The sequence below is a fragment of the Sorex fumeus genome, unplaced genomic scaffold (assembly GCF_029834395.1).
Source record: "Sorex fumeus unplaced genomic scaffold, SorFum_2.1 ptg000094l, whole genome shotgun sequence".
Taxonomy (NCBI): Eukaryota; Metazoa; Chordata; class Mammalia; order Eulipotyphla; family Soricidae; genus Sorex; species Sorex fumeus.
Genome location: NW_026606151.1, coordinates 18,139,739 through 18,200,581, shown reverse-complemented (window position 1 = coordinate 18,200,581; position 60,843 = coordinate 18,139,739). Strand labels below are relative to the sequence as shown.

At 41.9% G+C, this 60,843-nt stretch overlaps 1 protein-coding gene across 3 annotated transcripts; it reads left to right on the top strand.

The window, feature by feature from the left end:
* Nucleotides 1–31,238: 31,238 nt before the first annotated feature.
* On the top strand, nt 31,239–59,418 carry SLC17A3 (solute carrier family 17 member 3). 3 transcript variants are annotated; one of them, XM_056132360.1, is made up of 13 exons: nt 31,239–31,323; nt 37,522–37,641; nt 42,139–42,335; nt 42,731–42,964; nt 43,046–43,133; nt 48,439–48,525; nt 53,238–53,356; nt 53,644–53,808; nt 54,102–54,231; nt 54,332–54,479; nt 54,803–54,893; nt 56,777–56,918; nt 58,456–59,418. In XM_056132360.1, the coding sequence occupies exons 2-12, from the start codon at nt 37,551–37,553 to the stop codon at nt 56,909–56,911; spliced, it is 1,485 nt and encodes a 494-aa protein (XP_055988335.1). In that variant the 5' UTR covers nt 31,239–31,323; nt 37,522–37,550; the 3' UTR covers nt 56,912–56,918; nt 58,456–59,418. The 3 variants fall into 3 exon arrangements, with proteins under 3 accessions (XP_055988335.1, XP_055988334.1, XP_055988336.1); XM_056132359.1 differs by having other exon boundaries at nt 57,520–59,418; XM_056132361.1 differs by lacking the exon at nt 53,644–53,808 and having other exon boundaries at nt 57,520–59,418.
* The last annotated feature ends 1,425 nt before the right edge of the window (nt 59,419–60,843 follow it).

Here is a 60,843-nt window from a genome sequence, read left to right as displayed (position 1 = left end):
TCAAGATTATAGGGGTAAGGTGCTTATCTTGCATGTGGCTGATCCTGGTTCCATCCCCAGAACAACACATATTCCTTTAAACAGTGCCAGGCGTGATCCCAGAGCAGACCCAGGTGTGTCGTCCACCACCACCCCCACCCCCCCGCCACACACACACCAAATAAAACCCTCAAAAAGTGTTTATGATTTGTGCGCTCTGTGGAAGTAAAAAGTGAAACACGTATTTAAATATAATGCTTCTTTGCATTTAAGTTTTTCTTCTCTTTTTTGTGTTGGGAAGGCATTTTGCTCTCTCTTCTTTCAAATGCTTTTCTGGTCCTCCCCTGTTCCCCCTGTGTCAGTCCGTCAACATTAGAGCAGAGGAAGAGAGTCTGTTGTCAATTTTGGGATCAAAATCTAAATTCCCAAACAACAGAGTTAAAGAGTTTCCCCCAAATCCTCTAGAAGTATTAGCCACCACGGGAGGTAAGAGCCCAGCATGTCCAGAGTTTGAGAGTGACTGCTCTAAGTGATGGGTGACCTCCTTGTATCAGATATTTGGCAATCTTTCCCGTCCTTGATGATCTGAAGAGTTAGGGTTCACTTTTCTTAGTGGCCTCAGAATAGACGCAATTGTGAAATAAAAGCATCTGTTTTCTTATCCTCCCAGTCCCAAAAGAGCTGATTCTAATATTAACAACTCTTTTTCTATTATATGTTTCTGACATTACCAGTCATGTTAGCTAGTGTACTTTTTTTCAATTAGCTGTTGACTTCTAAGAAATATATTTATCTGCTAAATATGGATCTTACGAACACTTTCCTTAATTTTTATCAAAGTATTTCTTGAATATTTTTATATACTCAGAATTTAACAGGGTTTGCTTTAAGATTCTGTCTCTTATATTATTATTTCACCTCCCTACACATATTGTCAATTTTTAAGCAATAGCAATTCTAATGCTTACTATTTCTGATTTTCTTTAAACTTTTTCCATCCATTATTTGCTAATTAAATCTTGACTTCTATCAGTTCCCTCTTCATCCAAGAGCAGTCTTGTTTCATGAACTGTTGTATTCACTTTGAATCCTTATCAAAATATTTGCAACTTGGCAAGCTCTGTGTTATTTCCCTGAGAAATTTTTAGGAATTTACTCTTCCTTGAGAAAATGTAAAGTAAAATGTATTCATCATCTATCTATGGTCCATGATACTGATTTTCCTTCTTCAGACTGAGAACTAAAGATGTAAAGATTAGATAAGAATTAAAGATATGGCCATCTTTGAAGCGTTCAGCATAAGAGAAGGAACACATGGAGGGTGCGGGATCCCAGAGGGAAAAAAAAAAAAGAAAAAACAGGTTCCAAAAAGAGCCGAGATCACCCGCAAGTTCCAGATGGAGTAGGTGCCGCATCCCGCCTCCCCCAGATGGAACCCCGGTGACCAGAAGCCTCTACAAACACAGCTCAAGTATGCGGGAACGAGGACTTTTTCTCAAAACCGCGCGGCCGCGTAAGGGGCCGCGCGACATCTCTCTATATACAAAGTGATCAATGAGAAGTAAACCACCCAATCTTTCTCCCTGAAAGTCAGAGTTAAGTTTGGAGCACGGCCACAGCCCCAGAAACACAAGGACTTAATGCAGAACCCAGCAGCTTAGAGCAGAAAAGTGAACGGACGATGAGTTAACCCAGGCCATCATTTCTGCCCAGAGGGGAAAGGGTGTTGCCCCATTCGCCCTCTCTTCTCTGGAAAGAAGGATGGCGGCCGCATGGGAGACTTGTGGACAGCAGGTATGAGCCGGGGGTGTGGGGGGCGACTAAAACCTCATGAGAAGGGGGGCGTTCCAGTCCGTCCTTCACGCCCTACCGAGGTCAACAGTTGCCCCCCACGAGCGGCTCCCCAGCACGGCCACAGTCCCAGAAGCACAAGGACTTAATGCAGAACCCAGCAGCTTGGAGCAGAAAAGTGAAAGGACTATGCGTTAATCCAGGCCATCAAGTCTGCCGGAGGGGAAAGGGTGTTGCCCCATTCGCCCTCTCTTCTCTGGAAAGAAGGATGGCGGCCGCATGGGAGCCTTGAGGACAGCAGGTATGAGCCGGGGGTGTGGGGGCGACTAAAACCTCATGGGAAGGGGGGCGTTCCGGTCCGTCCTTCACGCCCTACCGAGGTCACCAGTTGCCCCCCACGAGCGGCTCTCCAGCACGGCCACAGCCCCAGAAGCACAAGGGCTTAATGCAGAACCCAGCAGCTTGGAGCAGAAAAGTGAAAGGACTATGCGTTAATCCAGGCAATCATTTCTGCCCAGAGGGGAAAGGGTGTTGCTCCCTTCCGCCCTCCTCCCTCTGGAAAGAAAGATGGCGGCCACATGGGAGCCTTGTGGACAGCAGGTATGAGCCGGGGGTGTGGGGGCGACTAAAACCTCATGGGAAGGGGGGCGTTCCGGTCCGTCCTTCACGCCCTACCGAGGTCACCAGTCACACCCCACGAGCGGCTCTCCAGCACAGCCACGGCCCCAGAAGCACAAGGACTTAATGCAGAACCCAGCAGCTTGGAGCAGAAAAGTGAACGGACTATGCATTGATCCAGGCCATCAAGTCTGCCGGAGGGGAAAGGGTGTTGCCCCATTCGCCCTCTCCTCTCTGGAAAGAAAGATGGCGGCCACATGGGAGCCTTGTGGACAGCAGGTATGAGCCGGGAGTGTGGGGGCGACTAAAACCTCTTGGGAAGGGGGGTGTTCCGGTCCGTCCTTCACGCCCTACTGAGGTCACCAGTTGCCCCCCATGAGCGGCTCTCCAGCACGGCCACAGCCCCAGAAGCACAAGGGCTTAATGCAGAACCCAGCAGCTTGGAGCAGAAAAGTGAAAGGACTATGCGATAATCCAGGCAATCATTTCTGCCCAGAGGGGAAAGGGTGTTGCTCCCTTCCGCCCTCCTCCCTCTGGAAAGAAAGATGGCGGCCACATGGGAGCCTTGTGGACAGCAGGTATGAGCCGGGGGTGTGGGGGCGACTAAAACCTCATGGGAAGGGGGGCGTTCCGGTCCGTCCTTCACGCCCTACCGAGGTCACCAGTCACACCCCACGAGCGGCTCTCCAGCACAGCCACGGCCCCAGAAGCACAAGGACTTAATGCAGAACCCAGCAGCTTGGAGCAGAAAAGTGAACGGACTATGCATTGATCCAGCCCATCAAGTCTGCCAGAGGGGAAAGGGTGTTGCCCCATTCGCCCTCTCCTCTCTGGAAAGAAAGATGGCGGCCACATGGGAGCCTTGTGGACAGCAGGTATGAGCCGGGGGTGTGGGGGCGACTAAAACCTCATGGGTCGGGGGGCGTTCCGGTCCGTCCTTCACGCCCTACCGAGGTCACCAGTCGCCCCCCGCGAGCGGCTCTCCAGCACGGCCATGGCCCCAGAAGCACAAGGACTTAATGCAGAACCCAGCAGCTTGGAGCAGAAAAGTGAAAGGACTATGCGTTAATCAAGGCAATCATTTCTGCCCAGAGGGGAAAGGGTGTTGCTCCCTTCCGCCCTCCTCCCTCTGGAAAGAAAGATGGCGGCCACATGGGAGCCTTGTGGACAGCAGGTATGAGCCGGGAGTGTGGGGGCGACTAAAACCTCATGGGAAGGGGGGCGTTTCGCTCCGCCCTTCACGCCCTACCGAGGCCACCGGTTGCCCCCCGCGAGCGGCTCTCCAGCACGGCCACGACTCCAGAACACAGAAACCAATTTCTTAACTATCTGACTTTCAGTAGAAATACTTCCAGGGTCAATAGGTAAAATAGCAGAAATCCAAAACCAACATTTAATTCTTGAACCCAGCTGTAGAAAGCAAATTACTTCACAATGCTTTTCAGCATGTCTGATTTGGGGGGGGGGGTAAACTCTAAATAATAGTGGTGACTCTTTTATTGAAACAATGAATCCAATCAAAGCAGATAGAGTGTTAACTAGAATTCATCTGCCTCACAGGGACGGGGAGGGGTGGGGGTGGGGTTTTATTGGGGTTCTTCATGGTAAAAAATAAGTATTGGTAAAGGGAAATGTGTTTGATATTTGCATGACTGAGACATAAACCTGAAAGCTTTGTAACCTTTCCCACAGTGATTCAATAAATAAATAAATAAATAAAATAAAAAAAATTAAAAAAAAAAAGAATTAAAGATATAAAGATATAAGTTCATAAGGATTGGTGGAGAGGTGTAGCTACAGAAGCCAACTCTCTACTGGTTAAACCACACTGAACTTACTCAAATAAGGGGCTTCTCTGAGGATTAAAGGGACATTAGAAGTACCAGAGATTAAAGCATTTGCCTTGCTCTATTTGCCAATCCCAGTTCAATCCCCAACCCCAAGCACCACCAGAAGTGATTCCTGAGTATAAACCCAGGACAAAAACCCAAGTACTATTGGATGTGCCCCCTCCCCTTAAAAGAAAAAGGTTTAGCTATAGCAGAGTGTTTTATTACTGGAATACTGTTACCCCAATATTCACCAGCCTCCTGGCTCTCTCCCCAGTATTTAAGACCTGAAGAGAGAATCTAATTGGTAGAATTCTCTCACTTCACTTTTATTTGTTGTAATTGTAGTTTAGGTACCATGGTTATAATAATATTAATTGCCATGGGTTTGATGAACAAAATCACTTCACTTTTACCATTGAAACCACACTGAAGTTACTAGCTTTTCATTTATGACACTAGCCAGGGAGCAGATGACCTACTTCAAGTGTACCCATTGTAGAAGAATCGCAGTCAAATTGTAGAAGAATTGCACTTTAGAGAAAATACAGCCCAAAACTTAAAAAAACTTAAAGTTTGCTTCAGTTCCAATGAATCCACTTAAAAGATAGTATATTATTTAACATTCAACTTCAAATAAAGGCTGGTCAAATGAATGAACCCAAGGCTTTACCACACAACAGGACACTAACCAGAGCTGTCATGTTCTGGGTCCCAAATCAAGTTTCACTCCTGCTTCTCCAGTTGCATAAACCAAGAAGTGACCCAGTCCAGTCAGTCTCGCTTGCCTTACAAAACATGCTCCCGGAAGCCCTGCTTCTGCATCCCAACTGTCATGCCTTCACCAAATCAATTTACCTCTGACTCCTCTTTTTGATTGCTCCAGTTCTCTTCCAAAATCAACAATCCCCTGGCCAGTTGACCTATAGAGAGCCCTCACTAAACAAGCAATGGTCTTTGGAAGCTCCTTGGCTGCAACTTTATTTCTAGAGCCATCTGGAATAAGTTCCCCCGAGTTTGTGGTCCTGGGAGGGACCCAACATGTGTGTTGCTCTTCCACCTGCTTCCACACCAAAAAACCCTCTTCTTGGGGTCCAGGCTTAATTCATCTCTAGTTGCTCTGTTTTCCCTGACATTATTGGGCACTGAATGGGTCACTGTTTCCACCTCAGCAGCTCCAAGATCAATGCACTGTTGTCCCCTGGACAGGATTTCATCACATCTGCCTTCGTCCTCCTCCTTCCTCCTGTGAGTCCAAGCCTTGCCCTTTTTTCTGGATGCTGCAGTTCTGTTTCTCATTTCCTTCCATCTATGACTTCCCACTAGCTCCTTTCCCTAGATTTCTATTTCTTGATGGTCATGATCTCATAGGTTCAGGTGCACCCAACACACTGATTTGTCGTAGACATCCAATCTCAGGACTCCCTTCTAGTCACAACTTATGTCCCTTAACCCCCAGGGACATTATGATGAAAGAGAAATTGAGAAGTTCTACATGGAACTAGAGAAGTTCTATAAAGAAGACCACACCTTCTACGAGATCATTGTGGGTGATTTTAATGCCAAGATAGGACCGAGAAGATCAGCTGAAGAACTTCACATCGGGACCCATGGCCTAGAATGGAACGAACAGGGTGAGAGACTGTCTGAGTTCATCATGTCGACCAAGACCATCAATGGTAACTCACAGTTTCAGAAGGCTGAATCTAAACGTTGGACATGGGAGTCTCCCGGTGGATGATTCCACAACGAAATAGACCACATCATACTCAATCGACGGTTTTGTCTGACCAATGTCGCTGTTGTCCCAAAATTTCAAACGGGATCAGACCACCATCTCCTTCATGCAAAATTCTACTTCACAGAACGGGGAGAAAGGGCTGCAAAGTTTAAAAAGAGAACTCCCAGAATGACCACCAACTGGGAGCTCTTTGGCACTATTGCAGCAACATGGGAAGACGCCATTGTTGACAACATTGATGAGGAATACGATCGACTGGTTCAGCACCTCCATGATTGTGCAAGGAACGCCAAGAGAGAGAAAGCCACAAAAAAAACCTGTCTTCGAAAACTCTTGAGCTTATTTGCCAACGTGGTTTGGCGCATGCCTCAGGCAACCGCAAGCAAACGTCTGAGCTGGCAAAGCAGTGCAGAGATGCCATCAAAGAAGACTCAAAGAGAGAAGAGCAGAAGTGCTGGTAGATGCGGCAGAAGCCAGGAAAAGTATTTGTAACGCCCACCTGTCCTTCACCAACTACAAGACCAAGATGACTGCCCTCCGACGTCCTGGTGGATCTATCACATCCTCCAGAATGGCAATGGAGAAGATTATCCATGACTTCTACTCAAATCTCTTCTATAGCCATGTCCACTTGCTGACATACCAAATTCCACAGAATGGATATGTCGTTCTCAATGTTCTCCCTTCTGAAATCCGACACGCTATTTCATTAGTAAAGAAATGAACAGCACCCAGCCCAGACAAGGTCAGACCTGAACACCTGAAGAACCTGCCGTCAGTACTCATCAATACACTGGATGGGCTCTTCACATGCTACCTGTCTGAATGCAAGGTTCCATCCCAATGGAAAACCAGCAGGACTGTACTACTGTTCAAGAAGGGAGATATCCATGGCAATGATCGCCCGATCTGCCTATTGTCTGTCATCTACAAGTTGTTCCCTCGAGTCATCCTAAATAGGATTGGCAGAACACTAGATGTAGGACAACCATGCGAGCAAGCCAGGTTCTGCAAAGGATTCAGCACCATCGACCATATCCACACTATAACCAAGCTCATTGAGGTTTCTCGGGAGTTCAAGATGCCTCTCTGTCTAACGTTCATTGATTTAAAGAAGGTCTTTGATTCTGTTGAGATGGAAGCGGTCATTGAAGCCCTAGCCAATCAGGGCATTCAAGCTCAATACCTCAAGATCCTCCGTAAGCCATATTGCGGATTGTCTACCAGGATCTCACCATTCTACAAAGAAGTAATCATCGATGTCAAGAGAGGGGTTCGACAGGGTGATACCATTTCACCGAAACTCTTCAGTGCTACCCTCGAGAACATCATGCGACGACTGGAATGGGAAGGAATGGGAGTGAAGATAGATGGTCGGCAACTACACCACCTCTGCTTTGCTGATGATATTGTTTTAATAACACCAAACATCAGCCAAGCGGCACAAATGCTGGCCGACTTCGACCATGAGTGTGGAAAGGTCGGACTACAGCTGAATCTTACGAAGACAATGTTTATGAGAAACAGCCTCGTTCCTGACGTCCCATTTGCTCTCAACGGAACGACCATCTCCGAATGCAACAGCTATGTGTACCTAGGTCGAGAAGTCAACATGACAAATGACCTGGCACCAGAGCTAAGCAGGAGGAAGAGAGTGGCTTGAAACGCCTTCAAGAACGTCGAAGAAATAGCTAAGAGGATGAAGAACCTCCAGCTCCGGGCACATCTCTTTGATTCCACTGTTCTTCCTGTATTAACATATGCCTCAGAGACCTGGGCCCTATGCAAGCAGGATGAGAACGCTATTCAGGTCTCCCAAAGAGGAATTGAAAGAGCTATGCTTGGAATATCACATTTCACTCAAATGAGAGAAAGAATCTGGAGTTCCGACATCCGTCAACAATCAAGAATCAAGGATGCTGTCTCATTTGCCAAGGCATCAAAAATCAGATGGGCTGGTCACGTAATAAGATTTAAAGACGACCACTGGACTAGAGCTGTTACCAACTGGATTCCATGGGATGTCAAAAGACCGCATGGCCCCCCACCTACCAGATGGTCAGACTTCTTCATCAATATCATGAAGGATCGGTTTGAGGCTCTTCATGTTCCTAGAGCAAACAGACACCATTGGGCCACACTAGCACGCGACAGGGACAAATGGAGACGTTACTGGCGCCCGCTGGAGCAAATCGACGATCAACAGGAAGTTAAGTGATTAAGTGAACCCCCAGGCCCAAGAGTCTTTCACATATAATCTCCATGACACAAACATTCCCGCCTGAAAAACTCTCGTGCAAACCCTTTCTCCCTGATGAAGGCTTCTAAAACGTTTTCTAGCAAAGTCAGTCACCCTCCATAGCACTTATCACTTCTTTCTATTTATTTGTTTACTTTTTAGTTTTTAATGAATCACCGTGAGATACAGTTACAGACTTACAAGATTTCGCGATTATGTTTCAATCAAATGATGTCTGAGTACCCATCCCTCCACCAGCGCCCATTCTCCACCACCAATGTTCCCAGTGTCCGTCCCACCACCCCAACCTCTTCCCACCCCCTGCCTCTGGTAGAAATGACATCTGCACTTGTATGTTTATTGCGGCACTATTTACAATAACCAGAATCTGGAAACAACCTGAGTGCCTGAGAACAGATGACTCATTAAAGAAACTTTGGTATAGCTACACAATGGAATACTATGCAGCTGTTAGAAAAGATGAAACCACTTGCCACTTCTTATGGTAAAGTCCTGCATTTTTATTTGTTCTGCGTGTCACCCTAGAGAGTGACATTAGATTTGAATGCAAACAGAAGCCAGACTCGACAATTCCCTAAGCAGAAAAACCAGTTCTGCTCCATAAGCAGAGTTTCCTGTAGTATGTTTTGCAAGGCAAGCGAGGCTGACTGGACTGGTCACTTCTTGATTTATGCAGCTGGAAAGAGAGAGTGAAACTTGGGGGCTGGAGAGATAGCATAGTGGTTAGGGCATTTGCCTTGCACGTGGCCGACCCGGGTTCGATTCCCATTATCCCATATGGTCCCCTGAGCACCGCCAGGAGTAACTCCAGAGTGCAGAGCCGGGAGTAACCCCTGAGCATCGCCGGGTGTGACCCAAAAAGCAAAACACAAAAAAACAAAAACCAAAAAAAGAGGGAGTGAAACTTAAATTATTACCCAGAACTGATATGAGATCACTAACCAATCACTAACCAATTTTCCCCTCTAGAAGAAAAACTGACAGTTCAAAGAGTTGGAGTAGTATGTAGAAATCCTGAATTTAACCCCCTATACCACATAGCCCCCTACACTGAAATGGGTCCTGAGCTTCCAGTCTGAAAATTGTGTGGTGTGGGCACCATTGACTTTTACTAATGACTGCATTGCAGGTTCATTGGTTTCCCTCTCTGTTATTTCTGTGGGCCACCATCTAACAAATTCCCTGACACAGAATGGACCTGCAGAAACTTTGAATACTTTGAATGCAAAGTACTTTGAATGCAAGCAACAATAAGAATGAAAGAATATTCTAAGATTCCCTGGAGCTCTCCAAGTTTTGTGATGCAAAAAAAAAAAAAAATGTCTTCAGGCTCTTGTTAAATTCTATGAATTTTAACGAAAGAAAACATCTTCAGAAGCTTGTCTTAACTTGATCTGCACTGCAGTTTGCAACCAAATAAAATACAAGTTTAAAAAAATAATAAAGTGGATCTGGAGCAATATCTGGAGTAAGGTGCTTGCCTTGCACGCGGCAGACTTCAGTTCGATCCCCAGCATCTCATATGGTCCCCAAGTCTACCAGTAGTGAGTCCTGAGTACAGAACAAGGAGTAAACCCTGAACACCACCAGGTGTGCCCTCCTAAAAAAAAAGAAAGAGAGAGAGAGAAAGAAAGAAAGAAAGAAAGAAAGAAAGAAAGAAAGAAAGAAAGAAGAGCAAGGAATAATGTGTAAACTCAAAAAAGACAGCAGCAGCGGTGGCTCTGTCTCTTCCGCTGCCCGAGTTCAGTAGTCTCACGCTGCTTCCCCCACTCTGGGGAGGTCAATGGCGAGGGGCAGGAAAAGGAAGGAAAGACGGCCAGGCTGGTTGGTCTTAGTTGCAGTTTATTCCAATCCTCTCTCCATCCACTCCTATCTCTCTCCTCTGCCTCTCCTTGCCCATTCTTACAGTCTCATTATATCCCCCTACATGAGGGATTGGGGTAACAATTACACATAGGTGCGGTCACAGGCAATAGGGGTAGAATTCTTTACCTCAAGGAAAGCTGCTTCTAGGACAGGTTGTCATTATCAGATCAACCCACCCTAGAGCAGAATCCCCTGGGTGTGTTTCTCCTTTCCTTGTCCAACAAACATATAAGCATTCATAATATAAATCATTTTGTATGGATACAGTAAGAAATACTTAAGCTTATAGAATTGCTTTCCTAGGGCCATCTCAATCTCAGACTACAGTGCTCAGGCAAGATAGTCTGTCCTATCCCTAGCAGGGTCCTAGTCTTGTTGTTACTTTTGGATCATGATAGCTTTTGTCTATGATCAAGGTCTTAACTTATAGTTAAGAATCGTGGCACTCCCCAAGAACAGATGACTGGTTAAAGAAACTTTGGTACATCTACACAATGGAGTACTATGTAGCTCTTAGAAAAGATGAAGTCATGAAATTTACATACAAGTGGTACAACATGGAAAGTATCATGCTAAGCGAAATGAGTCAGAAAGAGAGGGATAGACATAGAAAGATTACATTCATCTGGGGGATATAAAATAACAAAATATGAGATCAATACCCAAGAATAGCTGAGATCAACACCAGGAGGATTACTCCATAGCTTAGAGGTCAGCCAGGTATTCTAGAGGAAAGCGCAGTTTAGATAGAGAAGGGAGCACCAAATAAAGGGTGTTTGGAGGATACTCCCAGGAGAGGAGATGCAGGCTGAAAGTAGACTATGGACTGAACATGTTTGCCACTCAATGCCTCTTTTGCTGACCACGACACACAAAAGGAGAGAGAGAACAGGGGGGAATGCCCTGCCACAGTGGCAGGGTGGGATGGGGGGAATGGGGGGGAGGGATATTATCCATGGTGGCGGAAAATGGGCACTGGTGGAGGGGTGGGTATTTGATCAGTGTATAAACGAAACCCATGCACAAAAATTTGTAAATCTACAACTGTACCTCATGGTGTTTCACTAATAAAAAAAAAAAAGGGGAAAAAAAAGAATTGTGGCACTCAACACCCAAAGGAGAGAGAGAAAACGAAAGGGAATGCCCTGCCACAGAGGCAGGGTGAGAAGGGGGGGATGGGTGTGCAAGGGATACTGGGATCCATGGTGGTGGAAAATGGGCACTGGTGGAGGGATGGGTATTTGATCAGTGTATAAACGAAACCCATGCACAAAAATTTGTAAATCTACAACTGTACCTCATGGTGTTTCACTAATAAAAAAAAAAGGGGGGGAAAAAAAGAATTGTGGCACTCAACACCCAAAGGAGAGAGAGAAAACGAAAGGGAATGCCCTGCCACAGAGGCAGGGTGAGAAGGGGGGGATGGGTGTGCAAGGGATACTGGGATCCATGGTGGTGGAAAATGGGCACTGGTGGAGGGATGGGTATTTGATCATTGTATAATTGAAACCCAAGCCCAAAAAATTTTAAGTCTACAACTGTACCCCATGGTGTTTTACTAATAAAGATTAAAAAAGAAAAAGAATCGTGGCCCTTTGGCCAGGCCCATTTTGATGCCAGGGTAGCTCACCACTTGCCCTGGTTTCATTCAGTCTCTCGTTGAGACCCTGCTTTTGTGGTGTTAGGAACTAAGGGCAACTGAGGCTTAAGTCGAGAAAGCAGATGTCGGGAGTGAATAATATTCAGAGCCAATTAAATCCTAAGTTACAAAGCATATTAGCAGTCTTCCTGTGTCTATACAAAAAGGGCATTGCTTTAAAATAAACTATTCAAAAAACATAAGGAGAGGGGAAAGACAATATTAACTTACAATACAATTTCTGTGTCCTAGAAGGATCTGACCTTACAAATAATCAACAGATTCTGATTAGGGGAAAAGCTGATTAACTGGTTGGGGAGGAGAGCATAGGGAAGAATTTACAGATAAACACAATGGAATGGAGGCGTCTCAGGAGCACTGTAATAAAGCTGAGTTTCTCGTGGCGAGGGGGAAAGGGCAAACCAATGTTAAGCCTAAAATATTTGGAGCTATATTCCAACAGAATAAAACAATACATACAATTGAGGGCTTTGTTTTTCTTTTTTATGTGTTAGCATTATTGACAGTGGTTGGGTGTTTGCTTGTGCGAGCCAGGTTTGATTCCTTCGCCTCTCTCGGGGAGCCCAGCAAGCTACCAAGAGTATCTCGCCTGCACGGCAGAGCCTGGCAAGCTCCCCGTGACGTATTCGATATGCCAAATACAGTAACAACAAGCCTCAAAATGGAGACGTTACTGGGCCCACTGGAGCAAATCGATGAACAACGGGAGGACGGTTTGTTTGTTTGACAGTATTATTGATATGGGAAATTTTTTCTTTCCCCCCAAATTTATTTGAAATAGCAATAAAAGGAAAATGTTCATCTCTACTTTTATGTTTCTTTATTTTGCTTGTTAAGGTAAAGGTAAAGGCCCTCCCATTGATTGTCGATTTGCTCGAGTGGGCCCAGTAACGTCTCCATTGGAGACTTTGTTGTTACTGTGTCTGGCATATCGAATACTCTCGGTAGCTTGCCGGGCTCTCCGAGAGGGGCGGAGGAATCGAACTCGGGTCTGCCATGTTGGCCACTTGTAAGGCAAACGCCCTACCCGCTGTGCTTTAATCCTTAGGTCCTTGCCTGAGGTTTTACTGAGCTGTTTATTGGTAGCTGCACCTTCTGTGTGATTGTTTTTGTTTGTTTACTTGGCTTCTATGTAACTTGCCCGTCTAATTTGGTGCCTTTGCAGTCACAGTCCAGAGACTTCAGAATCCATCTGAACCAATGAGTGGACCCGAAGGTGGATCAGAGAGGTAGGCGTAACTGCTGGGCTTCTCCAGGAAGTAGGGGAGGGCTTTGGGAGTCTGAGGAGAGACCAGAGATCTCAGTCTGGGCACTGGGGTACCTGGAACTATTTGTATTTTGGTGTCTTGCAGAGACAGTTTCAGTTTCCCAGTCCCCATCACATTTTCTTACTTTTCATTACACTTTCATAATTCTCATTACATACAGCTTATTTGTCATTACAAGTATATATGTGTATATAAATATATGGATACATAGATATCTATATACATATAATCAAATCACATGTATGTGTGTATACATAAAATCAAGATGATTTTATTTATATATAATTTTTTAAATCAATAAAACATCTAAATCATTTTTTTTCCCTCCACCAGAGGATGTCATAATGCAGAACTGTAGCGTCCTGAGATGCAGGATCCTCCTTAAGACTCATGCCAAAGTCAAGGTTGGGCCTTCCCGAACTCATTTTCAGTATCCAGTGGGACCAGTTGACTAGTGATCCGCAAAGGCGACTGATTGGAGCAGGGCAGGGCGGGCGCTGGTTTAACTGGGCGGCAGCGCCAGAACGTCCTGGCACTGGCGGAGAACGCGGTTCCAGGGGTCAAACGCTTATCCTCTGGCGCCACCTGCTGTTATCCATCCGCAACAATAGCTAAAGAAATTAGTAAAATCACTGTAGAGCCACGTCCTGTTGGACTCCCAGGGGATGCTGATGCTCAGGGAAGAAAAAAAAAAAAAGATTCCTAAGGATAACCCGTAACCCCCAGATATTAAAACCCATCAATTGATGTTTTTTTCTTATTTTCTTATCTTTTCCTTGAGGGAAAAAAAGAGTGGAGGCAAGCCAAAGGGTCTTTTAAGAGCTATTTTTATTTATTTATTTATTTATTTATTTTTATTAGTGAAGCACCATGAGGTACAGTTGTAGATTTACAAATTTTTGTGCTTGGGTTTCGATTATACAATGATCAAGTACCCATCTCTCCACCAGTGCCCATTTTCCACCACCATGGATCCCAGTACCCCTTCCACCCCCCATCCCCCATCCCACCCTGCCTCTGTGGCAGGGCATTCCCTTTTGTTCTCTCTCTCCGTTGGGTGTTGTGGTCTGCAAAAGAGGCATTGAGTGACAATCATGTTAAGTCCATAGTCTACTTTCAACATGCATCTCCCATCCTGGGAGAATCCTCCAAACACCCTTTATTTGGTGCTCCCTTCTCTATCTGAGCTCCCTTTCCCCTAGCATGTATGGCTCGCCTCCAAGACATGGAGCAAAATTCCTGGTAATAATCTCAGGCCATTCTTGGGTGTTAGTCTCCTATTTTGTTACTTTATATTTCCCAGATGAATGCAATCTTTCTATGTCTATCCCCCTCTTTCTGACTCATTTTGCTTAGCATGATACTTTCCATGTAGTACCACTTGTATGTAAATTTCATGACTTCATCTTTTCTAACAGCTACATAGTACTCCATTGTGTAAATGTACCAAAGCTTCTTTAACCAGTCATCTGTTCTCGGGCACTCAGGTTTTTTCCAGATTCTGGCTATTGTAAACAGTGATGCAATAAACAAACAAGTGCAGCTGTCACTTCGACTATACTTTTTTGCCTCTCTGGGATATATTCCCAGTTAATGGGGGTTCTTGAAAGACATTAACTTCATTTCAGTTAAATTTGTCCACTTCTTTCATTTATTTTTTTCCCAGTCTCCTTTCCACTGAATTTAAACCGTATTATGTAACAGAGGTTTCGTTAAAATGTTGGCTCTTCCAGAGTAGAAATGACATCTGCCCCTGTTGTGAGGCTGAGAAAGAAGCTCATCTGTGACATGACGGGCTGCTCTTCAGCAAAACAGACAGTAGGCCTAAGTTTCTGTTTCCCCTTTCTCCCTCCCCAAATAATTCCCTGAGGCTGTCCTTGGCGGAAGTGAAGATCCCCTAGACACCTTCTAGCCATTCCTATGATAAATAGAATATCTCTGGGTACAGCAGGTGGGCAGGACCAATTAGCACACAGACTTGTGACTGTTTTGCCATAGTTCTTGGGAAAACTGTCAAACATTGCTTATGCAACAACATGCCATTTAATGCTTGCTGCAACCTGGGTCGGGGTCCTTGTCAAAATTCCACTGCGTTGGATGAGACTTGGACCCTAGCTCTAGCTAACAATAAAGAGTGCCTTGCATTTGCATCCTAGCATCTGGTCTGTTCAGAGTGTGAGCAAAACTCCCTTCCCCGGACATAACACTGTATGTTCATTGCAATACTGTTTACAATAGCCAGAATCTGGAAACAACCAGAGCGCCCAAGAATAGACGACTGGTTAAAGAAACTTTGGTCCATCTGCACAGTGGAATACTATGCAGCTGTTAGGAAAGATTAAGTCATGAAATTTGCTTATAAGTGGATGGTCATGGAGAGTATCATGCTAAGTGAAATGAGTCAGAAAAAGAGGGACAGACATAGAATGACTGCACTCATTTGTGAAATATAAAATAACATAATGGTAGACTAAATCACAAGGACAGTAGAGACAAGGGCCAGGAAGATGGCTCCATGGTTGGAAGCCTGCCTTATGAGCTGGGGAAGAAGGCAGCTGTGATAGATAAGGGACCACTAAGCCAATGATGGTTGGAGGGATCACTCGGGATGGGAGATGTGTGCTGAAAGTAGATAAAGGACCAAACATAATGGCCTCTCAGTGTCTATATTGCAAACATAATGCCCAAAAGTAGAGAGTAAGAAATTATTTGTCTGCCACAAAGACAGAGCGTGGGTTCAGGTGGGGTGTGTCAGGAGGGATACTGGGGTTATTGGTGGTGTAAAATGTATACTAATGGAGGGATGGGTGTTGAATCATTTTATGACAGAATCTCAGTCATGAAAGCTTTGTAAGTGCATCTCATGATGATTCATAAAAAAAAAAGGAATTGAAAAAAAATTTGCCTCCCTGTTGGATTATCCTAGCTGTTCCTGCAGGCAGTTTAAGGTTTATTGAACCACTCCCACAACAGTGCAACTATGGCACACCCAATTCCACCAGGCACTAATCATCCTAAATTGCTCTTCTCTTTCCCTTATGGAATTTGCATGGTTTATTTAGCAGTGTCCTTTTTGTATAGACTCAGAAACACAATTGATTCTATGCTATGTATAACATGGGAGTTAACTGACTCCAAACAATAATTACTCCTGGGTATACATATTTATTTGACTTAAGCCTCAGTAGCTCTTAGTTCCCAGCACTCCAAGTGCAGGGTCCCGACAAGGGACTGATGGAACCAGGGCAAGCTGTAAGCTACCCTGACATCGAAATAGGCCAAGCAAAGCACCATAATATTTAACTACAAGTTAACAGCATGGTCATGAACAAACTCTGTCCTGACCCAAAAAGAGATAACTGAATAAAGATACTGCCGGGGTTAGGAAAGACTAAACTGGCCTGAAGACTGTAGTCTGGAATATGTGGTGAGTCCCCAGAAGAGCCAAACTTTAAGCTTAATATATCTCTTACTGTGCTCATGGGTTGGAGCGATAGCACAATGGGTAAGGCATTTGCCTTGCACGCGGCCGACCTGGCCGACATGGCCAATCCAGCCAACCCTGGTTCGATTCCTCCTCCCCTCTTGGAAAGCCCGGCAAGCTACCAAGAGCGTCTTGCCCACTCGGCAAAGCCTGGCAAGCTACCCATGACACGTTCAATATGCCAAACACAGTAACAAGTGTCACAATGGAGACTTTACTGGGTCCTCTCAAGCAAATCAATGAACAACAGGAGGACAGTGACAGTGACAGTGACTGTGCTCATACAAAATGACATTGCTAGAAACATTATAAGAATTAAATTTACTATAACTGTTTAAATGGATTACTAGCTGAGGAAAAGAGGAAGCAATAAGAATTTGTCCTTGAGTTAATCCCCTGAAGCAGTGGCCTTTACCTCTCTTTGTTGTTATGATAATGTTCAACCCCACCTCTGTATCCCCACCATACATGATTCTTATGTAACTATGCTGTAATGGGTAAGAAACAGAACTACGCTAGCAGAGAGACTTGTGGCTGGCAGAAACACTTGTAGGAGGAAGACTGGACTCTAGGAAGGAGATGCTGAGAGGGAGATGGAGACTAGACGCTGAAGACTAGATGCTGAGGACTAGATGCTGAGGACAAGAAGGTCAACGATGAGACATTGAAAACAATGAGCAGCACTGAGACTTTAGAGACTTTGAGGATGATGGAACTCTGATGACTGGAACTACGGCCAAAATGACGATTCACGACTACACTGTAAAGAGAGAGATCAGACTGCGCCAGGGAAATAAACAGATTGCTGACCAACCCGGGGCCTGGTTCCTGTTTCCCTGCCTCCCTGGTCCTTCGGTCCATTGTCCGGCCACCGAACGCTCGAGTCTTGTGTGTCCACCCTGCTCAGGCCCACCGTGTTTCTCTCTTTTTAATTAAACTTACACCTAGCTATTTGCCACATCTACCAGCCCTGCTGTGAGAAGGTTCATGCATGGTGGAAGGATAGTCAAGGAATGTTTCTGCCCAAATTTTGACAACAGCCTCTTTCCCCACCCACCTCCATTCTTGGAATCAATGTACTTATAGGGTGTGCATTGTCACTGATCTGTAAGTTTAGCCCCAGGAATTCCAGGATAATGATGACTGGAGACTCGGTTCTTGTAAAATAAGCAGCAAGATAAACCAGATGGGTCTGTGAGAAAATCTATGGATGACTTAGAGAAATATGAATTAACATTTACACAAACAGCTAACAATATGTTAGGCTGTTAGGCAGTCAGAAAGTGGAAGATACGATAGAAACTAAAACGCCGCGTATGGGCCCCAAATTAGCAGGAGTGTAGTGGCCACTATAATGACTAAATTTATGACACATTGAACTTGTTAACCCAGGCCGAGATCTCCCCAAAGGAATCACATGAATACGAGTTGTGATGCAATAAATAAAACGTCTTTATTGGCTGCTAGCTCGAGTTAGGGCCCTCGTTTGGCTCACTGACACAGTTGCAGCCTTCTTGGAATGAGTGTCCCCAAGTCTCAAAAGTAAAGGGCTTTTATACAGGGACTTTCCATGGACTACCCTGATCACGGCAATCTGGGGGCTTTCCACTACTTGGACTTAGCTGATTGGGTCCACAAATTGGAGTTACATAAGGGTCGCACAAGAGTTACATAATGGTTATATGGGGGGAACTTCCCTACCTGCATCTGATTGATAACTCTTAGTTGATCACACCATGGCTATCTCACTTTGGGGAAATCATGACTCAGTTCCAGGCATCTGTGCTCAATTCCAAGAATTCTGGAACTAAAACCTAGCCTAGCTTCTTCTGGCTTCTTATGAGCCTGTCATGGCGCTGACTTCACTTCTGTATCTCTCAGAACCTTTGGCAAAAAATAAGGCTCTCAGAGCATTGTGGTGTTTGTTAAATATAAAACAAAAGTTTGATCCTATAAAGCAAATTAGAACCTGGAACCTTTGGTGGGGAAAGAGTTGGTTACAACGAGAAAGAATGAAGGGATCAGGATATCCTGAAAGCTTTAAAAAGCATCCTAGGATATGGAACAAAAAATATTATTGAAAATATGTCACTGTCACTGTCCTCCCATTGTTCATCGATTTGCTCGAGCCGGCCCAGTAACGTCTTCACAATTGTTACTGTGTTTGGCATATCAAATACATCACGGGGAACTTGCCAGGCTTCGCCGTGCGGGCGAGATACTCTTGGTAGCTTGCTGGGCTCTCTGAGAGGGGTGGAGGAATCGAACTCCGGTCAGTCATGTTGGCTGCATGCAAGGCAAACACCTTACCCACTGTGCTTTCACTCCAGCCCTATTGAAAATATAGCCAGAGATAAATCAATGTCTAATGAACTCTTTGTGCTTATGTGATGCAATTTATGAGTTGTATTTGTAAACCTTGCATGCTATGCTTGAGCTAATTATTTTTAATTCTGTGCAACCACAACAAATGAGACAGAAATTTTCTTACTTAGTCTGCAGTAATGAAGTCATAAGTTACATGCATACATAGAAAATGGATATAGGTATTGATACAAAATGGAATAAAACAAATCACCTAATTCTCTTTTGTAGCACCAAGTGAGGTCCATGATCTTGCTTTTTGTCTTCTTCAAAGCACTAAAAGGAGAGTTGGGGGTTGGAGCAATAGCACAGTGGGTAGGACGTTTGCCTTGCAAGTGACTGACCCAGGTTCAATTCCCAGCATCCCATATGGTCCCCTGAGCACCTCCAGGAGTAATTCCTGAGTGCAGAGCCAGGAGTAACCCCTGTTCATCGATAGGTGTGATCCAAAAAACAATAAATAAATAAATAAATAAATAAAAGGAGAGTGGGAATCTGAGTGGGAAAGGAAAGAATCAAAACGTGTTGAATTATATCAAAGTCTTTAAAATCAATGTTGACTCAATCATAAAAATCATTTAAAAAATGACTTCTAATCATTAAAACAAGAATGAGATCTTACCATTTTTGACAACAGAGAAAGAACCTGAGTTTAAGATATTAGGTGAAATAGGTCAGATGAAGAATGACAAAAATCTTTTCCTTTCATTCATTTGTAAATTTTTTTTTTAAAAAAACAGTCGCAAAACAAAACAAGCTAACAAAAATCTCTTAGTTCCAGAGAATGGTGATAACCAGAGAGGAAGGGACTTGGGGGGTTACAGTGAAAAAGGCAAAAGGTACCAATTGATGGTGATGGTAGAAACTAGACTTTAGATGGTATGGGTTTAGAATAAACACGTGTCAAATTATAATAGTGTACCTCTGTTAATTATATAATATACGCCAATGGCATATCAATTTCTTAAAAATTGGAAGCTGTGAAAGAGCAAAGCACGCCTGAGATAAAGTCCTCATTATCCTTAAGGTACCAGCATGATAGAGAAACAACAACTAAGAAAGAGAGGAAGAGAATCTTTCTTCTGAATTTTTTCCTTAAAGTTTGAAAACTAACTTCAATTTTAATCACTGATATGGTCACCAGGGACTAGTACATGAATGTATTTCTGGTAAAAGTAAGGAGTCTTCAGGTTTGGAACCTCAGCAACTCACACCCAAGATACAGCAGAACATCCAGTGTTCATTCTCCTCTCCAGAAAATCAAGGACTTCATTAATCCACACTTTTGTGGTAATTCACAACTTAAGTTGTGGAAATTTGTCCTTCTTTTGGCCATTTGACACCACCAGCAACTAAAAATCAGCAAGACCGATGAAATGTGCTTAAATGTAAAAATAAAAATGCCAAAATAATCAGAAAACCTAGAACCCTACCTCTAAAATGGAAGGGTTAAAGAAATATTTAAAATAAAGAAATCAGTAATAAAAATATTTGGTTATGTAACATGCTTCAGACAAGAGTCAGTTGCATGTAGAACTTTTTCTTAGTGATGGTATTATACTAAATGACCAAAAAACACATGAAAAAATACTCCACATTGCTAGCCATCAGGGGACCTGCAAATCAAAACAACAATGAGATATCATCTCACACCACAGAGATTGGCACACATTCAAAGGGAAAAAAAGCAACCAGTACTGGCGTGGATGTGGGGGAAAAGGGACACTCTTTCACTGTTTGTGGGAATGCCCACTAGTCCAGCCTTTCTGGAAAACAATATAGACAGTCCTTCAAACACTAGAAATTGAGCTTTCATATGACCCCACAATACCACTTCTGGGAATATATCCCGAGGATGCAAAAAAAAGCACAGTAGAAATGACATCTGTACCTATATGTTCATTGCAGCACTGTTCACAATAGCCAAAAACTGGAAACAACCCAAGTGCCCTAGAACAGGTGACTGGTTAAAGAAACTTTGGTACATCTACACAATGGAATACTATGCAGCTGTCAGGAGAGATGAAGTCATGAACTTTGCTTATAAATGGATAGACATGGAGAGTGTCATGCTAAGTGAAATGAGTCAGAAAGAGAGGGACAGACATAGAAGGAGTGCACTCATTTGTGGAGTATAAAATTACATAACATGAGGCTGACACCTAAGGACAGTAGATACACGAGACAGATAGATTGCTCCATTGCTGGAAGCCTGCCTCATGAGCAAAGGGGAGAAGGCAGCTGGAATAGATAAGGGATCACCAAGAAAAAGATGGTTGGAGGAATCTGTTGGTATGGGAGATGTGTGCAGAAAGTAGATAATGGACCAAACATGATAACCTCTCAGGGTCTGTATTGCAAACCATAATGCCCAAAAGTAGAGAGAGATTATGGGGAATCCTGTCTGCCATGGAGGCAGGGGGAGGGTGGAAAAGGGGGATTATACCAGGGATGTTGGTGGTAGGGAATGTACACTGGTGGAGGGATGGGTGTTTGATCATTGTGTGATTGTAACCCAAACATGAAAGCTTGTAACTATCTCACGGTGATTCAATAAAATTTTTTTAAAAATGGTACATACTTCCCATTTCCTCGGGTAATTGGATTCCCAACTCTACATCTTACAAGCAAGTCAGTTAACCTCTCCATGTAATGTGAGAACAAAACTGGCACAGAATTTTGCCATGAGAAGTTAAAGTGTTGTTATATGCACATTGTTTAGAACAGTATCAAACACATATTTAGAATTATGTAAACTCCATCAAAAGGAGTTACTGAACATGCCGGAGAAGAATATAAACAATTGGAATATGCGAGCTGGCGAGGTAGTACAGTGGGGAAGGCACTTGCATGAAGTTATTCTGGGTCCAATCCCTGGCACCGCATATGGTCCTCTGAGCCCCTCCAGGAGAGATCCCTGAGCACAGAGCCAGAAGCAAAGATGAGTGCTGCTGGGTATGGTAGAAAGAAAAGTAAGTAAGTAAAGTAAAGGCCCTGCCATTGATCACCGATTTGCTAGAGCGGGCCCAGTAACGTCTCCATTGGAGACTTTGTTGTTACTGTGTCTGGCATATCCAATACTTTCGGTAGCTTGCCAGGCTCTCTGAGAGGGGCAGAGGAATCGAACTCAGGTCGGCCATGTTGGCTGCGTGCAAGGCAGATGCCCTACCCGCTGTGCTATCACTCAACCACTATCACTGAACATACATGGAGCGGGTCCAGAACGATAGTACAGTGGGAGAAAGCACTTGCCTTGAATGCAGCAAACCCTGGTTGGATCTATGGCATCTCCCCCATAGGGTCCCCTGAATCCCACCAGCAGGGATTCTTGAGCACAGAGCCAGGAATAACCCCTGAGCACTGCTGAGTGTGGTAGAAAAACCATAAAAATCAAAATAGAAAATACATTTAGCTAGTTATATTAAAAATATTTTGAATATTGATTGGGATATGTATATATATATATCACTTAATCACTTAACTTCCCGTTAGTCGTCGATTTGCTCGAGCGGGTGCCAGTAATGTCTCCATTTGTCCCTGTCGCGTGCTAGTGTAGCCCAATGGCATCTGTTTGCTCCGGGAACATGAAGGGCCTCAAACCGATCGTTCATGATCTTGACGAAGAAGTCTGACCATCTGGAAGGTGGGCGGCCACGCGGTCTTTTGACATCCAGTGGAATCCAGTCGGTAACAGCTCTAGTCCAGCGGTCATCTTTAAATCTCATTACGTGACCAGCCCATCTGATTTTCGACACCTTGGCAAATGAGACAGCGTCCCTGATTCTTGATCATCGACGGATGTCAGAACTCCGGATTCTCTCTCTCGTTTGAGTGAAACGTGATATTCCAAGCATAGCTCTTTCTATTCTTCTTTGGGAGACCTGAATAACGTTCTCATCTTGTTTGCGTAGGGCCCAGGTCTCTGAGGCATATGTTAATGCAGGAAGAACAGTGGAATCAAAGAGATGTGCCCGGAGCCGGAGGTTCTTCGTCCTCTTAGCTATTGCTTCGACGTCTTGAAGGCGTTCCAAGCCGCTCTCTTCCTCCTGCGCAGCTCGGGTGCCAGGTCATTTGTCATGTTGACCTCTCAACCTAGGTACACATAGCTGTTGCACTCAGAGATGGTCGTTCCATTGAGAGCGAATGGGGCGTCAGGAACAAGGCTGTTTCTCATAAACATTGTCTTCGTAAGATTCAGCTGTAGTCCTACCTTTCCACACTCACGGTCAAAGTCGGCCAGCATTTGTGCCGCTTGGCTGATGTTTGGTGTTATTAAAACAATGTCATCAGCAAAGCGGAGGTGGTGTAGTTGCCGACCATCTATCTTCACTCCCATTCCTTCCCATTCCAGTCGTCGCATGATGTTCTCGAGGGTGGCACTGAAGAGTTTTGGTGAAATGATATCACCCTGCCGCACCCCTCTCTTGACATCAATGATCACTTCTTTGTAGAATGGTGAGATCCTGGTAGTGAATCCGCAATACAGCTCACGGAGGATCCTGATGTATTGGGCTTGAATGCCCTGATTGACTAGGGCTTCAATGACCGCTTCCATCTCAACAGAATCAAAGGCCTTCTTTAAATCAATGAACGTTAAACAGAGCGGCATCTTGAACTCCCGAGAAATCTCAATGAGCTTGGTTATCGTGTGGATATGGTCGATGGTGCTGAATCCTTTGTGGAACCCGGCTTGCTCGCATGGTTGTCCTTCATCTAGTGTTCTGCCAATCCTATTTAGGATGACTCGAGTGAACAACTTGTAGATGACAGACAATAGGCAGATCGGGCGATAGTTGCCAATGTCATGGATGTCTCCCTTCTTGAACAGTAGTACGGTCCTGCTGGTTTTCCATTGGGATGGAACCTTGCATTCAGACAGGTAGCGAGTGAAGAGCCGAGCCAGTATATATGTATATATATATGTATATATATGTACATTTATATATATATTTGCTTTTTGGGTCACACCCGGCAATGTACAGGAGTTACTCCTGCCTCTGCACTCAGGAATTACTCCTGGCAGTGATCTGGGGACCATATGGGGTGCTGGGAATTGAACGCGGGTCGGCCGCATGCAAGGCAAACGCCCTACACATTGTGCTATCGCTCCAGCCCCTTGATTGAGATATTAAGAAACATAATAGGGGGATAACAAATGCACTGAGACAACAGACACTGAGAATTGGTCTTCATAAGAAGCTAACCACAGAGGGAGCATGGGGTTGGGAAGTAGGATGGGACAAGGGCAGACGCTGAGACAATGGCGGAGGGAAACAGACAAATTGGTGGAGGGTATAGTGCTGGAATGGTTTATGCATGAAACCATACCATTAGTAGTCCTGTAAACCATGGTGCAAGTAGGGAGGAAGGAAGGAAAGGAGGGAGGGAGGGAGGGAGGGAGGGAGGGAGGGAGGGAGAGAGGGAGGGACGGAGGGACGGAGGGACGGAGGGACGGAGGGAGGGAGGTTGGATCCCCAGGATATAGCTATCTAATATGATAGTCAGCCTCCCCCAAATCACTTGAACGTCCTGGATTTTTTTTATTAAAAAATTTTTTTTAATAGTGAGACTGTGCTAGCACAGCGGGTAGGGCGTTCGCCTTACAAGCGGCCAACATGGCCGACCCGAGTTCGATTCCTCCGCCCCTCTCGGAGAGCCCAGCAAGCTACCGAGAGTATTTGATATGCCAGACACAGTAACAACAAAGTCTCCAATGGAGACGTTACTGGGCCCGCTCGAGCAAATCGACGATCAACGGGAGGGCCTTTACCTTTTACCTTTTAATAGTGAGACATCATCAGGTACAGTTGCAGACTTACACATTTTTGTGCTTGGGTTTCAATTACACAGTGATCAAATACCCATCCCTCCACCAGTGCCCATTTCCCACCACCACGGATCTCAGTATCCCTCCCACCCCCCCCATCCCCCCATCCCACCCTGCCTCTGTGGCAGGGCATTCCCCTCTGTTCTCTCTCTCCTGCTGGGTGTTGTGGTTTGCAAAAGAAACATTGAGTGGCAATAATGTTTGGTCTATAGTCTACTTTCAGTATGCTTCTCCCATCCTGGGAGAATCCTCCCATCACCTTTATTTGGTGTTCCCCTCTTTATCTGAGCTCCCTTTTCCCCTAGTATGTGTGGTTGGCCTCCAAGTCATGAAGTTAAATTCCTGGTACTAATCTCGGCCATTCTTGGGTCTTAGTCTCCTATTTTGTTACTTTATGTTCCCCAGATGAATGCAATCTTTCTATGTCTATCCCTTTCTTTCTGAGTCATTTCGCTTAACATGATACTTTCCATGTAGTACCACTTGTATGTAAATTTCGTGACTTCGTCTTTTCTAATAGCTACATAGTACTCCATTGTGTAAATGTACCAAAGTTTCTTTAACCAGTCATCTGTTCTTGGGCACTCAGGTTTTTTCCAGATTCTGGCTATTGTAAAGAGTGCTGCAATAAACAGACAATTGCAGATGTCACTTCGACTATACTTTTTTGCCTCTCTGGGATATATTCCCAGGAGTGGTATTGCTGGATCAAATAGGAGCCCAATTTCTAATTTTTTGAGAATCGTCCACACTGTTTTCCAAAAGGGCTGAACCAGTCGGCATTCCCACCAACAGTGAAGGAGGGTCCCTTTCTCACCACATCCGCGCCAGCACCGGTTGCTTTTGTTCTTGTGGATATGGGCCAGTCTCTGTGGTGTGAAGTGATAACTCATTGTGTTTTTGATCTGCATCTCCATGATGATTATTGATGTGAAACATTTTCTCATGTGCCTTTTAGCCATTCGGATTTCTTCTTTGTGAAAGTTTCTATTCATTTCATCTTCCCATTCCCTGATGTCCTGGATTTTTTAAGGTTTAGGGATAAGTGGCACTACACTACTTCCACTACCCAGCCGTTGCCACACTTCAGGACGCTTTCCGGACCCGGCCCATCATAAGACACTAAATACCCATCTTCCGGAATTGTCGTACCGTATTTGATAGGGTTCAAATATGGTAACACCTACAAAGGTGATTAGAGGTCGCCCCAAAAGCCTCTATCCCTCTCGGAAAGACTGGCAAGCTACCGAGAGTATTCCGCCTGCACGGAAGAGCCTGGCAAGCTATCCGTTGTGTATTTGATATGCCAAAACCAGTAACTACAACTGGTCTCATTCACCTGACCCTGAAGGCTTCACCGACATGACAGCACTGAGAAGGATGAGAAAGGAGAGGCCGACAAAATCTCAAGGCCGACCTAGGCTGCCACAACGAAGGAAGACAAAAATGATAGTCTGTACTTTCAATGCACGTACGCTAGCATCAGATGCATCCATCGAGGACCTGATGGTACAAGCGCGAATGATCAAGTACGACATCATTGGTCTGACCGAGACAAGAAGGCACGAATCCCACCATGCCGTTTTCGACACTGGAGAAGAATTGTTCCTCGGAACATGCGATAAAAGAGGTGTTGGAGGCGTCGATGTCCTTATCAACACAAACTTGGCCAAGAGCATTGATTCATTCGAACAACCCGAATCGGATGTTTACATTTGAATAGATGTGGCTCACTGCCTGCAGTTTCTATCTTCCTCTACGCACCAACATCTCATTATGATGAAAGAGAAATCGAGAAGTTCTACATGGAGCTAGAGAAGTTCTATAAAGAAGACCACACCTTCTACAAGATCATTGTGAGTGATTTTAATGCCAAGATAGGACCGAGAAGATCAGCTGAAGAACTTCACATCGGGACCCATGGCCTAGAATGGAACGAACAGGGTGAGAGACTGTCTGAGTTCATCATGTCGACCAAGACCATTCATGGGAACTCACAGTTCCAGAAGGCAGAATCTAAACGATGGACATGGGAGTCTCCCGGTGGACAATTCCACAACGAAATAGACCACATCATATTCAATCGACGGTTTTGCCTGACCGATGTCGCTGTTGTCCCAAAATTTCAAATGGGATTGGACCACCATCTCCTTCGTGCAAAATTCTACTTCACAGAGCGGGGAGAAAGGGCTGCAAAGTTCAAAAAGAGAACTCCCAGAATGACCACCAACTGGGAACTCTTTGGTACTATTGCGGCAACATGGGAAGATGCCATTGTTGACAACATTGACAAGGAATACGATCGACTGGTTCAGCACCTCCATGAATGTGCGAGGAACGCCAAGAGAGAGATAGCCACAAAAAATCGCCTATCTTCGAAAACTATTGAGCTAATTCGCCAGCTTGGTTTGGCACATGCCTCAGGCAACCTCAAGCTAACGTCCGAGCTCGCAAAGCAGTGCAGAGATGCAATCAAGGAAGACCTCAAAGAGAGAAGAGCAGAAGTACTGGTAGATGCGGCAGAAGCCGGGAAAAGTATTCGTAACGCCCGCCTGTCCTTCGCCAACTACAGGACCAAGATGACTGCCCTCCAATGTCCTGATGGATTCATCACATCCTCCAGAACAGCAATGGAGAAGATTATCCATGACTTCTACTCAAATCTCTTCGACAGCCATGTCCACTTGCCGACATACCAAATTCCACAGGATGGATATGTTGTTCCCAACGTTCTCCCTTCCGAAATCTGACACGCCATTTCGTCAGTAAAGAAACAAACAGCACCCGGCCCAGACAAGGTCAGACCTGAACACCTGAAAAACCTGCCGTCAGTACTCATCAATACACTGGCTCGGCTCTTCACTTGCTACCTTTCTGAATGCTAGGTTCCATCCCAATGGAAAACCAGCAGGACCGTACTACTGTTCAAGAAGGGAGACATCCATGATATTGGCAACTATCGCCCAATCTGCCTATTGTCTGTCATCTACAAGTTGTTCACTCGAGTCATCCTAAATAGGATTGGCAGAACACTAGATGAAGGACAACCATGCGAGCAAGCAGGGTTCCGCAAAGGATTCAGCACCATCGACCATATCCACACGATAACCAAGCTCATTGAGGTTTCTCGGGAGTTCAAGATGCCGCTCTGCTTAACATTCATTGATTTAAAGAAGGCCTTTGATTCTGTTGAGACGGAAGCGGTCATTGAAGCCCTAGTCAATCAGGGCATTCAAGCCCAATACATCAGGATCCTCTGTGAGCTGTATTGCGGATTCACTACCAGGATCTCACCATTCTACAAAGAAGTGATCGTTGATGTCAAGAGAGGGGTGCGGCAGGGTGATACCATTTCACCAAAACTCTTCAGTGCCACCCTCGAGAACATCATGCGATGACTGGAATGGGAAGGAATGGGAGTGAAGATAGATGGTCGGCAACTACACCACCTCCGCTTTGCTGATGACATTGTTTTAATAACACCAAACATCAGCCAAGCGGCACAAATGCTGGCCGACTTTGACCGTGAGTGTGGAAAGGTAGGACTACAGCTGAATCTTACGAAGACAATGTTTATGAGAAACAGCCTTGTTCCTGACGCCCCATTCGCTCTCAATGGAACGACCATCTCCGAGTGCAACAGCTATGTGTACCTAGGTTGAGAGGTCAACATGACAAATGACCTGACACCCGAGCTGCGCAGGAGGAAGAGAGCGGCTTGGAACGCCTTCAAGAACGTTGAAGAAATAGCTAAGAGGACGAAGAACCTCCGGCTCCGGGCACATCTCTTTGATTCCACTGTTCTTCCTGCATTAACATATGCCTCAGAGACCTGGGCCCTACGCAAACAAGATGAGAACGTTATTCAGGTCTCCCAAAGAAGAATAGAAAGAGCTATGCTTGGAATATCACGTTTCACTCAAATGAGAGAAAGAATCCGGAGTTCTGACGTCCATCGACGATCAAGAATCAGGGACGCCATCTCGTTTGCCAAGGTGTCAAAAATCAGATGGGCTAGTCATGTAATGAGATTTAAAGACGACCGCTGGACTAGAGCTATTACCGACTGGATTCCACGGGATGTCAAAAGACTGCGTGGCTGCCCACCTTCCAGATGGTCAGACTTCTTCGTCAAGATCATGAACGATCGGTTTGAGGCCCTTCATGTTCCCAGAGCGAACAGATGCCATTGGGCTACACTAGCACGCAACAGGGACAAATGGAGACGTTACTGGCGCCCGCTCGAGCAAATCGACGACTAACGGGAAGTTAAGTGATTAAGTGATTAAGGGATAAGTGGCAACTGAGAGGTTTCTCTTCTTAGCCCTGCCTTGGAACTAAAGGCTTCCCATGATCAAAGTAGAATTGGGGTTCTCCAAATTATTGCACAGAATCACATCCTGCTGAGCAGACATGTGGCTAATTATTAATGAAACTTGACCCCAGTTTTACACAAACAGCTCTGAAGATAAACTTAACAGTCATCAAATCAGAATTACACTATTCTTTAATTAGTCTCATGACTAAAAGCAATTTTAAAGTGTTTTCACAAGGAAAGCATAATTTGAGGGGAAGACTTAGTCTACACCTGGCTGTCTCAGGAATAATCTTGGCTCTGTCCTCATGAGTTAAAGGTAAAAGGTAAAGGCCCTCCCGTTGATCGTCGATTTGCTCGAGCGGGCCCAGTAACGTCTCCATTGGAGACTTTGTTGTTACTATATAATTCATTTAAAAGGTCTAGATTGCAAGTCAAAGAGATATTTTAATCTATATTCAAGTGTTTATAAATAAATTATAGGGAATAAAGTTGGATTTTTTTCCTACTCCAAGGCAACTTGAGTATACTTCTACTAAGTTATAGCATGTAGAATGCAAGAATAATCAACTCATTACAATTTTTAAATGAAGTTAAAAATTAAATTCTAAAACCAAAATCACTGTTTCTGACCTGGATGGCAATTCTAACTTAGAAATATTTGACATGATATTAGAATTCTGAAGTTGTTGATTATAACAGGGTTCAGAGTCCTTCAAAGATGACTCAGGGAAAAATACTTTTTGCAGAAGATTAAAATTTACATCTTTTGTCTACTTGATGAGCTTGAGTTACCCATGCTTGCCTATGAGTTCCGAAAGGCGCATGGATCAAGCCTGTTTTATTTCTTTAAGGAGTATTGTAAAACTATCCAAATGAAATGTGAGGATGATACATAATTAATGCTAAGAAATCAGTAGTTCCGATTCTTCAAGAATCTTCTGAAATCTTCTTTCTAAATTCTTGTTTTGGAGGCCACACATAGCTGTTCTCAGGGATTGCTCCTGGATTTGTGCTCAGTCATCATTCCTAGCAGTTCTCAGGGAATCATTGGTGCTACCAGAGATGGAACCAGGGTGAGTTGTGTGCAAGGCAAGTACCTTAGCCCTGTGCTAGCGCTCAGCACCTTTCCGAAGTCTTGGTCTTGGTAATGGACTCTCCCAGGGTGCATTCTCCCCGAACAAGTTATTCTACCAGAATAAGTTCAAGTATTAAAAATTAAAATTAAGTGAAGATCTCTGCAGAGACCATAAGCTAAGGAGTAACTTGAAGTTATGATCTAAAACCAGAAAAGTTCAGGACAGAATTAGATGTAGTTTTCCATGACTGGAGAGTGATTGTAATGCTTACACAGGGGCAAAGTCTGGTTTGCTAGCAAAGAGAATCTGGGGGAGGATGGAAATGAACTTTATACATTAAACTGCAGGTCTGAGGCATTGTCTAGCCTGGGGTGAAGAACAGAACTACACACAGCTTGGAAAGCAGTGAGGATGTTTTCAGTTGCATGGTGAGTATGAACAAGTCAACTGAGAGAAAATGAGAGATCTTGTTTTCCTCCATTCTCATATGGGTGTCCTAATTTCTTGCTACTATTTCCCAACATGATCCAGACTTCACAATTACATGCATACAAATTTAAAAATAATACAAACCACTTTTTATAGAATCTGTCACCACACCCAGGAATAAAAAATACTAAAAGATGGAGACACTTCATTGAATATATGTAAGATGTTTTTGTGATGTGATGTGATGTGTTTGTGTGTGTGGGGGTGGGTGTAGAAAGGACTAGAGATAATAATAGAGATGTTTTAGTTAATCTGTAATATTATTGTTCATGTGTTTCAAGGAATAAAAAGTTAAATTTCAAGGGAAAAAAATCATGAAAAGTAACAAAAGTAAAACAGTAAGTTTGTATACGGTTATGCTTTCCCACCAAGCCATGTCCCAGGCTGTTTCTCTCTTTTAACAGAACTAATATCACTAAAGTATCAAAACAAAAATCATACACAGATGTCAACTAGGAAGCATATAAGGTTTTGAGATTTGTTTGAGAACACTCAGGTAGATAGAGATATTGAGCAAATCTGAGAGAGGGACACAAGAGTCCAGATTCCAGGTTCTCAAGACAGATTTCTGTAAAGTTCCCCAGGTCCATTTGGCAAGTTCTAATTCAACTTCTGGTTTGATGGTCTCATTAATGATTAGCAGCTCAAACCCGGGAGAGGTAATGAGTCCTCTTTTGTCTGCTTACTAAGAGGTGGAGAAAGCGTCAAGGATGATCAGAGTCTACACAGAAACCCTTCACAGACACACAGTGGGTAAGTCATGCATTTTGGTATTGCTCGGGGATATCTCTAAGGGTCCTTTTGATGTCACAACCCTCAGCTTCTACATACCACTCAAACTTCATGTTGTCTTATATTGATAAAGAAGTGAAATCTAAGGTGATCTGTTACCACCTTAACAAAGGTGGAGAGAAGAGAGGTGGGAGTTGAAGCTGAGGTTTTTGTGCCTGATTCTCCACTAATCTCACTGGGGTAGGTGTAAATACTGAATGTTGACTTTGGAGGGACTGATGACAAATACCAATTTTCACCTATTGGAAGAAGCTCAATAATATCTCCATGGGCCAGGAGATATCAAAGCTGTTTGAAATTAGAGCTGTCTAGTACATATGTGACCAGGTTCAATTCCTAGTACCACATTATACCCTGAGCACTTCTGGATGTAACCCTGGAGGTCCTTAACACTGCCAGGTCTGGCCCTAAGTACCTAGTTCTGCTGAGGGTTATACAGCTAATCCGGAGCACCATAGGACCCAAGCAGTAATACTCAGCCCACTTGGCAAAGAACAGAGTGGTGGGGCTTCCAGGTCTCCTGGACACCTCTTGAGATTCCCCCTTCCCCAAATCAAATAGAAGAAAAACAATAATTCTCCACTTGAGGTTTGGTGTAATCTATTTAAGTAGTTAGTAACAGTAGCTGTGCTGACTTTTGTTATACAGACTCTTGCGAAACATAAGAGTGTCCCATCTCATAGGCCAAGAGTCATTTCCTATCTCCAACCCCTACCAAAAGTTTTTCTTGCCCTTCTCAAGATCCAGCTATTCCATCAATGGGACTATGCCTAACATATCTGAAAACTATGAACTTTGTAACTAAGTGTGTTGCCTTAGTTTCCTATTCACCTCAATTGGGCTTGTTATGGTAGGATACTCCTTGTTATGGTAGGATACTCTTGACTTAAACCTAACCATCCCTGCAGGAAATTTGTACTCAGTGTGACTGAGTCAGTTCACATAGTTTTGGACTAGAAACGTTTTAGGAGGCCATATATCGTTTCTCACCCAGGTGGTCAGCACAGTTTTCTGGAACAATAGTGTAAAATAAATGTAGTTATTAGAAGCAATATGGGATTACATACATATGTAGATATACATACATACACTCATGAAACAAATAATGACACTTTGGGCAATGTTGTTGCATTTAATGTTATTTCCTTGTAATGTTGCTGGGAAGAAATAAATTCCTGAGCCATTATGTGGAGTTTGGGAGGTCTTCCCTGGTATATGTGGATTTTCTCTGAGTATTCTGGCTTTTTCCTACATCTAAAAATGTGGGAGGAATATGAGACTCATTGGTGCGGTCCGGACTGAGTGTGTGTATGTGTATGTGTGTGGGGGGTGGGGTGTATATGAGAGAGAGAATTTTTTTTCCGCTTTTTTTTTTTTTGCTTTTTGTGTCACATCCAGTGATGCTTTCTGGCTCTGCACTCAGGAATTACTCCTGGCAGTGCTCAGGGGACAGTATGGGAAGCTGGGAATCAAACCCAGATCGGCTGCGTGCAAGGCAAATGCCCTACCTGTTGTACTATCGCTCCCCCCCAAAGAGAGAGAGAGACACAGAGAGAGAGAGAGAGAGAGAGAGAATCCTGTGATGATAGAAGAACATCTGTCATGGTGGTTGGGTCTAGAATTGTGCCCTGAGCTGTCAAGATAGGCTCTGTCCAACTATGACCCTGAACTAATCATGTTGAAAGTCAAATAGTACAAATTATTGTGTTGTCATGGGTGTTTGCTTAATCAAGAACCCTGAGACAATCCATGGAGGGAGAACAAGGAAGTCTTTATTATACCAGTTGATCAGAATGGTGGAGCCAGGCTAGGCAAGCACCTGAAGGCTTTGACAAAGCTCAGAGGTGCAAGAGCCTGCTTTTATAGGACACTACTATGGCCTCATCATTACTTTGCTTCATACTTAAGCAGTTTGGGGACACACACACGTGATGGCATCTCATCAGTATGACTACAGGGATTTTCCTAAAATCCACCTTTACTTAACTTGGAAAAGGGAAATTCACCCCAAGTGCAGACAGGATGGGCATCTTCTAAAACTTTCCACCCACAAGCAAAATAATCTCCTTAGACTACATGCTATAAATCAATTGTAAAATAAAAAATGCATACCATAAATTTTCTTTATAATAATGTTTCACTTTAATCAGTGTGTTGGATCCTTAGTTAGAAGGTTGGTAATATTACTGAGACCAGAAAATAGAAAATGTGTTTTAGGAACTTTTATCTTCTTTGCACCAATTAACCTTTGGCGGAATTGGTTTTATTAAACAATGTTTTGCTTAAAGTCATAGTTTCCATGGATTTAGCAATGACAGTAAGAGAAGACTAACTTATCATATGCATACACAAAATATATATAACATGTAAAACATATACAACTTACACACAAAAAAGTGTCAAAATGATAACTCTAGGATTTTGTCACTTTTGCAACTCCACTGTCCAAAACTGTATCCACAACATCTTCTGAAGTGACCAAACTTTCTTAGAATTCATATGCTCCCTTGACTGCAAATGTTCTCCTAACTTTCCCTTGTGTGAATCGCTATTTACTATATATGTCTAACTACCTGTTTATGTGTGTGAGAGAAGGCTTATAAAAATCTCCTAGGAGAATGTTCTCCATATCTATTTGGTTTGTCAAATAGTCAAAATTCTGCAGTGGTTGATAGATCCCAAAATTCTGCAGTGGTTGATAGATCCCAAATACTATGCAACGGGACACACTGAAGAATGGGTGAAGGCATGGTAAACCAGATTATGGCACTGTATACTGTCATCTAATAGAATTCAGTGTCAAAATCAAATGAAAAAATTTTGCTTCCCCAATACTTAATCCAGCACAGTAGAACATTCACCTTGAATGTGGTAAAGGTAAAGGTAAAGGCCCTCCCGTTGATCGTCGATTTGCTCGAGCGGGCCGAGTAACGTCTCCATTGGAGACTTTGTTGTTACTGTGTCTGGCATATCGAATACTCTCGGTAGCTTGCCGGGCTCTCCAAGAGGGGCGGAGGAATCAAACTCGGGTCGGCCATCCCGCTGTGCTATCGCTCCGGCCCTACCTTGAATGTGAGAGGACCCGAATTCAATCCCCCACACCAGAAACAAACCAAACTAATCCAAAACAAAATAAAAACAAAGAAACCAAATATTTATTTGGTCATTATCTAAACAGAAGATTACAGAATTCAGAGTTAATTAAAGGTATATAAGAGCATGGTTATATACTGAGAAGATAATTCAATGACATAATTATGAAGTGATGAATTTTAAATATTTATTACCTTTAGAAATATAGTTTAGGGGACTAGAGTGATAGTAAAGTAGGTAGGCATTTGCCTTGCAGTGGCCCTGGGATTCGATTCCCAGCATCTCATGTGGTCCCGTGAGCACCGCCAGGAGTAATTCCTGAGTGCAAAACCAGGAATAATCCCTGTACACTGCCAGGTGTGACCCAAAAAGAAAAAAACAAAGAAATATACTTTTATAAATTTTATATTTTATACCGTTTACTTTCTAATAATAGATGGATTAGAATTGTTTTATCCACTATGCAAATTATGTGTCCAATTATTAGTGACGCACAAATTTATAGCATTCACAGAGGGTCAAACGTGGAAGCTGTATGACAGTCACCAGAAACACTCCAGCTTGGGGACTCTAGTGAAGCACAGTTATAAGATGACCCATTTCTATGGTAGCACTGTAGCACTGTCCTCCATTTGTTCATTGATTTGCTCAAGCGGGCACAGTCACATCTCCATTGTGAGACTTGTTGCTGTTTTTGGCATATAGAATACGTCATGGGGAGCTTGCCAAGCTCTGCCGTGTGGACGAGATACTCTCAGAAGCTTGCCGGGCTCTCCGAGAGGGATAGAGGAATCGAACCCGGGTCGGCCACGTTCAAGGAAAACGCCCTACCCGCTGTAGTATTGCTCTATGGTAGCCCCATCAAAATGGCAGTCAACTATACAGCCCTTGCTTAGTGTGAGGCAAGGACAAATTCTTTTTTTTTTTTTAATGTAGGAGTACTGCTATTTATTCAGCCACTGATTAGGCTGATTGAATTGGGCATGAATGCCACCTTAGTTTTTTTTATTTTTTATAATTTTATTTATTGATTCACCATGAGAGCAGTTACAAAGCTTTTGGGTTTAAGTCTCAGTCATACAATGAAACACCCATACCTTCAACAGTGCACATTCTCCACCACCAAAAGCCCCAGTATGCCCCCATCCCAATACTCCCCCCTACCTGTGGGGCAGATGATTTCCAGAATACTCTCTCTCTAATTTGATTACATTCAATATTTTGACACCAGACCCACCATTATTATTTGGGATTTTACCCCAACACTCAGATCTGCCAAAAAGTCAACAGTAGACAATTTGTTTTCTATTGCTGGTTATGAATAGCATATGATGTCATGCAGCCGCAGTAGTGGCCGCAAAATTTTGAAATTCCGAAATTTAAACAATTAAATCTGGAGGAATTTCTGCCCAAACCTGCTGGGTTCCGAGATTTTCTCCTGAGTCTCTTAGATAATGGCCGTTAAGCAGCTTAATCAGGAGCCAGAGAGGCTGTTCGTGGGAGGCAACTCGGGGTCTCATTGGGGTGGGGAGGAAAGGGCCGGCTCCACCCCCATCCCATGAGGCCCCTGGTGTCTCATCACTGAGGGCTCAAACCTGTCTGTCCAATGGCCTCTGAAAGATGGAGGGTACCGAGCTGCCTAGGGGTAGCAGACGGAGGAACAACACCCTTTCCCCGCTGAGATGACCTGGCAACAATAAACTACTGCTGGGTCCAGACGCATTTCTGCCAAAAGCCGCTGGGTTTCGAGATTTGTTTCTGAGTTTCTGGGATCATGGCCATTAAGCAGCTTGATCAGGAGCCAGAGAGGCCGTTCGTGGACAGCAACTCAGGGTCTCATTGGGACAGGGAGGAAAGGGCTGGCTCCACACCCATCCCATGAGGCTCCACGTGTCTCGTCACTGTGGGTCCAAACCTGACTGTCTAGTGGTCTCTGGAGGATGGCGGCCAGCAGGCCGCCAGGGGGAACAGGCCAAGGCACAAAACCTATTCGCACCTGGGGTGGCCCGGCGCTGGTAACTTACTCCAGGGACCAGATACCTTTCTGCCAAAAGCCACTGGGTTCTGAGATTTGTTTCTGAGTCTCTGGGATCTTGGCCATTAAGCAGCTTTATCAGGAGCCAGAGAAGCTGTTTGTGGGCGGCGACTCGAGGTCTTACTGGGGTGGGGAGGAAAGGGACGGCTCCACCCCCATCTCATGAGGCTCCGCGTGTCTCATCACTGCGGGCCCAAACCTGACTGTCCAATGGCCTCTGGAAGATGGCGGCCACCAAGCCACCAAGGGGGAGCAGGTGGAGGGACAACACCCTCTCCCCGCTGGGCTGGTCTGGCGCTGGTAACCCATTGTGTGGATCAGACGCCTCTCTTTCAAAAGCCGTTGGGTTTCGAGATTTGTTTCTGAGTCTCTGGATCATGGCCATTATACAGTTTGATCAGGAACCAGAGAGGCCATGCTTCCAATTATATAGCTGAGCCAGAGGTGGTTTGTGGGTGTGTCTCCCACATACCTAACTTTTGGCCTTTTACCTTCTTGTTAAACTTGGCTCCAAGTTTTGGGGGTCTGGCCAAAGACACGGCAGCAATTTGGGGGTATCTGGAAGTCTGAAGGCACCATCAGGCTGCTGATGCTCTTGCCTCACAGGTACAGGTTGACCTGCTGGTGACACCATAACCCCAGCAAGGACAAATTCTTGATTCCTCACAATCCTTGAAGAATGTGGTGCAATTGTTACGGTTATTGTTGTTATTGAAAACAATGTCTGGGAAGCTGAAATCACAAACTGGTTCACTTTGGTGCAGGTAAATCACAGCCTGCATTTGAACTTAGGACATACCTAGCTCCAACACTAGCACTGTTAAACAAGCACCTAGTGAGTACTCTAGATCCTAAATATAAATCACTCTGAACGCAAGATCCAGCATACCTTGAACAAATTGGGAATAGACTCCCTCCACCCCATCCAGATGAAATGGTCCAGCTCTTGTTTGCTTGGTGCTCTGTTTAAGTGCTTCAAAGGGGTATCTTTGCCTTGACTGTGACCTATGGATTACATATGTCTCTGATAGGTGAAAACTAGTTTTTGGAAGAGAACACAATGGCTACTACGACAGAGTTGAGTCCCACAGGAGAAATAAGTAAATATTCCCAAGACATGCAAGTGGATAAAAAACTCACTCCCAGAAAAGGTAAACTCATCTTCAGCCATTTGGTTTTATAACTTTATGGTAAACTTTTTATTTGAAGTGTCATAATGCAAATATATAAATTTATATCTTATAAATTGCTCAATTATTTTTAAATATTAAAATACAGATGTATATTCTGCAACTATGTGAAAGGTATAAATGCCACTATTCTAGACAAGTATTTTATCTTAAGTAACAGTTATCATGCACATTTATATCCTTAAAATTACTACCAATAATCTATATTATTGTAAAGCAATATTATATTATTGTTATTGCATGTAATATAAAAATATTATATTGCTTAGTTAGGTAAAGTAAGAAAAATTTATTTTTCATACATAATTTTCTATATTGCTTTATCAAGCAATTATAGTCTTAAAGGATATGCAATATTATTTCAATTCATCTAATAAAATATTGTCAGAAAAATCAAATTAGTTAAATATTTAAGGTCTAGAATTTATTACCTATCATATATACATATAACATATTATTAAATAATGTATAATTATTGTATATTGTTTGTAATAATATTCTTTAATGAAAAACTATTTGCAGTTAGAATTATTATTTTTTGGTGTTTATTCTTAAGGAACTTAAAATTTGAAGCAAATGCTATAAATGAATCAGAAATATTGAAATCAACCCATCCTGGCAGAGATTTGATGAAAAAGGGATCTTCATATAGTTTAGTATCTATGTAAAACAATATACACATTTCTCCAAAAAGTAAGACTAGCTTTTCCATAGTATGCAGAGATTCTGCGTCTTGGCATTTATCTCGAAAACCAAAAAAAAAAAAAAAACATTACTGAAAAAAGACATATGCATGCCTACATTTATTATAGAACTTGGCACAATAGCCAGAATATAGAAACAGCCCAAATGTTCAATGACAAGTGACTTGATAAGAAATAGTGGTATATACACATAATAAACTTCCACATAATAATAAGAAGAGATGAAGTTTTGAAGTTTGTTCAAATTCTATGGAACTGGAAGATGCTATGTTAAGTGAAATAAATCAAAGGGTTGGGAAGGACAAATACCAGATGAGCTCATTCATCTTTGGAGATGAGATAGATAGAGAAACTAAGTTAAGGAATAGATAGTACTGAACAATGCCAAACCCTTGACTTTGGACTATAAAACTGAAATTTACCAAGCATTGGAATAAAAGTGATATAAGAACTGTTGTAGGGGGTCTTAGAAATTTTGATGATTTTGAGGTGCAAAAACTACATACATCAAACCATGAATGCTAGTAATATCTCAAACATATTACCCAAACTAGAATAATAATAAATAATAATATTTTTGGACATTTGCCTTGCATGCGGCCAACACGGTCGTCCCGAGTTCGATTCCTCTGGCCCTCTTGGAGAGCCCGACAAGCTACCGAGAGTATCTCGCCCACATGGCAAAGCCTGGCAAGCTACCGGTGACGTATTCAATATGCCAAACACAGTAACAAGTGTCACAATGGAAACATTACTGGGCCCGCTCAAGCAAATCAATGAACAACGGGAGGACAATGACAGTGATATATATAAATAATAATAATTTAAAATAATTTAAAAAAATAATTAATTCCAAGAGTGGAATCTTGGACCAGAGAGATAGTATAGTGGGTAAGGCACTCACATTTCACACAGCTTCCCAGGAATCAATTTCCTTGTGGCAGCCCATAAAATTCTGCCAGGAGTCATCCCTAAGCACAGAGCCAGGATTAAGCCCTGATCACAATTTGCTCTTGTTCCCAAACCAAAATCAAACCAAAAAGAGAGCCAATTCTTCTTCAGAAGACTCTAGTTTCACCCTGCTGAGATAAAGTCTTACATAATGTAGTCATGGAGGAGACATTTCATCATATTTCAAACTGAAAGTAACTCATAAGTACTGCCCTACTCCGAAATGGGTACTAATTCATGAACACTATGATGTGGAATAACTAGTGTCTGTCATATTAAGTTATAAAACAATCTCCTGAATTCTGATTGAGGCTGTATGCCTCAATATAACTTTCTAGTTTCAAAAGTCCATGATTCATGGGGTTAATGCTCTGTTCCATTGGTTAAATATTATGCCTTCAAGACAGTTATTCATTTGCACACTCTCCAACACACAAACAAACTCACACATTCTTATGTGTTTCAGGATAATCATTTAAAATATTCAACAAGTAGTGTGCCGCTTACACCAGGTTTTAGGATATATGTGATCGAAACACTTCATTACATGTAAGAGAGTGCTTAACCCCTGTTTCAGTCTAAGCCTTTTAAATATACCTTCTAGCTATCCTACAGTTTCTTTTTTATTTTTAGGGTTTTTTTGGTGACATCTTTTTATTTTATTTCTTTTTTAAATTTTTATTAGTGAGATACCATGAGGTACAGTTGTAGACTTACAAATTTTTGTGCTTGGGTTTCAGTTATACAATGACCCATCCCTCCACCAGTGCCCATTTCCCACCACCACGGAACCCAGTATCCCTCCCACCCCCCATCCCCCCCATCCCACCCTGCCTCTGTGGCAGGGCATTCCCCCTTGTTCTCTCTCTCTTCTTTTGGGTCCTGTGTTTTGCAGGAGAGGCCTTGAGTGGCAATCATGTTTGGTCAATAGTCTACTTTCAGCATGCTTCTCCCACCCTGGGAGGATCCTCCTAACACCCTTTATTTGGTGCTTCCTTCTCTATCTGAGCTCCCTTTTCCCCTAGCATGTGTGGCTGGCCTCCAAGCCATGGAGCAAAATTCCTGGTTCTAATGTAGGCCATTCTTGGGTGTTAGTCTCCTATTTTGTTACTTTTATGTTCCCCAGATGAATGCAATCTTTCTATGTCTATCTCTCTCTTTCTGACTCATTTTGCTTAACATGATACTTTCCATGTAGTACCACTTGTATGTAAATTTCATGACTTCATCTTTTCTAACCACTGTATAGTACTCCATTGTGTAAATGTACCAAAGTTTCTTTAACCAGTCATCTGTTCTCGGGCACTCAGGTTTTTTCCAGATTCTAGTTATCGTAAAGAGTGCTGCAATGAACAAACAAGTGCAGATGTCACTTCGACTATACTTTTTTGTATCCTTCAGCTTCTTAAGTTGTTCAACCTACTCTCTGTGGGACATGAGCTTCTTTGCTGATATTCTCTCTATATAGTCTTTCGTCCCTAGGATGCCAAGAAAACTTGGGGAAACCAGAAGCCACAAATTTTTTAAAAATCTTTAAATTATTAATTCATTCTATTGGCACAGAAAGTAAACAATCCACCCTGAATTCAGGAGGAAACCCTTTACAAATGGAACATTTTAAACTCCTTATAGTAACTATGGTATAGTCCATTTATTTTAAATTTTCCCTTTGCCTCCCATTCATTGTTAAGACCTGTGCTTTACTTGGAGAAATTAATCCAACTTTTCTGAGAAGACTCTTTAATTAATGTTAATCTACCACTTTCTTGGAAGTTTTTAGAACTTACAGATGCAGGATGTTTCCCTTATCTCCTATACTTTTTAGAATGACATAAACCCCATAGAAGTGCACTTGAGTTGTGAACAAGTAAATCTCATGAAACTACTTTGAACATAAGAAAAGCCACCATATACTTAAAATATAATGTGAGAAGCGTCAATCTATTAACTCACTGTGAGCTGGTTTCTCTGATGTGTGTTTCCTAATCTATAAAATGAGGATAGTATTAGTGGCTGCCATGTATTCTGGCTATGTGGAGTAAATGAATCAATTTTCAGGCATTTCCTAGGATGAGTTTCAGGAACATCTGACACCAAACTTGTAGACTGCCTCTTTCTTGAAGCCCTTTCTTTCCCTTCCTCTTGGCTTCCAGGACACTGCATTTTCTACTCAGTTTTTCTTTTTTGGTTGCTCTCATTGCTTCATCATGAACTTTGTTATTTTTTGTGAAGGAAAAATAAATTTATTTTATTCTGAAAGCTAATTTTAATAAATGCTTGTATAAGGGTTTTAGCTTTTCTACTAAGAAAATTTTTCAGGAGGTTTAATTCTAAAATATAAATGAAAGGTTGTCTCCAATGCCTGAAGACAGATGAGAAAAATCATCTATACCAACAAAGAGTAAATTTTGGATTAAATTAAATAGATATTTATTAAGTAGTAAAGATAAACTATCCAATATATGTATAAAATATATTTTTATAAATATTTACTACCTATATGTATATACTAATATCCATATGCATATATGGATATATATTTCTTTGTGAGCTATTTCACCAAATACACATTGTCCTAGGAATAAGAGAAAAATTACAGAAAGAACAGAATGTTTCACAGCAAGTCATGGTATACAGAGTGGTACAAAACAACCTTTAACTCAATTTAAGTGATTTCTTCTTTGTATCTTTTTTCTAGAAGTGCAGCTTAAATTATGATATGTGATATCTCTCTGTATTACAATGTATGTAAAGCAAATGGTATTTTAAATAATAGCAGCACTAATGTAGTGTCTTTTTCCAGTTCCAACCTTGTGCTCTATACGTTATGGAATAGCCTTTGTCGCACATCTCTGCAACTTCACAATAAGGGCACAGGCTATGATCATCAATATCACCATGGTGGTCATGGTCAACACCACAAACCATCAGCTCCAACTTAATGACTCCACCGAGGGGCTTTCTGACTCATTTGATGCCCAGACCAGTTTTCCTGCAAAGGTAAGCAATGCAAGACTTGAGTTGTGTTCTTGTTTTGTGTTGTTTGTTCATTTATATTTGTGAAATTTTTGAGTGAAAATCTTTAATCAAGAATAGTAGTTGAAAGCAAGTTGAAAGAGCTAAAGATTCTGAGGGTGGAGTGATAGTACAGCGGGTAGGGCACTTGCCTTGCATGTACCCAACCCTGGTTCGATCCTGGCATTCCATATGGTCCCCCAAGCACCACCAGAAGATTCCTGAGTGCAGAGTCGGGTGTAAACCCTGAACATATTTGTTGGGACCCAAAAACAAAAGCCAAAAAAAGAGCTAAAGATCCTTTTTAAGTGATGCAAGAAGCTTGCTATACATGGTTTACTACAACATTCTCTGTTGTTTTGTTTTCTTTTCTTTTTAAGGCACCTGTGTATAATTGGAGCCCTCAAATCCAGGGCATTATATTTGCGTCTATCAACTATGGTACCATTCTGACTCTGGCTCCCAGTGGATACCTTGCTGGAATAATAGGAACCAAAAGAGTGGTTGGGTTTGCTTTGTTGGGATCTACACTTCTCACTCTCTTTATTCCTCTGGCAGCTGATCATGGACTAATAATTCTCATTACAACTCGAGTAGTTCAGGGATTAACCCAGGTATGCATGTAATTTTTTAAATTTAAATTGTACATTCCTATAAGGAAACCACATATGTAAAGAGCTCTGTTTTTCTTTCAGGGATCAGCACTTGGGGGTCAGTTTGCACTTTGGGAAAAATGGGGTCCTCCACGTGAACGAAGCCGACTCTGTACCATTGCTTTATCGGGTAAAAACATGTAACTAAAATAAGACACTATGATTTAGTATCCATCCCTCCATCAGTGCCCATCCCTCCATCAGTCCCCACCTCCAATGCTCCCAGCATCCCTCCCACCCCTCCAACCCCATCCCACCCCACCCCTGTGGCAGGGCATTCCCTTTTGTTCTCTCTCTCTCCTTTTGGGTGCTGTGGTTTGCAAAAAAGGCATTGAGTGGCAATCATGTTCGGTCTATAGTCTACATTCAGCATGCATCTCTCATCCTGGGAGGATCCTCCCAAAATCCTTTATTTGGTGCTCCCCTCCCTATCTGAACTGCCTTCTCCCCCAGCAGGTGCAGCTGGCTTCCAAGCCATGGAGTGAACTTCCCGGTACTTATCTAGACTATTCCTGGGTGTTAGTCTCCCATTTTGTACTTTATATTCCCCAGATGAATGCAATCTTTCTATGTCTGTCCCTCTCTTTCTGACCCATTTCACTTAACATGATATTTTCCATGTAGTACCACTTTTATGTAAATTTCATGACTTCATCTTTTCTAACAGCTACATAGTATTCCATTCTGTAGATGTACCAAAGTTTCTTTAACCAGTCATCTGTTCTTGGGCACTCAGGTTTTTTCCATATTTTGGCTATTGTGAATAATGCAGCAATGAAATTGAAGTGCAGACGTCATTTCGACTGTACTTTTTTGCCTCTTTGGGATATATTCCCAGGAGTAGTATTGCTAGGTCAAATGGGAGGTCAATCTCTAATTTTTTGAGAATCGTCCATACTGTTTTCCAAAAGGGCTGAACCAGTCATCATTCCCACCAGCAGTGAAGGAGAGTCCCTTTCTCACCACATTCATGTCAACACAGGTTGCTTTTGTTCTTTTGGATGTGGGCCAGTCTCTGTGGTGTGAGATGATATCGCATTGTTGTTTTGATCTGCATCTCCCTGATAATTAGTGATGTAGAGCATTTTCTCATGTGCCTTTTAGCCATTCGGATTTCTTCTTTGGGGAAGTTTCTGTTCATTTCATCACCCCATTTTTTGATGGGGTTAGATGTTTTCTTCTTGTAGGGTTAAATTAGTGCTTTGTATATCCTTGATATCAACCCTTTATCAGATGGGCATTGGGTAAATATCCTTTCCCACTCTGTTGATAATCTTTGTATTCTGGTTACTGTATCTTTTTTTAAATTTTTCATAATTTTATTTATTGAATCACCGTGAGATCAGTTACAAAGCTTTCGGGTTTAAGTCTCGGTCATACAATGAAACACCCATACCTTCACCAGTGCCAATTCTCCACCACCAAAAACCCCAGTATGCCCAAAACCCAATCCCTCCTCCTTCCTGTGGGGCAGATGATTTCCACATTAGTCTCTCTCTACTTTGAGCACATTCAATATTTTGACACCAGACCCACCATTATTATTTGGGATTTTACCCCATCATTCAGATCTGCTGAAAAGGCAACAGTACACAATTTGTTTTTATTGCTGGTTAAAAATAACATGACAGGGGCTGGAGAGATAGCACAGCGGGTAGGGCGTTTGCCTTGCACGCGGCCAACCTGGGTTCGATTCCCAGCATTCTATTTGGTCCCCTGAGCACCGCCAGGAGTAACTCCTGAGTGCAGAGCCAGGAGTAACCCCTGTGCATTGCCAGGTGTGACCCAAAAACCAAAAAAAAAATATAATAAAATAACATGACGTTGCGTGGCTGTGGGATTTTGAAATTCTGAAATTTTAACACTTAAATCTGGAGGAATTTCTGCCAAAACCTGCTGGATTCCAAGACTTGTTCCTGAGTCTCTGGGATCATGGCCATTGAGCAGCTTGATCAGGAGCCAGAAAGGCCATTCATGGGTGGTGACTTAGAGTCTTGTTGGGACAAAGAGGAAAAGGCCAGCACCACCCCCATCCTGTGAGACCCCACGGGTCTCGTCACTGAGGGTCCAAACCTGACTGTCCAGTAGCTTCTGGAGGATGGCAGCCACCGAGCCACCTAGGGGCAGCAGGTGGAGGGACAACACCCTATCCCCCCTGGGGTCACCCGGCGACAGTAACCTACTGTGGGTTCCAGACACATTTCTGCCAAAAGCCGTTGGGTTTCAAGATTTGTTTCTGAGTCTCTGGGATCATGGCCATTAAGCAGCTTGATCAGGAGCCAGAGAGGCCATTCGTCGGCGGCAACTCAGGGTCTCGTTGGGATGGGGAGGAAAGGGCCGGCTCCACCCTCATCCTGTGAGGCCCCATGTGTCTCGTCATTGCGGACCCAAACCTGACTTTCCAGTGGCCTCTGGAGGATGGCAGCCACTGGGCCACCAGGGGGAACAGGCCAAGACACCCAACCTATTTCCACCTGTGGTGGCCCAGCACCAGTAACCCACTGCAGGGACTGGACACATTTCTGCCAAAAGCCGCTGGGTTTCGAGATTTGTTTCTGAGTCTCTGGGATCATGGCCATTAAACTGCTTGATCGGGAGCCAAAGAGGCCATTCATGGGCAGCGACTCGGGAACTCGTTGGGATGGGGAGGAAAGGGCCGGCTCCACACCAATCTGTGAGGCCCCACGTGTCTTGTCACTGCAGACCCAAACCTGACTGTCCAATGGCCTCTGGTGGATGTCAGTCACCAAGGTGGAGCAGGCGAAGGGACAGCACCCTTCCCCCCCCCCCAACCCCGGGGTGCCCCAGCCACATGGTTACTGTATCTTTTGAAGTGCAGAAGCTTCTTAATGTAAGATAGTCCCATTTGTTTATCTCTGTTTGCACTTGATTGGTCAGTGGAGTGTCATCTTTGAAAATACCGTTAGCCTCAATATTGTGGAGGGTTTTACCGACCTTGTCTTCAAAGTGTCTTATGGATTTTGGCCTGATGTTGAGATCTTTAATGCATTTTGATATGACTTTTGTGCATGGTATTTGGTCAAGGTCTAAGCCCATTTTTTTTTGCATGTGGTTGTCCAGTTATGCCAGCACCATTTGTTGGAGAGGCTTTCCTTATTCCACTTCACATTTCTTGCTCCCTTATCAAAGATTAGATATAGCTCATGGTGTTTCACTAATAATTTTTTTTTTTTTTTTTGCTTTTTGGGTCACATCCAACAATGCGCAAGGGTTACTTGGCTCTGCACTCAGGAATTACCCCTGTCGGTGCTTAAGGGACCATATGGCTTGCTGGGAATCAAACCCGGATCTGCCGCGTGCAAGGCAAAAGCCCTACCCACTGTGCTATTGCTCCAGTACACACTAATAAAAATTTTTTTAAAAATTAATCAATAATAAAATAAAATAAGACACTAAAATCCAGGTTCGGGTGGATATTTGTAGATGCCATTTTTTTTGTGGAAAGTGAAAATTTGAGGCAAATGAAAGAGACACATACCTTTGATGTAACGATGATGCAATGCCAGAAAGTAATGGAAATAAAGACACTGTCACTGCCTGTATCATTATGAATTAATTTAGAAATACAAATGTTGAAAGCTGAATCAGGTCTATCATAGGACATGTTGCCTTTCTAAACTGGTAGCCAAGACACTCTAATAGACAAACTGAAGAAAATATCATAGAACCAATAGGCTTTTGTGTTTAATTGTACAGTATGTATTAGTTTCTATGCTCCAAATATTCTCACTATGACTGATTTAAAGATAGTCATTCCAGGATGGCTGTCTTTAAAGTTAAAAGGGATGTCTGTTCTAAGATTCCTCTAGATCCAGGATTCACATGCATCATAAATGTTGAATCTCATAGTTAAATAATTGTGACTGATTAATGCTATATATCTCTTTGTCTTTCCATCTATTTCTATCTTTATTCCAAGCTACTTGTCATTCTTTGTCAATTATATCCAGTTAGCACAACTTATGAATCCATTACCTATCTCAAAGCTACTGACTAAATTTTTATCTAACATATGATATTTGCTATTAGTCTTCTATAGAATAAACAAAGATCCTCAAATAATGCCACAAGTATTCCTAAAATTTTAAAATTAAGAATTTTATCACTATATAAAGATAAAAACTAAATTTAAAAAATGTACCTGGATGTGCATATTTAGTAGACTTCTCAAACATATACAGATAGATTTGTTTGCTCATGAAGTGATTTTTCAGGGTATGAATCATGTTGAATTTGATCTCTGAAGCATCAGAATAGAGATCTGATTAGAGTCGATTTTCTCCAGCGGGCTCAGTAACGTCTCCATTGTGAGACTTTGTTGTTAACTGTGTTTGGCATATCACATACATCACGGGTAGCTTGCCAGGCTTTGCCATGCGAGTGAGATACTCTTGGTAGCTTGATGGGCTCTCTGAGAGGGATGGAGGAATCGAACTTGGGTCTGCCGGGTTGGGCATGCTCAAGGCAAACGCCCTACCTGCTGTGCTATCTCTCCAACCCAATGGAACCTACAATGACATAAAAATATTTACAAGACAATTGTTAGATGAAGAGTGAATGCCACAGAACAATAGATACTGTGATGGTGCTTATTTAAAATTAGTTATAACTTAGGTCCAAAGTTATCACACAGCAGGTAAAGAGCTTGGCTTACGTGCAGCCCATCAGGGTTCAATATTCAGCACCCTATGTGGTTCTCAAAGTCCACCAAGTGTGATCCTTGAGCACAGAGTTAGGAGTAAGCCCTGAGCTCTGCCAGGTGTGATTCCCAAACAAAAAATTAAATAAAAATAGTAATTAACATATAGACACATTTATGCAAATGTTTATAGAAAATGAAAACCAAAGTAACCTAAGTTTGAGAAATTAGTAAGGAAGATAAGTGCCCTTGTAAATATGAGAAAACTCTGCAAGTATTGTAAATTGTAAAGTGTTATTTTAGCACATTTGTTGAGAAATCAATCTAATTTTATTCTGCTTGCTATATAAATGTTTGTACAAAGAGATAAATGTATATAAAAATCAATGTTGTGTGTGTGTGCAGAGAGGAAAAATTACACATTTTATATTATATAATAAATTATTTCTGCCAGCTAATTTTTTAAGAGTAGAGATGTATTTGGGAGGCATAAGAGGGGAACATTTGCTCTTTGTGGTAATTTACTTTTATGATAAGCCCATGATGTGTATAATTTAAAAATGAGAGTAGCATAAGATATAGCAATAATTGTCATCTACAATGTTATTAGGGAATTTTCAGAAAAGACTGTATGGTCAGGAGAGCTAATCATTAGTCTGACGTTCATATATTCTAATAAATTTGTCTCCTTGGCTTAATTCTTCTGCTTATAACGTGTTAGTTATTGTTCTGAGTCCACATATTCCAGAGCCCACAGCTATCTGTCTTTTAACAGGAGTGATGCTGGGAATCTTTATTGCTATCCTCCTCGGTGGTGTCATCAGCCAAGCCCTTGGGTGGCCTTTTGTCTTTTATGTCTTTGGTAAGTTATTCCTCCTATTCCCAAATTCTCTCCCTGAAGGAGATTCTCTGAGCATCTATCTTTCTGTACTTTTCTAAAGATAAGTGAAGACAAGAAATCCAAGAAAAAGTAAATGCTTTAATATAATGTTAGGAACAATAAATCTACACCATCAGGGAATTTTGAAGCCCTTATACCCAGCATGCTATTAACCAATCATAATGTATCATGACTAATATTCTTAGTTTGGGGGCCCCGACCCAGCAGTGTTCAGTCTTATTCCTGACTCTGTGCTTAGGAGTCATGCCTAGTGGTACTCAGGAAACCATATGGGGTGCTGAGGATAGAACGGGGTGGGCCAGTACAAGGTAAGTGCCCTGCCCACCGTACTGTTTTTCCAGAAAAGAAGACAGAACTTGTAGAAAAGAAAGGATAAAAGTATACAAAAGAAAACCCTGATTATCTCACACTCTCCCTTTGAGTAAACTCAAAAAAGACAGTGCCGTCTATCTCTCCCGCCGCCCGCGTTCGGTAGTCTCATGCCAGTTCTCCCACCCTGGGGAGGTCGATGGCGATGGGCAAGCGAAGGAAGGAAACAAGGGCCAGGCTGGTTGGTGTCAGTTGCAGTTTATTCCATTCTCATTTCCATTCTCCTCTGATTCTCCTCCTGCTTCTTCCTCCCCCATGCTACTTCATTCTCCCCCTCGATCCCCCTTCATTCTCCCTCTGGCTCTGGAATCTGGATCTGGATCCCCTTTTCTCCTTCTCCTTCTGCAGTCTGGATCCGGATCCCCCAATCCACTCTTATAGTCTAGTTAAATACCAACGCATGAGGGGTTGGGGTTTACACATAGGTGTGGTCACAATCAATAGGGGTAAAGTTCTTTCCCTTAGGGAAAGCTGCTTCTAGGACAGATTCTCATTAGCAGGTCAACCCACCCAAGAGCGGAATCCCCTGGGTATGTTTCTCCTCTCCTTGTCCAACAAACACATAGGCATTCATAATATTAATCATTTTTATGGACACAGTAAGAAATACATTAAGCTTATAGAATTGCTCTCCTAGGGCCATCTCAATCTCATACTACAGTGCTCAGGCCAGATAGTCTTTCCTATCCCTAGCAGGGTCCTAGTCTCGTCATTACCTTTGGATCACGACAGCATTTGTTTATGATCAAACTCTTAACTTATAGTTAAGAATAGTGGCACTTTGGCCTGACCCATTTAGACGCCAGGGTAGCTCACCGCTTGCCCTGAGTCCATTCAGTCCCTCGTCGGGACCCTGCTTTTGGGGTGTTAGGAACAAAGGGCAACTGAGGCTTAAGTAGAGAAAGCAAATGTCCAGGAGTGAATAATACTCAAAGCCACTTAAATCCTAAATTACAAAAGCATAATATTAACTGTCTTCCTGTATCTATACAAAAAGGACATTGCTTTAAAGAAAACTATTCAAAAGACATAAGGAGAGAAGAAAGGCACTATTAGTTTATGATACAAGTTCAGTGTCCTAGAAGAATCTGACCTTACAAATAAACAGAGTCTGATTAGGGGGAAAAGCTGATTAACTGGTTGGGGAAGAGAGCAGAGAGAAGTGGTTACAGATAAACAAAGGAATGGGAGTGACTCAGGAGCACTGTGTTGGGTGTAACCCGATAAACCTAAACTCCTTGTGGCAAGGGAGAAAGGACAAATCAATTGTTATCCTATACCCTTGATACTCAGCAGAGCTCTGACCAGGATATCTATGTTTAAGACATCTGAGAAAGGGGTAAAGAAGTAATTAAGAAACATTAAATGACAGAATCCAGAACTTACGGAGAATCAGAGGCCATTGCTTGTTTCCACAAGACAGTTTGGAAAACATTTACAACTCATGGTCATTGAAGAGAGTATTTATAAAAATTTTTCCTCAGCTGTGAGCAGTGACTAGCTATAGAGGAAATACTGGTGTATATCCCTCCACCAAATGATGTTGGGGAGACCAAAATAGATCACATAGTTTCCATGTAGCATAACACTATGCTAGAATAAGTCTGAAATATGTTTATATTCATATCACTCTTTGTGTCTGGCCCAACAATAGATGACAGGTATAGAAATAAAAGCAGAAAGACAATATTCTGAAGGGGGATAATGAAGCTATTAAATCCAACCAGGAAATCTTAACTGTTAGAATTGTCACCTTAAAATAATTATAATAACTGCATTATAAAGAAAATTTATATTTACAATGACTATATTATAACATGATTCATAGTTATAATTATTGTATTATAATGTTTGAAAGTTAAATACAGACATGGAATGTTTTGAAAAGGTTCAATTTAAATTTCTGGAGATTGAAACTTTATCATACAGATGGAATTAATGGAAGATTAGAGACAACAGAAGAAAAGATTAATGAAGTTAGAAAAAATCAGAAGAAATTTTCCAGAATAAGCCAAATACCTAAAAAAAAATAATAATGATGAAATGAGGACATTATTAGGCCCTGAAATTATTATTCTCCAAGAAGAAAACAAGAGAAAAAATCTTTGTCTTATAGTTGGACTTACATTTATATGGTATAATAGCAAAATTTGGCCCCATTATATGACTAATTAATAGGGTGGATTTCATCAAGTTAAAAAAATGCCTCAAAAGACCTTATTATAAGAGATAAACTGAGACATGGAGAAAACTCTTGCAAAACATAGTATTATAAAGACTTTATGCCAAATGTGTAATGATCCGCAAAACACATTAATTAAAAAATAACAAAAATGTAAAAAATATAAAGACAATTCAAAGAGTTAATAATGAAGGAAAATAAACTCATGAGAAGATGCCCAATTCAACAATTTGGTCATCCGAGAAAGGCTAATTAAAATAGCAATGAAGGGACCAGAGAGACAGTACAGTGAGTAAAGTGTTTGTGAGTGATCTGGGCACTAGCAGGAGTGATCCCAGAGCATAGAACCAGAAGTAAGCCCCGAATACCCCAGAAGAAATTTTAAAAAAAACACCTAATTTTTAGATAAATAAAAATAAAATGACAATACCTCTCTATACCTATTAGAATGACTTCTTGAGATAAGTCTTTTTATCTTGAGATAAGTCTTTTCTTGAGATAAGTCTTTTCTTGAGATAAGTCTTTTTTTCTTGAGATAAGTTTTTTCTTTCTTTTTTCTTTCTCTATACCTATTAGAATGACTTCTTGAGATAAGTCTTTTCTTCTTGAGATAAGTCTTTTCCTTTTTCTTAGTTCCTAATTTTTTTTTACTTTTTTTTTCTTTTTTTTTTCTTTTTGGGTCACACCCAGCACCCGGTGATGCACAGGCGTTACTCCTGGCTCATGCACTCAGGAATTACTCCTGGCAGTGCTCGAGGAACCATATGGGATGGTGGGAATAGAACCCAGGTCGGCCGCGTGCAAGGCAAATGCCCTACCTGCTGTGCTATCGCTCCAGCCCCACTTAGTTTCTAATTTAAAGCTCCTAAAAGCCTTGTAATTGCCTCAGTGAAAATAGTGAAGGATGCTTCCAAGTGTTCCTAAATTATTTTTAATTTTCAAAGGTATAGGAACATCTTTCTTCTAATGAGTGACTCTTGGTGGGCTCCTGGATAACGTGGGGGATAGTGGAAGCGGGGGAGGTGGGTGGGCAGCCAAAAAGAGTTGAGCTTGAGACCAATAACCCTACCCTCCTGCCCTCCAGTAGGGATGCTGTAGATTGAGTTTGTAGATTGAGTTAATAACTAACTGTGCCTCCATAAGAATCTTAGATATGACTTTCTGAGATTGGTGAACACATCTACATACACGGATGGTGACATGCCCCAACTTCACAGGGACAGAATGTCCTCTACTCAGGACCCTTCCAAATTTAAACATATCTTCATCTGACTTGTCCTTTATGACGAGCCAGTGAACGAACATAAGCAAAGTTGCCCTTGAATTTGTGAGCCATTCTAGCAAATTATCTAAGGGTATCGTAGAACCCTAACTGCAAACTTGACTTGGTAGACAAATCACAAGTGGGGGTAACCTGTGGACACACTCATGCTAGCATCTGAGTGGGAAACAGTATTTTGGATCTACCTGTGAAGTTAGTGGACAGGACACCAGTGAGTGTCATTAATGAGTTAAATTTTAGGAAACCATATCCACAGATGTCTGGAGTCTTGCTTAGTGTGAAAATCTACAAGCTTGGTGAGCAGATCATTTTCCTTTACTAAAATCCAAAAGATTAAGACACGATTGTGCTAGTTCTAACATTTGTGATTTCCACAAATACATCTAGTTAAGAAAGGAAAATGAGGATGAAAAGCTTGAGCAAGAGCACAGTGGGTAGGGCGTTTGCTTTACACACTGCCAACCTGGGTTCGATTCCCAGCATTCCATATGGTCCCCTGAGCACTGCCAGGAGTGATTCCTGAGTACAGAGAGTCAGGAGTAATCCCTGTGCATTGCTGAGTGTGACCCAAAAAGCAAAAAAAGAAAGAAAGAAAGAAAGGAAGGAAGGAAGGAAGGAAGGAAGGAAGGAAGAAAGAAAGAAAGAAAGAAAGAAAGAAAGAAAGAAAGAAAGAAAGAAAGGGAAAATGAGTGGGTCCTAGAAAGTTGTATATTCACACAGACTTTTTGAGAGATGTAGTATTATGAACAAAGACATATACCAAAAGACCTTCGACTGTAAAGGAAATTTATACAAAAGCAGAAATCAGTTCAGTTAACCAGTTTTACCTTCTGTTTGCAGGAGGTATTGGCTGTATCTGCTGTCTTCTATGGTTTACTCTAGTTTATGATGATCCCAGGTCTCACCCATGGATAAACATCACAGAAAAAGAATATATCCTATCTTCCTTGGAACAACAGGTACATGTCTCCACTTCTCTCCATTGAGCTCGGGTCAGGATTTGAATTTCTAGGGGTACTCAAGAACGTTTGTGATGTTGGGGAAACTAGAGCAATAGTACATTTGGCAGGCAGCCAACCCTGGTCGGATCCTCCGCATCCCAAATTAACCCACTTCCCCACCACCACCACCACCACCACCCAGGAGTAGGCCCTGAGCTCTCTGCTGGCTGTGACCCCAAAGCAAACAAAAAAAATGCTTGAGATTCTTCTGTCCTTATTTTTGTGACCAGCAAATTTATTTTCAGGTTATCTCTTCTTCTAAGCCATCTCTCCCCATCAGAGCCATGGTCAAATCTCTTCCACTTTGGTCCATGTGTCTTTGCTGTTTTGCGCATCAAGGGTTAACTCACACAGTGGTTACATACATACCAACTTACATCAGCTCTGTGTTTAATGTTAACATCAGAGACGTGAGTATCTTTTCCCCTCCTCTTCCCCTATTTGCATAACTCACTATTTATACAGCCTTTGTAAATCACCCACCTAGAAAAATTGATCCTTTATTACCCAGAAAAAAAATCAAATTTTTGACATTCATACCAGTAGGTTTTCTGATAGTGTGATGGAAAAGACAACTGTTTATCTTAATAATGTGTGATTTCATGTTCCAGTAAGATGATGTTTAGTGCCTTTGAAAAATAAAAAATGTTATTTCACTGCATTTATTATGTTGATGTATTCATTTTTCTCCCTCCACCTTCAGAATGGACTCTTGTCTGCCCTTCCTTTTATTGTGTCCTGGTTCAGTGGAATACTGGGAGGTCAACTGGCAGATTTTCTACTTTCAAAGAATTTTAGGCTTATTACAGTGAGAAAACTTGCTACATTTGTAGGTAAGAACAGGGCCTGAGGGTTAGCTCTGTCTGTCATTAAGCATGCTTACAATGGAAAGATGCATCTCATTGTTGAAATGCTCTGTTCCTCATTCCCTAGGGAGCCTCCCTCCTTCAGTACTGCTTGTGGTCCTGCCATACCTCAGCTCCAGCTATATCACAACAATGACCCTCCTGATTGTCTCCTGTGGGTTACTCCCATTCTGTCAATCTGGGATCTATATCAATGCCTTAGATATCGCTCCAAGGTAAGACCGGAAGATCCACTCTGATTTTCACATTTTCTGAAAAAATTTTTCCTGTGGCTTTTTGGGAATCCCCAAATTGTTTTCCGAAGTTATTTGTAAATCATTTCAAACACTAATAAATCACGACCTAGAATCCTAGGCAAAACTGCCTCCATTTTTCATTCAGGATTGTGGAGGTACCCTCTGTCTTGGTCTCTCTGGTTGAAGATACACAAATATTTTTTAAAATAATGATGTGTTGGATCCATATATGAGGGTTAAGGCTAAGGGGGGCACTGTGAAGAATTTCTGGCTTTAGCCTGGAATATTTATGTCACCCACAGACACTCCAGTTTTCTCATGGGAGTCTCGAGGGGATTTTCTCAAGCAGCAGCTATCTTGTCACCAACAGTTTGTGGATTTCTTCTCGATCAGGTAATCAGGTAATGTTTTCTTGTTGTGAGGGACTCTTAAAATTCTCTTTCAAGTCCATGCATAAAAAGCAATAGAATAGGGGCTAGAGTGATAGCATAGCAGGTAGGGCATTTGCCTTTCATGCAGCCGACCCAGGTTCAAATCCCAGCATCCCATATGCCCCCTAACCACTGCTAGGAGTAATCACTGAGTGCAGAGCCAGGAATAACCCCTGAACATCGCCAGGTGTGACCCAAAAAGCAAAAACAAAAAAAAACTAGAATAAAGAAGTTACCTGTGTTTTGGAAAATCAAATGAAACTGTGGCGTTTGTCAGGAGATCAACCTGACAAGGGAAAATATAGAGCAGCTTCTTTCTTGACTTCAGACTTGATTCTTTTTGAGACTAAAGAACTAATTGGTAATATTTGATCTTTGAAACAAATCATAACACCATATTGGTATTATGAGTTGTTGGGTCTATGCGTAGATACGACTTGTCATGTCTTTTGCATCATTTTAAAATTTGTATTTGCAATAACCTTATAAAAAGTAGGGATCCTGAAAGCCAACATCTACATGTCTGAAACATCATGTATTATTTTAGGTATTTCATGTAGAGTAATGTCTTTCAATCAGTTATACTTGTGAAATATTATTACTCTAACTTCCTGATAATCAAATAAAATTTTGATAGAATAAATCTTCCCCATTACTGGGGACTACAGCTGAATCTTACGAAGACAATGTTTATGAGAAACAGCCTTGTTCCTGACGCTCCATTCGCTCTCAACGGAACCACCATCTCCGAATGCAACAGTTATATATACTTAGGTCGAGAAATCAACATGATGAATGACCTGGCACCTGAGTTACGCAGGAGGAAGAGAGCGGCTTGGAATGCCTTCAAGAGCATTGAAGAAATAACTAAAAGGACAAAGAACCTCCAACTACGAGCACATCTCTTTGATTCCACTATTCTTCCTGCATTAACATATGCCTCAGAGACCTGGACCCTACGAAAACAGGATGAGAACACTATTCGGGTCTCTCAAAGAGGAATCGAAAGAATTATGCTTGGAATATCACGATTCACTCAAATGAGAGATAGAATCCGGAGTTCTGATCTTCGTCAACGCTCAAGAATCAGGGACGCTGTCTCATTTGCCAAGACATCAAAAATCAGATGGGCTGGACATGTAATGAGGTTTACAGACAACCGCTGGACTAGAGCCATTACTGATTGGATTCCACGAGACATCAAAAGATCACGTGGACGCCCACCTATAAGATGGTCAGACTTCTTCGTCAAGACCCTAAATGATCGGTTTGAGGCTCTACATGTTCCTAAAACGAACAGATACCATTGGGCTACGCTAGCACGCAACCGGGATGAATGGAGACGTTACTGGCACCCGCTCGAATAAATCGATGAATAACGGGGATTAAGTGATTAAGTGATTAAGTGATTAAATCTTCCCCATAATATAATTTGGAGACACAACTTTTGACTTTTTACCTGTCTACTTCCAAGGTTCTCAATCTTTTTTACTCTTTATCATACCCATCTAAGAATAATCTTGAAGGCATTCTTGGCATATTTTATAAAGTCAAGATTCATGCCAAAGAAAAAATAGTTGCCACCTTGTAAACAGTACTAAGTGCAATTCTGTAGGATAATTACAAAAGTCTCTAAATCTCTTATATTAAGAACATTTTAAATAATTCTTCTTTCCACCCAAATATCAAGCTACCTGATACTTCCACCCAAATATCAATAGCAAGCAGGAAATAAATTTCTATATGGAAGCCCAGTGGCAAACACTCTCTTCCTAGCTATGAATATGAGTTTTATAAAAAAGAAATTTAAAAAAGTCAAATTTATTTGAGGTTTTATGCCCCTAGGACCCTGAATTTGGATGGAGGAATATCTTCTTCATGTTGTTTGCCATTGACCTAGCAGGATTGATCTTCTTCCTCATATTTGGAGAAACAGATGTCCAAGAATGGGCTAAAGAGAATAAACTCACTCGTTTATGAAAAGAAGGTAAAACATAATGATTTCATCTATGGTTATAACTCTAGAAACACTTTACTTTTAACTTAATGTCATTTTTCTTTCTTAATTATTTCCCCTGAGATGGAAAAGTCACTAGGCACCTTATTTCATAAACAAAGTTTTCAGCGGTGAAAACACCAACAAAAAAAAATTTTGTTTGCTGCAGCTCATTTTAAATATAAGACACTTTAATTTCACTCATTTCCTTTTTGAGGAAAATATGAAAAGTTAAAATTCAAATAAAACAGCGCTCAATAAGTGGTCGCTTTTATTGAATTAGCGTCGATTCAGAAGAGATTGCCAAATTCTAGATAGACAATTTCTTGTTCTCAAAACAGAAAACAATGTTTTTAAGCTTCAAATGCAGGAGCATAGGGCATGATTTGAGTTTGAGTGAAAATTTATGAAAAAAACATTTTTTTTCCTATTTGTGAACATGCATGTCAGTCTATTTATTGGTCTGGGTACTGTTCTCTTGCTCTTGCCTCTGTTGGCTCCACCCTTTTTTCACCCTCTCAGGCCCCAAGAAGCTACCCAAATGAGCTGTGTCTGATACTGTCTTAACCCTAGTGTCTGCTGAATTTTTCAGAGAAAACAGGAAAGTATTTTTCTCCAAGATCTTCTCCATAGTCTCTGCTGGTAGTGGATCCTCTACAAGTCCCTGGCAAGCAAGAACTCTGGATACCATCTGGGAAATTTATCATCCCCTGGCCTCTCAGGCCATTTTGATCTTAAACTTTGATAGTTCTGGAATCCCGTAAGCTACCTTTGGTTTCCTACAACTTGTCCAATACTGTGTAAACTGAATTTTTTAACAATGTTTTCAAATTGCCCAGCATGAGTCTATCATATTTCTTTTCCTGGGTTTCAAGTATTAGTATAGCTAAATCATATATAAAACTCAAAGCATTTAGTGTACCAGTATTAGAATAAAAGTTTACTTTGTGGGAGCAGGGAGGTTAGGGTCAGAGAATGTTCACGACCTGTAACAAATCACCATGAACAACTTTGTAAACCGCAGTGAGTGTTTATACAAAGTGTAAGGGTAAAATACAAATTTTTTTTAAAAAAAGAGAATGTTCACAGGACAAGGTTCATATTCTAGATTGCTCTTGTGGTGATCTCTACTTTTAAGACCGATTTTTATAGTCACCAGTATTTGTTAAAGAGTTTGACAAGATGGTTACTAGGTCTGAATTAAAAATAAGTCACGTAATATAGAAAGTTAAATTTGAATAGACTCAATGGTACTTGAGATAAGGATTCAGGTGCAAGAACTTATTTTGAGAATAAAGAAAACATACATAAAATAACAAATGCTAAATTTATAAATAAGAAAAAATATGTAGAAATCAGTCAACATAGTGAAAAGGTAATTTATAGGATGGGTAACAATATTTGTAAATCACATATATGATAAAGGGTTAATATTCAAAATATATGAAGAACTCATGCAAGTCCACTGCAAAAATAAAAGTCCAGATCTAATTGAAAATAGAAGAACTAAATAGACATTTTCCCACAGAAAACATACAAGTCTTGACATATGGAAAATAAACAAGTTGAAAAGATGCCAAACATCACCTCACCATCAGAAAATACAAATCAAAACTTCAATGAGACATGATTGAATCCTGTTGGAATAGTTATTATCAAAAAAGACAACCAATAACAAGTTGGTGAGAATGTTAAGAAAAGGGAATCTTCATGTACTGTTTATAGAATGGTAAGCCATTGTAGCTACTGTGAAAAGCAGTATGGAGGTAACTCAAAAAATTAAAATATAGAATTATCTTGTGACACAGCATATTCTACCTATATATATAAAAGATATAAAAACAAAATTTCAAAGAAGTATCTGCAGTTCTTTGTTTACAACAGCATTATCTACAAAGCAAAAATATGGTAATAACCTAAGTGTTTATTAATGATGAGTGGAGAAAGGAGATTTATATATTATGAACACTGTTTTTCATTTATATATTATAAAATACTGTTCAGGTATGAGAAAGAGGAACATCTTGTTATTTGTACATTATGGGTAGATCTTGAAGGAATTATGCCAAATGAAGTAAGTCAAACAGAAAAAGCAAGTACCACTTACAAGTGGAATCTATGAAAAGCCAAATTCACAGAAGCAGAGATTAGATTGGAAGTTATCAAAGTCTGGTGACATGAAAAAATGGAAGTGTTAGTTAAGAGATACAAGCTTCTGGTTATAAGATGACTGAGTTCTTGGATCTAATGCACTTCAGAGAGATTAGTTAATAACAGTATTCTTTGAATGTTACTGAGAATTAGTTCTTAAATATTCTTACCGCAGAAAAAAAGAAATGACAGTTGCATGATATGATGGAGGTTGTAGCTAAGACAATGGTAGCAAGCATTTTGTTATTTATATGTGTGTATCAATTAAACTGGTTCTGCACTTTAAATTTACATAATATCATGTTTTCAATTGTATCTCAATAAAGATTACTTCTTGGTACACTGGAATTTATCCTTTATCCTGGCTTTCTGATAATGGGCCTTATGTTGAAATAATGTATGCATGAAAAGCATGATTAATTGTAATTGTATTGTAAATCCTGGTACCTCAATTAAAAAATGTCTTTTTTTGTAAAAGAGAGAGGGGGTCCATTTTCCCTCAGGATAATGCCTTGCACCAGATGGTACAGAGTGGTTCTGGGAAATTAACTTTCAGTCCCATGCGTGAAATACAGGTGCTATACCACTAAGATATATTCCTATATCTATAGTCTATAACTGTCAATAGCATCTAAAGTGGAATCAAACTTGTAGGAATCCATAAGCTATGGGATATGACAATATCTCCAAGTAGATAGTGTCAGAACTGCACTAAGTTAGTTGTAAGATATTGATTCTAAAGACTTGTGTCTGAACAGAATTGGAGAATTGCTTTGTGGTATGTGGAGAAAAAAATACGTGTATTTTATGCTTACTCTAGTACACTTGGGAATAAGCACATGGGGAATATATTGTATATGGATTAATTTATTTGTGAGCACAGTAGGAATTAATTGCACAAGACAGCAAATTGAGGACATTTCTGCTAGCTACCAGAAAATTTATCATTTTTTAGAATACTTGTCCATCCTCTTACTTGAATTTAGGTAAACTGGAAACTTAACAGTACAAAGATATGTGCATGTGTGGGCAGACTTCTAGAGTGAGACAACATTGGCAGTAGTCCCTGTGGGATTCTTGCAAGAGGAGAGAATAACTACATGGTTATTTTTGTTATTTTTTAAATTTTTTAATGCTGTTTATTCAGCCATTGATTGAGCTGATTGAATTGAACATGAACCCCGCATTATTTTTTTGTTGAATCACCAAGAGATACAGATACAAAGCTTTCATGTTTGATATTCAGCCATACAATGTACAATGATCAAACACCCATCCCTCCACCAGTACACACTTTCCACCACCAGTGCCCCCAGTATATCCACTCCCCTCCCATCCCAGTCCTCATTCTGCCTCCATGGCAGGCAATTTCCCCAATACTCTCTCTATGCTTTTGGGTATTATGTTTTGCTTGAATTTTCCCGCCACTATGCAAGCCTGCCTGCCAGGGACATATGCTAGATCATTTATTGTCCATTGCTCATTTTGAATATCTTGAGTGCCTCAGCTGCATGCTTCTGGAATCCTAGATTGTAAATGGTTGGGATCCAGAGACATTTCTGTAGGGCACTAATCAATTTTGGGATTCAATTGGGAATCTCTGGACCAGGCCTGTTGGTACCCTAAGATGGTGCCTGAAGGCACATTGTAGGTGTGACGACCAGGCTGATGAGCGGGCAGGGAGCCGAGGAGGGACAGCCTGGTACCTCTGCCACCATGCAGCATGAAGATTTAATCCTGGAACCCACATACCTGGTCTTGCTTG

Bases quoted from the DNA above. Each gene is read 5' to 3' on its own strand.
- SLC17A3 (XM_056132360.1), top strand. From the start codon at position 37,551: ATGGCTACTACGACAGAGTTGAGTCCCACAGGAGAAATAAGTAAATAT. The intron at 42,965-43,045 runs GTATGCATGTAA...TTTTTCTTTCAG, and splicing joins TAGTTCAGGGATTAACCCAG to GGATCAGCACTTGGGGGTCA. The intron at 53,809-54,101 runs GTGAGTATCTTT...CTCCACCTTCAG, and splicing joins TTAATGTTAACATCAGAGAC to AATGGACTCTTGTCTGCCCT.